General features: G+C 38.5%; 1 protein-coding gene and 2 long non-coding RNA genes across 3 annotated transcripts; 2 read left to right on the top strand and 1 right to left on the bottom strand.

Annotated features, from left to right (window-relative positions):
- The first annotated feature begins 13,337 nt into the window (after nucleotides 1-13,337).
- Nucleotides 13,338-47,410, top strand: LOC107767207 (protein TORNADO 2-like). Its single transcript, XM_016586130.2, has 2 exons — nucleotides 13,338-13,967; nucleotides 47,076-47,410. The coding sequence occupies exons 1-2, from the start codon at nucleotides 13,470-13,472 to the stop codon at nucleotides 47,184-47,186; spliced, it is 609 nt and encodes a 202-aa protein (XP_016441616.2). The 5' UTR covers nucleotides 13,338-13,469; the 3' UTR covers nucleotides 47,187-47,410.
- A 1,096-nt stretch (nucleotides 47,411-48,506) lies between these two features.
- LOC107767197 (uncharacterized) lies at nucleotides 48,507-50,279 on the bottom strand. Its single transcript, XR_001643863.2, has 2 exons — nucleotides 50,168-50,279; nucleotides 48,507-49,026 (listed from the first exon to the last, which is right to left on the bottom strand). It is a non-coding gene; the product is annotated as an uncharacterized LOC107767197 (long non-coding RNA).
- Nucleotides 50,280-52,793: 2,514 nt separating this feature from the next.
- On the top strand, nucleotides 52,794-55,769 carry LOC142178621 (uncharacterized). The gene is made up of 2 exons (XR_012706891.1): nucleotides 52,794-54,388; nucleotides 54,492-55,769. It is a non-coding gene; the product is annotated as an uncharacterized LOC142178621 (long non-coding RNA).
- Nucleotides 55,770-72,089: the final 16,320 nt, after the last annotated feature.

Genomic DNA, 72,089 nt, shown 5'->3' with positions numbered 1-72,089 from the left:
CATGATTAAATCGATAACTACATAGTACCATAGAAATAACGAATTCACAGTTCACACGGTGCACGCCCACACGCTCATCACCTAGCATGTGCATCACCTCAACACCAAACACATAACACGTATACTCAGGGTTCATACCCTCAGCTCCAAGATTAGAAGAGTTACTTTCATCGAACAAGCCGAATCTAATGTCGAGCAAGCTAAACAATGCTCTAGAAATTCCATTCTACGCATATCAACTTTTGAACGGCTCGAATCTAATTACAATTAATTTGATTCAGTCCACACAAATTATAAGAATTAATTCCGTACCAAAATATTAATTTTTCCCACAAAATTCCAAAATTACACTCAAAGATCGCCAGTGGGGACCACGTCTCGGTACCCTACAAAAGTTAAAAAATATGAACTCTCATTCTACCACGAGTCCAACCATACCAAATTTACCAAATTCTGACAACTACTCGACCTTAAAATCCCCAAATCTCATTTTCAAATACCTAGGCCCAAATCCTATAATTTCACCTCACAAACACGTAATCTAATCGAAATACTCAATGATAATCCAATATTATTGACTAACAATGATCACAAGTGACTTACCTCAAGTTTTTCCGTGAATGCTCTTTGAAAATCGCCCCAAACCCGTGTTTGGAATGTCCAAAATAACAAAAATGTCGGACCCTTCTGCGTCGATGGCTGCCGCTTCTACGACTTATTTCTCTTCTACGGACAAGAGGTCCACTTCGATGGCCTCGCATTTGCGGAACCCGAGCCTCTGCGGTCCTGCATGCACACTTGTGACCCCTGCCCTTGCCAAACCAATTCCGCTTCTGCGCAACCAAGCTCGCTTCTGCAAACACGCACCCGCGGTACCTCATGTGTAGGTGCGATGACGCAAGCAACAGAAAAATTCCAGCATTACCTTAAGTCCGAATATGATCCGTTAATCATCCGAAACTCACCTGAGGCCCCAGGGACCTCAACCAAATATACCAACAAGTCCTAAAATATTATACAAACTTATTCTAGGCCTCAATTCACATCAAATAATGCTAAAACCACGAATCTTAGCCCAATTCAAGCTTAATGTAACTAAGAATTTTCAACTTCTACATTCGATGCTGAAACTTATCAAATGAAGTCCGATTGACATCATATTTTGTACACAAGTCATAAATGCCATAACAGACCTATTCATATTTCAAGAATCGGATTCCGACCCCGATATCAAAAAGTCAACTCCCCGGTCAAACTTCCAAACTTAAATTTCTAATTTAGTCATTTCAAGCCTAATTTAACTACGGACTTCCAAATAATTTTTCGGACACGCTCCTAAGTCCAAAATTTCTATACGGTGCTATTGAAATCATCAAAACTCTATTCCGGAGTCATTTACACATAAGTCAATATCCGGCAAAATTTTTCAACTTAAGTTTTCATCTTGCAGACTAAGTGTCTCAATTCATTTTAAAACCTCACCGTACCCGAACCAATTACCCTAGCATATTATATAACAACTATAATACTCAAAATGACCAGCCGGGTCATTACAGTGGTGCACCATGATAATAAGATTTTGGGTTAGAGTCTCAATGCCTTATGGCTTAATAGTTATTTATAAGGGTAAGACATTGGGTTGGAGTCCTAATGCACCATATTGATGATATAATGATGACTAAGGCAAAAATAATGTGCTTTAGATAAATAATTCCATCCCACTGGATATGCTCCATTCCCTTAAGTGAACATGGTACTTGGGTATAATAAGTCTAAATGAAGACAAGTGGTTGACGAATGAACATTGGTGTGACAAATGGAAAAATAATAATAGTCATCATTGTGATAATTTTGGAGAACAATAATGGTTCTCAAAATATAGCCTTCAAAAGGTGAAGGTAATGTTTACCATCAAATTGGTATGAAAGAAAAATTAATAAAGCACATCGCTATGAATATACTCCATTCTTTTAAGAGAATGTGATTTGTGATAAATATTGAGAATAAAGACTCATTCCTGAAAGTGAATGTGAAAATATATATGTGATAAAGATTATGCATAATAATATACTTATGCATGGTTGGATAAATGCTACAACTCACCTCTAAGGAAGGTTTGAGGCAAAGAAAGATAATAAATATTAAATTGTAGTTACATGAATATATCATTGGTCTCATACATGTGATACGCCAAAAAACATATTTTGTCATGCCTTACGAAAGTTATTAAAAGCAAAATTAAAAACAAAAAATTATTTTGCTTATGATGATTTTGAACATGACAATTATTATGATATGATTCTCTTTGTGAAGGAGACATTCATTATATGGATGGTGTGACAAAAGATCTTGTAGTAAATAAGCAGTTAAGAGCTCTGAAAGAACTAGTTTGTTACTACCCGGATGAATGAAATTGTTCATGACATTAATATTGTAGTAAGTCTGAAAAGAAACATTTTGATTTACAAATATATTAGCCAAAGTGGTTGGTATATTGAGACTATAAATGAAAAGAAGACTAAATATCTTTATATTACTATAATCATACCGAGTAAATATGAAAGGTTACCTGACTTTTCTTCTATTTGTACTACACACGTATAAGCATGGTGATGTAATCACAAGCCACAAGTAAACTAGAGGTTTACTAAAATAAATATTAGTTGGCATGACCGGTGGCCATCCCGGTTCAATCATGATGCAAAAAATTAATTGAGAATTACATTGGCATATATTGAAGAAATAGAAGATTCTTCAAGAATTCTCTTATGCTGCTTATTTTCATGATATACCAGTTAAGGTTGGGATTAAATTCCTTAATTTCTGGATCAAATAAAAGGTAATAAATATATGGGGCCAGTCACCTGCCATGTGGACCATTTATTATTATATGATTTTAATAGATGCATCTATTCTATGGTCACATGTGCATTTGTTCAACCTGCAGTTTGACTTTTGCAAGGTTACATGCTCAAATTATTAGAACAAAGTTTCAGAATATAAATTATTTTGATAATGTTGGTTTAAACCAAAGTTGGTTTAGCAGAAATTGTATGCCTCCGGTTATAGCTAAACCATTGGTTAGGAGAATAAATATGCCAAAATAAAATTTGATATGTGATGTATTATTTAATATACAACAGTACTTGTATGCATCTAGTCAAGTTATGATAAGTTCTCCCTATCACAATCGGTTCAAGGTTAGGAACCAAATAATTTCCATCTAGAAATATGGGAGTGCTTTATGATTTAATTGTTCCACCACAATGCACAATTATGGATTCCCAAATAAGACTAGGGATATGTGTTGATGATCTCAACAATAGGGGAGAAAATGGGCAGCTGAAAAAGTAATGCATGGAATGATTATTATCTAGATCCTCGTACAAGAAAATGTGAACATGAAGTCAAGTGATAATTCATTTGCAAAATATTGCCAGACATATTTACTAACCCAAAGCTAAATGTCATATTTTAGCTGCTAATTCTCCAGATAAAATAAAGTTCATAATGGACAGAGTCTATGGAATGCATGAAGCATAATAGACTAATCGGTTCATGTAACGACCCAGACGGTCATTTTGAGTATTATAATCCCGTTTTCCCATTTACTATTTAATTTATGCTTTACAATTGTTATATGACTTGCCGGGGTAATTGGTTCAGGTTCGGTGAGGTTTTGAAATGAATTGAAATACTTAGTCTCCAAGATGGAAACTTAAGTTGAAAAGGTTGACTGGATGTTGACTTATGTGTAAACGACTCCGGAATAGAATTTTTATGATTCTAATAGCTCTGGATGGTGATTTTGGACTTAGGAGTGTGTCCGTAAAATTATTTGGAAATCTAAAGTTAAATTATGCTTGAAATGGCTAAAATAGAAATTTAAGTTTGGAAGTTTGACCGGGGAGTTGACCTTTTGATATAGGGGTCGGAATCCGATTTTCGAAACTGGAATAGGTCCGTTATGTCATTTATGACTTGTGTGCAAATGTTTAGGTCAATCCAACTTGATTTGATAGGTTTCTGCATCGAATGTAGAAGTTGGAATTTCTTAGTTTCATTAAGTTTGAATAGAGGTATGATTCATGGTTTTAACGTTGTGTGATGTGATTTGAAGCCTCGGCTAAGCTCGTATAATATTTTAGGATTTGTTGGTATTTTTGGTTAAGGTCCCGAGGGCCTCGGGTGAGTTTCGGATGGCTAACTGATAAAATTCGGACTTAAAACCACTACTTGAAAGTTTGCTTAGTATTCTCGCACCTGCGGAGGTTTGATCGCAGCTGCGAAGCCGCATGTGTGCACCCGCCCATTGCAGTAGTGGCCAGGCATGAATATGGGTAGTGGTCGCAGGTGCGACGAAGTTATGCACGCAGAAGTGGAAAAGGGAAGGGGAGATGGCTTCGTAGAAGCGAAGAAAACGTCGCAAGTGTAACTCCGCAGAAGCGGACTTCCTGTCCGCAGAAGCAACGAAGCCGCAGAAGAAAATGAATTCTTGCATCTGCGAGACCGCATGTGCGGTTAATAATTCCGCAAAGCGAAAATCCCTGGACAGTACAAAAACAGAGGGGTTCCAAACTTTTGCCATTTTTCGGCATTTCAAGCTCGGGTTGGGCGATATTTGAGCGAGGTTTTCACGGGAATTATTTAGGTAAGTCACTTGTGACCATTTTTATTCAATAATATTGAATTATCATCGAATAATCCGACTAGATTACGTATTTTGGAGGTGTAAATCGGGAATTTGGACCTAGGGATTTGAAAATACGATTTGATGATTTGGAGGTCGAGTTGATGTCGGAATTTGGTAAAATTTGTATGGTTGAACCCGTGGTGGTATGAGCGTTCATATTTTATAACTTTTGTTGGGTTACGAGACGTGGGCTTCACAAGCAATATTTGGGTGAAATTTCAGATTTTGTTGGAAAATTAGTATTTTCATATGGAATTAATTCCTATAATTTGTTTTGACTGAATCGAATAATTTATGACTAGATTCGAGGTGTTTGGAGGCCGATTCGCGAGGCAAAGGCATAGCAGAGTAAAGGATTACACGGCTTGAGGTAAGTAACACTTCTAAACTTGGTTCTGGGGGTATGAATCTCCGAATTTAGTGTTATATAAATTGTTAGGAGGTGACGCACACAATAGTTGACCAGCGTGTGGGCGTGCACCATTGAAATTGTAAATTGAATAAATTCTGTGAAGTTGTAAAAGTTAAAGATCATGATTAGGTTATGTGCCGATATTTTTAGGACCCACCGGGTCGTGTTGCTGTTAAATTTAATTATTTTAAAAATGTATATTTCATACTGAGTCATGTTCATCCATTATGAAGATATTTATTGGATCAGGGCTGCCCACCTGCAGTAGGCCATATTGGCTTTATATATATTATTATTATATGAAACGGGAGCGCCCGCCTGCAGTAGGCCTTATAGGCTTTATCATTATATGGATCGGGGCTGCCCGCCTACAGTAGGCCGTATCAGATTTATATCACGCTTGGGCTGAAGGAGCCCCTCCGGAGTCTGCACCCCCCCACAGTGAGCATAGATGATAATATATTTGGGATGGACTTCCCAGGGGATGGACTTGCCTTATTTATATTTGTGATGAATTTATCTCGACATGGATCTTGTCCGAATTATTTACATTTGGGGATAAATTATCGCAGGGTTGGATTGGCCTTATACGGTACTAAGTGACTGACTCTCGGTTGATGTATATACATATACGGGATGGAATATCCCTGGGCTAGATTGGCCATAAATAGTACCGAGTGGCCGAATGATTAGTGACAAGTAGTACATGAGGTTTTTCCACTGAGATGTCATATTCCTCATATCATACAATATTGATCTATTTTACTTATACTGAGTTTAACTGTTGAACTTGAAAGCATGCCTACATTTTGTACCGTTATTTATATACTGGACTGTACCTGCGGAGCTCGTCACTACTTTCAGCCCAGAGGTTAGTCTTGTTACTTATTGAGTTGGTTGTGTTCATACTACACTCTGCACCTCATGTGCAGATCCAGGTACGTTCGGACACGGCGACTGTTAGATCTCAGAGTGCTACCAATTGGCGATTATAAGGGTAGTTGCATGGCCTTCGCTGACCTTGACTCTTTTTCTTTCAGTTATTCTAGTGATCTATACTTTCAGACATTGTTTTATAAGTTAGACTTTGTATTCATTTAAATGCTCATGTACTTAGTGACACCGGGTTTTGGGAGTGTTTTGTATCTGAAATTGTGAGGTTTTCTATTGGAATCAAATGTTATGTTTTCAAACTTAAAAGATATTGTGATTTATTGAGATTGTCAGCTTGCCTAGTATTGAGATAGCCGCCATCACGATAGGTGAGATTTTGGGTCGTGACAAGTTGGTATCAGAGCCTAGGTTACATAGGTCTCACGAGTCATGAGCAGGTTTAGTAGAGTCTTGCGGATCAGTACGGAGATGTTTGTACTTATCTTCGAGACGTTGCCGAACCTTTAGAAAATTTCACTTTCTTGTATCCTGTCGTGCGAATTTGTTGATTCCGGAAACTAAATTTCTACTATTCTATTCTCTCACAGATGGTGAGGACACGTACTACCGGATCGGACAGTCAGCCACCATTGCCACCAGTTAGGGCCGCGAGAGGCTGGGGCCGTGTTAGAGGGCGCGTCCGAGGTAAAAGTGGAGGTGTAGCTCCTACATTAGTTGGAGCAGCACTTGTAGCACCACTAATTGCTCCAGATCAGGAGCATATTCTAGATATAACTGAGCCGATAGGACCAGCTCAGTCACGAGTTGTGCCCATTGTAATTCCAGGGCTTCAGGAGGCTTTAGCTCAGATTTTGACAGTTTGCACTGGCCTTGCTCAGGTGGTTTCGGAACAAGCCACACCTACCACTTCTCAGGCTGGGGGGGGGAGGGTACTCATATTCCTGTTGCTCGTACTCCAGAGCAGGTAGGGGACTTCAGATACCGGGGGCACCACCAGTCGAGCCAGTTGCAGCTGCTCAGGCCCCGATAGTCCTCGTTATGGCTGATGATGAGCAGAGAAGACTTGAGAGATTCGGTAGGCTTAGACCTCCATCATTTAGTGGGACTGAGTCAGAGGATGCTCAAGATTTCTTGGACAGATGTTAGCGGATTCTTCGTATATCAGGTATTCTGGAGAACAGTGGGGTCTCATATACTACTTTTGAGCTAACCGGAGCAGCCTTCAGATGGTGGGAGGCTTATGAGAGGAGAAGACCAGTTGGTGCAGCACCACGTTCATGGCATGAGTTCTGCGTATTAGTTTAGGAGAAGTTTCTGCCACAGACCCGCAGAGAGGAACTGCGTAGGTAGTTCGAGTATTTACTTTAGGAGGACATGTCCGTGACTCAGTATGAGATGTGGTTTTCAGAATTGGCCCGTCATGCATTTTTGCGGGTTCCGACTGAGAGAGAGAGAGGATCAGGAGGTTCATTAATGGCCTCAACCAGCAGTTCCATTTTGTTATGACTCTGGGTAATGTAGCAGGTGCTAGATTCGATGAGGTGGTTGACAGTGCACGACGGCTAGAGATGGTTTGTACTCAGGAGCAGGAAGAGAGAGAGGTCAAGAGGTTTTGTGGTTCGGGTAATTCCAGCGGTGTTCCTTCTGTGGGACATCCCTATCACAGCAGGGTCGTCCTTATAGGCCTGGTCAGATGGCTCGTTTAGCTAATCGTGGCGCATAAGGTAGCCATGGTTCATACAATGCTCGACATAGTCAGTCTTCTCTTAGTGCACTTCCAGCTCAGAGTTCATCTCGTGCACCATCATTTCAGGGATCATCTGTACTAAGTTCTTCTGGTAGTTATTCTAGTTCTCTAGGTTCGCCTCAAAACTTGTCACCATTTTTCGAGAGGGATTGCTGTGAGTGTGGAGAGCTGGGTCATGTGAGGAAATATTGTCCCCGCCTTTCGCGAGGTCCAGTTCAACAGAGGAGCCAGGCTATGACTTCTGCACCAGTTGCTCCATCACCTGCCCAGCAAGCTCGGGGTGGGGCCTAGTCAGCTAGGGGCCGCCCAAGAGGGCGAGGGCGATCAGGAGGCGGTCAGGCCCGATTTTATGCTTTTCGTGCCAGGCTAGATGTTGTTGATTCAGATGCAGTGATCACATGTATTGTCTCAGTGTGCTATAGGGAATCTTCTCGGTGTTCCACATGGAAGCTTTTCGTCTATTTCATCGCCCTTTACTAAATTGACCCAGAAAGGTGCTCCATTCAGGTGGTCGGATGAGTGTGAATAGAGCTTTCAGAAGCTCAAGACTGCCTTGACCACAACTCCAGTTCTAGTTTTGCCTTCAGCCTCAAGCTCTTATACAGTGTATTGTGACGCTTCTTAGATTGGTATTGGGTGTGTCTTATTGAAAATTTGGAGGCATTGTCTCTACGGTGTGTCTTGTGAGGTGTTTACAGATCATCATAGTCTCCAGCACTTATTCAAATTAAAATATCTAAATTTGAGGCTGTGGAGATGGTTGGAGCTGCTAAAGGACTATGATATTACTATTCTGTATCATCCCGGGAAGGCCAATGTGGTGGTTGATGCCTTGAGTAGAAAGGTGGTAAGTATGGGTAGCTTGCATTCATTCCTATTAGTGAAAGGCCTTTTGTAGTTGATGTTCAGACCCTGGCCAATCATTTCGTGAGACTAGATATTTCGGAACCCAGTCGGGTTCTAGCTTGTATGGTTTCTCGGTCTTCTTTATATGATCGCATCAGAGAGCGCCAGTAAGATGATCCCCATTTGCTTGTCCTGAAGGACACAGTTCAGCACGGTGATGCCAGAGATGTTACTATTAGGTATGATGGGGTATTGAGGATGCAGGGTCAGATTTGTGTGCCTAATGTGGATATGCTGCGTGAATTAATTCTTGAAGAAGCCCACAGTTCGCGGTATTCCATTCATCCGAGTGTAGCTAAGATGTACCAGGATTTGAGGCAGCACTATTGGTGGAGAAAAATGAAGAAAGACATAGTTGGGTTTGTTGCTCGATGTTTAATTATCAACAGGTGAAGTATGAGAATCATAGACCGGGCGAATTACTTCAGAGACTTGAAATTCTAGAGTGAAAGTGGGAGCATATTAGCATGGACTTCATAGCTGGCCTTTCACAAACTTTAAGGAAGTTTGATGTTGTTTGGGTGATTGTAGATCGGTTGACCAAGTCCGCACACTTTATTCCAGTTGGTAATACATAATCTACGGAGCGGTTGGCTGAGATTTACATCCACGAGATTGTTCGCCTTCACGGTGTGCTAGTGTCCATCATTTTAGATCGGCACACACAGTTTACATCACAGTTTTGGAGAGCAGTGCAACGAGAATTAGGTACACAGGTTCAGCTAAGTACAACATTTCACCCTCAGATGGACGGACAGTCCGAGCGCACTATTCAGATATTGGAGGATATGTTACGCGTTTGTGTCATTGATTTTGGGGGTTCTTGGGATCAATTTCTGCCCCTTGTAGAGTTTGCTTTCAATAACAGCTACCAATCAAGCATTTAGATGGCTCTGTATGAGGCTTTATATGGGAGACGATGTCGGTCTCCGGTGGGTTGGTTTAAACCAGGTGAGGCTAGGCTATTGGGTATTGATTTGGTGCAAGATGCCTTGGAAAAGTTTAAATTAATTCAGGATCGACTTTGTACGGCGTAGTCTAGACAGAATAGTTATGCCGATCGGAAGGTCCATGATGTTGCTTATATGGTGGGGGAAAAGGTTCTGCTCAAGGTTTCACCCATAAATGATGTGTTGAGGTTCGAGAAGAAGGGCAAGTTGTGTCCTAGGTATATTGGGCCTTTTTAAATACTTAAGAAGGTTAGAGAGGTGGCTTATGAACAAATGTTTCATGTATCTATGCTACGGAAGTATGTCGGAGATCCATCTCATGTTTTGAATTTCAGCACAGTGTAGTTGGATGGTAATTTGACTTATGATGTGGAGCCGGTGGCTATTTTAGACTGGCAGATTCGAAAGTTGAGATCAAAGAACATAGCTTCAGTGAAAGTGTAGTGGAGAGGCCGGCCAATCGGAGAAGCTTCCTGGGAGACTGAGCGGGAGATACAGAGCAAATATCCACAGCTATTTGAGACTTCAGGTAGAATTCTAAACCCGTTCGAGGTCGAACGTTTGTTTAAGAAGGGGAGAATATAATGACCCGGCTGGTCGTTTTGAGTATCACAACCCCGTTCCCCTATTTACTGTTCAATTTATGCTTTACAGTTGTTATATGACTTGCCGGGATAATTGGTTCGGGTCCGATCAGGTTTTGAAATGAATTGAGACACTTAGTCTCCAAAATTGAAACATAAGTTGAAAAAGGTTGACCGGCTGTTGACTTATGTCTAAATGACCACGAAATAGAATTTTTATGATTACAATAGCTCTGTATGGTGATTTTGGAGCATGTCCGGAAAATTATTTGGAAATCCGAAGTTAAATTAGACTTGAAATGGATAAAATAGAAATTTAAGTTTGGAAGTTTGACCGGGGAGTTGACTTTTTGATATCGGGGTCAGAATCTGATTCTGGAAATTATAATAGGTCTGTTATTTCATTTATGACTTGTGTGCAAAATTTGAGGTCAATCGGAATTGATTTGATAGGTTTCGGCATCGAATGTAGAAGTTGGAATTTCTTAGTTTCATTAAGTTTGATTTTGGGTGTGATTCGTGGTTTTAACGTTGTTTGATGTGATTTGAGGCCTAGACTAATCTTGTATGATGTTTTAGGACCTGTTGGTATTTTTGGTTAAGGTCCCGAAGGCCTCGGGTGAGTTTCGAATAGCTAACGGATAAAATTCAAACTTAACACCACTGCTGGAAATTTTGCTTCTGATTTTCTCGCACCTGCAGAGGTTTGATCGCATGTGCGAAGCTGTATGTGCGCACCGGTCCATCACAGAAGTAGCCAGGCATGAAGAGGGGGCAGTGAACGCAGATGCGAAGAAATTTCCGCACCTGCGACGTCGCAGGTACGAAGCTATGCACGCAGAAGCGGAAAAGGAAAGGGGAGATGGCTTCGTAGAAGCAAAGAAAATGTCGCAAGTGGGACTCCGCAGAAGCAGGCTTCCTTTCCGTAGAAGCGACGAAGCCGCAGAAGCGAAGGAATTCTCGCATCTGCGAGACCGCTGGTGCGGTTAAAAATTCCGCATAAGCGAAAACCCCTGGCCAGTACAAAAACAGAGAGGTTCCGAACTTTTGCCATTTTTGGGCATTTCAAGCTCGAGTTGGGCAATTTTTGAAGACGCGTTCGCGTTCGCGAAGAAGAGAGGAGGCAGCTGGAGACCCCAAGCATGTGGTCTACGCATTCACATTGGGGAGGTCGCGTTCGCGAAGTGAGGGGGCAGCGAAGCATCACGTTCGTTGTTGGTTGAACGCGTTCACGTAGAAGGTATTTGAGGCAGAAGCACTTGGTGCTTCACGAATGCGAGGGAAATGCCGCGTTCACGAAGGGAGAATTTGGGAAGAACGAAATTTGTGCTTCGCGAACGCGAGGCAGTGGCTGCATTCGCGAAGAAGAAATGCCTGGACATAAAATTTATGTTCTCATTTTCTATTTTTGACAAATTGGAGCTCGGGAAGAGGTAATTTTCGGGAGAGTTTCAAGGAAAATAACGGGATAAGTGAATCTTAACTCAATATTAGTAAAATTACCCGAATCCATAGTTGTTTTTAACATTTAATTGGTGAATTAAGTTGGACAATTTAGAAAACTCTCTTGGTTTAATTTAAGGATTTGAGGGTCGAGTTGATGTGAGAATTTGGTAAAATTTATATGGTTGGACTCGTGGTTGAATGGACATTCGTATTTTATAACTTTTGTCGGGTTCCGAGACGTGGGCCCCACAGACGATTTTTGAGTTAAATTTTGGATTTTGTTGGAATATTAGTATTTTCATATGGAATTAATTTCAATAAATTGTATTGGCTGAATCGAATTAATTGTGATTAGATACGAGGCTTTCGGAGACCAATTTGCGAGGCAATGGCGTAGCGGAGTAAGAAATTACACGGTTTGAGGTAAGTAACACTTCTAAACTTGGTTCTGAGGGTATGAATCCCCGAATTTGGTGTTATATAAATTATTTAGAGGTGACGCACACGATAGGTGACAAGCTTAGGGAATTGAGTTGAGACTTGTATTAAAGATCATGATTAGGCTATGTGTCGATATTTTTGGAATCCAAAAGGGCGTGTTGCTGTTGAATTTAATTATTTTAAAAGGTATACATCATACTCAGTCATGTTCATCCATTGTGAGGATATTTATAGGACCGGGGGTTCTCGCCTGCAATAGGCCATATTGTCTTTATATTTATTATTATTATTATATGGAACGAGGTTGCCCGCCTGCAGCAGGCCTTATAGGCTTTATCATTATATGGATCGGGGATGCCCGCCTGCAGCAGGCCATATCAGCTTTATCACGCTTGGCTGAAGGAGCTCCTCCGGAGTCTGCAACCCCCATAGTAAGCGTAGATTATTTATATTCGGGATGGACTTCCCAGGGCATGGACTTGCCTTAATTATTTATATTTGTGATGAAATTCCCTGGACATGGATCTTGTCTTAATCATTTACATTTGGGGATAAATTTTCTGGGCTGGATTGGCCTTATATAGTACTGAGTAACCGAGTAATTAGTAATCGTGAGTACACGAGGTTTTCCACTGAGATATCATATTCCTCATATCATGCAGTATTGATCTATCTTACTTGTACTGAGTTTAGTTGTCGAACTTGAAAGCATGCCTACATTTCTGTATTGTTATTTTTATACTGGATTGTACATGTGGAGCGTGTCACTACTTTCGGCCCAGAGGTTAGTCTTGTTACTTATTGAGTTGGTTGTACTCATACTACACTCCGCACCTCGTGTGTAGATGCAGGTGCTTTCGGACTCGACGACTGTTAGATCTCAAAGTGCTATCAGTTGGAGACTATCAAGGTAGCTGCCCGGCGTCCGCTCACCTTGATTCTCTTTTTTCAGTTATTGTACTGTTCTATATTTTCAAATAATATTTTTATTAGTCAGACTTTGTATTTATTTAGATGCTCATGTACTCAGTGACACCGAGTTTTGTGAGTGTTTTATATCTGTATTTATGAGATTTTTCCGCTGAATTTAAATATTATGTTTTCAAACTTAAGAGAAATTGTCGATTATTGATGTTGTCGGCTTGCCTAGTATTGAGATAGGCGCCAGCACGACGAGTGAAATTTTGGGTCACGACAGGTGAAATTAACCCTTCTTTTTTTATAAAAGAAACATTATTTTCCTTTACTAATTTCATGGATACAAGGTAAAGAACAAAAAGTAACTTACCCTAGATATCAAGTTCTCTTGTCTTCTCCAGTATCCATCTCTCCCAATCTTTCAAATTCCTTTCTGAAAATCTTTAGAGAACAAAAAAAAAAACAAGCAAGAAAGAAAATGGTACTAAGTAATAATGTCATAGGGTGCATCAACTTTGTAGCCATGCTATTGTCAATTCCAGTGATTGGTGCTGGAATCTGGCTAGCAATGGAAACTGACAACTCTTGTGTCAAGATTCTACAATGGCCAGTTATTATCTTAGGAGTTCTCATTTTAGTTGTCGCTCTTGCTGGTTTTATTGGAGGGTTTTGGAGGATTCCAACACTGCTCATTTTCTACCTCATTGCTATGCTCATTCTCATAGTTTTGCTGGCATGTTTGGTAGTTTTTATTTACATGGTCACTATTAGAGGTTCAGGCCATATGGAACCAAGTAGGGCTTATTTGGAATACCATCTTGATGACTATTCTGGCTGGCTTAGAAGGAGAGTTCAAAGTTCTTACAAATGGGATAGAATAAGAAGTTGCCTTAGCTCCACAACTATGTGCGCTCAGTTGAATCAAAGTTATCGCATGGCTCAAGATTTCTTTAATGCTCCTCTTAGCCCTTTGCAGGTAAGTTTTTCTTGCATGAATTCATGCTTTTGTGATTTTTCAACTCATATAAAAGGTAGCACATGAGATTTCCTGGTTTAGTATAAAAAGGAAAACGGAAAATAATTCTACCAAGAAACTTTTTTATTTTTTTCCTACGAAATCTTATGGAGATTTAATATTGTTTCCCATTTTTGCTCTCTTAGAATGGATTGAAAATAAAGTAGGTAGTAGCTACGTCTTCTAATTTATGCGTGTACGAAGCAAAATATTACTTAATCATGTTAGTATGTATATTTTAAGTCCAGTATTATTTGCTTGGAGGCGTCTATTCTGTAATATTGTAATGTTAAGAGTTTAGGTGGACCTTAATAGACAGGCATCAAAGTGAGGATTCATAAAATCGTCACCAAATTGATTTGGGTTGAAGTTGTTGTTTTCCTTGTATTAAGAAAAGTATTATAAATTCTTATGATGGGAAGCTTTCTTTCTTAGAGGACAACCCTTTTCAACTGTGATTATACCTGGAGTGATTCCAACATCAAACAAGTATACATAAAGCATAGACAAGAATTAACAAAAGCAAGCAAGTTTTTACTTAAAAGACGCAAGAATCTTATCCTTTTCCATGTGGTAATATGCCTTGGAACTAAATTCTTTTTAGGCATTCTTCACGTATGTTTTCTTTTTGCAGTCAGGGTGCTGTCCCATATATGTTGAAGTTTAATTAGAAAAAATTTAAAAACTTGTCCCATATATGTTGAACTATTTTTTAACCTAAAGGCATTGGGATTGATGTCTTGGCTATTTGGTCCGTGAAAATTGACTTTTGTGGTGTTGGAGAAATGATGAATCACGAATTACGAACAAGAACAGCTTCATCATTTACGGAAGGCGCCGAAAGTTGATATTTTCAATGTTTTCGAGAAACAAAAAAAATCCATTGAAAAGAGAATATAGAGAGATTGATTGTCCTATGTGGGGCATATCATCAAAACTAACTACTAAGAATATAATTGTGCTCCCACTAAACTTTTTATACACACAAGTTTATTCTACCCATCTAACAAAATTTAATTTTTTAATTTTCTTGTTAAAGCGAATATTCCAACTTTGAGAAGCGTCGCTATCCAAAATATGATCAGTCATGATGACACATAACTCAACTCATTAGATAAGTCAATTAACTACAATCTAATTAATTAGGTTATCAAGAAAAATAAATAATAAAATTACTGAACTTTTCTATTTTTTTCGAGAACTAGTAATATAAATCATGAACTTTTAAAATTTAGAATTTGCAAAACTAACATGAAATAAAATACATCATCGGTTTGAAATATACATGAACAGATTAAAAATTCTAAAACTACCAACAACAAGAGGTAGTCATGACCGGATTGCGGAAACATCTTTAATGCCGGCTCCCGCTATACACCGCAACATCAGCATCCAAAATCTGCACACAAGGTGCAGAAGTGTAGTATGAGTACAACCGACCCCATGTACTCAGTAAGTATTTTGTCTAACCTCGTCGAAGTAGTGGCGGAGATTTTTAGTAAAAAACAATACTCACTGTTATAACCTGTGCAATATACTAACAATAGAAACAATTATACAATATAACAGATAAGGGTACAATGAAACAACTATGCGAGGCAGAAAAAGATTACTAGGAGAAATCACAATAGCAAATTCATAACTTTACTGGTGTAAGGAATATATTCAAGATATCACATCAAATGGTACGATAATACATTCGTGCACTTGTCTCTTTCTCATCCCATTTATATATGTAGATCAAATCAATTGGCACGGCAACACCCTTCGTGCATTTATCTGTTTCTCACCAAGCATAATATAACAGTACCAACTAGGTGGGAGAAATATCAATAGCAATAAAAGAAATAACATGGGAGGCACACAAGAAGCAACAACGAACAAAGCAGTGCATATGGACCGTAGAATCAGGCTGGAAAAAAGCATAGAAATTATGACAATAATTAGGAAGGAAGGATATGAATTTCACTAATTAGCATGGTAGAAGGCTGAGATACAAATATAACAAATAAGAAGAAAAACATAATATTTGCAAGTTAAATAGATAGAAGGCATGGATACACTGCAACACTTGGGAGTTGAGGACACATGAAGAACGACTACAAGTCACATAGAAAATATAGGTGCACAAAAACAGCTCAAGATAAAGATATGAATGTATGCACAACAAAAAGATATCACAATATAATGTATGTCTCTTGTCCTCGGCTGCACGGAAACACCCTTCGTGCCATGAACATATGATAATATAAAAATGATGGCACGTCATCACCCTTCGTGCTTTTACTCTCATCCTCACATGATAATGTAAATGAAATGGCACGGTATTATCCTTCGTGCTTAATAATGTATATGAATGGCTCGGCATCACCCTTCGTGCTTTATACTTTTCCTCATATGATAATATAACTGAAATGGCATGGCATCACCCTTTGTGCTTTACACTCTTTCTCATATGATAATGTATATGAAATGGCACGGCATCACCCTTCGTGCTTTACACTCTTCCTTACCAAATACATATATATCATTAACAAGCGCGGTAGGAAGCATAAATAACATCAAGGAGAGTGTTTAAACAAATGTTCCGAATTGAATATCAATCACGGATTTCATGCCAATAACAATTCAATAAACTTCAAGTACTTTATTATTCCAGTATTTCAACAAGTATCAAAAATGATCTTCAACTCATGTATAATTCAAAACCTCAAGAATAACAGTCGTAGAGTCATTTTTGTGATTATGTATAATAACGACCGGATTTAGCACATCAATAATTTTCACAAAAGTCCATCAGATTTTTAATCAAATTATAATAAGCCAAATCAGGGTTTCTAGCATTTAATGTCATATTCATCGAAATCTAGAAGTCAAAGAAGATATGAAACAAGAGTGTCACATAATTCTACAAAGCACAATAAATCGTATAATTTATCCCCGAACATGATTAAGAGTGGCACATGCATATATGCTCATTACCTCATATATGTATTACCCCCGCATGTAACAAACAATGGCAATTAGTAGGAAAAATTCCCTCAACAAAGTTAGGCAAAACACTTGCCTCAAACAAGCCAAATCCAATGCCGAGAAAGATAAACAATACACCGAAAATTCCATTCTGCACGTATCAACTTCCAAACGCCTTCCTATCTCCTCAATTCAAGCCAAATGATCCGTATCTATTCAAATAATGTGCAAATTAATCACAATATACTCCAATGCTTACAATTCAATAATTTATAGAATTTTCCAACTGCGCTCAAAAGGTTGACTGTGGGGCTCACGTCTTGGAATCTGATGAAACTCATAAAATACGATAATCCATTCAATTACGAGTCCGACCATACTAATTTTACTCAAATCAGACTCTGAATCGATGTCCAAAACTCGAAAATGTATTTTATGGAATTGTAGAAAATTCCTCCGATTCTTCTTGAAAAATCAATTATCTAACGGCGAAAATGAAGATTAATTCATGAAATATAATCACAAGGAAGTCAAGAACACTTACCCCAAGTTGTGTGATAAAGTTTTCCTCTGAAAATCGCCCAAACCGTGCTCCAAAAATCCCAATAGGTCTGACAACACAACATAACTGTAGATCATTACTCTAACCTTTGTCCGTAAAACTTAGAACCCAAATTTCGAACATCCAAAATTTCTTACAAGACTTGAATATCTCATTTTCATATTGTATAAGTCTGAACAGGTCGTGCCAAGCCTTAACCATGACTCAATATGTAATCATGTGATACACCATATTACTCAGATACTCACAACAATAACTTACGACTACCATAGCTTAGCCCAAAACAAATCCGGATACCGGTAGTAAACATCATCTCAACCAAGATAAGCAACCCAACTAACAAGTCACACCAAAAGCCCTTCCCCATGTTCTTTGAGAACCATGTGAACGGAGAGTGGGCAGAATAGAAGGAGGACACAATAAGTCATGAGCGAACCTAGGATCTTCAAGACCAGCCTTTCACTTCTAAGAAGTGGGAAATGGGAGTCAATCGATGACTGGAATTTCTTAGAAAGATTGCCTAATGCCTTATCTCTTCTAATTCCATCACACTTTCTTTCTAGACGCTTATCCTTTTTGGCTGTAGGGTTGGGGTGGCTTGTTGAGTGAGACTAATAGAAAGAAAGGACGGGGGTAAACCATGCATGGTAATCTCGACCCTGTCTCCGAGGGACAGTTGAACTATCGACTCATGAATATTGTCGGGCTGCTGCCCATACCGTTGATGGTCGCTTACCCAGATCTATCTATGTGTATATGCTTAGAGCTCACCTCCTCACTCGTACGACTCTCGATAGTAGAAGAGAAAAGGAACATATCCAATGAGTCTTTTTCTCGACCAATTTGAATTCCATTTCATTTTTTATTTTAAGTGTTGTAGAGTATTAAGTAGCTAGGAAGATTTTAGCGCATGCTGCATTGAGAATCTCCAAAGAAATTAGAAGCACCTATGATAGCGTATGATTATTCCCTTTTGTGACCGACGGTTGCTTGCAAGAGCTGGCGATAGACAGTGGATTATCTTCTCGGGGAAGCGGTGCTCTCTTTTGCATAAGCCATTTGTTAAGTAAGGTGATGGTGCTTTTTATCTGCTGCTTTCCCTCCTGGCAAGTGACTTAAAGAAAACAAGTGAAGTAAGTTAGTTCAGGTCTTTTTGTATGAGAGATCTTGTTCTAACAGTTTTTCCGTGAAGGCTCTCTTTTATTTTTAGGATGGCACCTTTGTTCAAGACCACAGGACGAGATAGGGTCCCGTTGAATTATACCTACCTGGTAAAGCCCGCCACAACGGTCGTTTTCTACCTCTCGAACACATGGATGCCAAGGTCCTTTTCATTAAGATTTTAGGACTCCTAGTTCTAACTTCAATCTTGGAGAAAGGTAAGTGGGCTAGGATCGGGTTGTTAGATCGAGCAAGGTTAATAATCCCCACACAACGCGATTCTGTATACTAAACAAGTAATAATTTAGACATGACAGATAATAGTAAGAAAATTAACAAGAAGGCTACTAAGCAAGTTAAGCAAGCAGGGAAATTAACATATTCCTATGAACTATTTTCAAACAAGAGCAAAACACACGAAATAAGCATAAGGAATTTCATCTCACCATAGTACAGTTGCGACGCGTAACCCGATCCAATAACAGTAACCGGATCTCCCACAACTCGCATCAATATCAACCACATGGATAACTCACATTTTTGCATGAATAACTCATGTGCTATAGTACAATATCTAGATCCGTACGGACAACTCACGTGTTATAATAACATAATCCGCCCGGCATAGTCATAGGCTTCCAGTCCGAACGTACTATACAAGAGCAGTTAAATAAGTATACGCGTGTGTGATTAATGAAAAAAGATTCTCATACTCCTAGACTGGTATAAATGATATGATAAAGTGTAGGTATGTGCAATGTGTGCTATCATAGCTCAATTCGGCAAGTTACCATAGAAAGTTTTTAATCATCAAATTTTATCAGGGAGTTAACTTCTTTGTAACCTCAAATATAGCTCAAATAGTTCACAACAATGGTACAATTACGAGAAAACAGTATAACTTTAAGCTTACAGTCAACTCTAGGAATATCATAGCCTTAAAATTTCCTCGAGTGTGAATAAATACCTTGGTGCTCGCACATGGGCTCAGGACCACACATATGTGCACCCGTAGCGCGTGGCTATCACAATGAATTAACGTAACTAGTGCCTCCACTGAGTTTAAATACAATTCTCAAATCAAACAGGCCACAACCCTGAAACAATATGCTTCTGTGAACTCCCAGTCTCCAAATTCATATAACACATAAATCACTGTAACTGGTCCCAACTCCAGCACTTGCATGACTAACACATCTTTCATGCACGATCATCCCACGGGGAATACTTTCATAATTCTTCCATGCCATATAGCAATAATTTGAATATCAACAGCCTATCAACCGGGTGAGTACTGCAATATCGATCGACATCCGCAAGTCAAAACATAATGCGCCGTCTGAAATGTGCACCTTTCTCAGGGATTACTGAGCAGTTATAACATTCATCTAAATATCTGAAAATTGACCATTCTGTCAAGAATTCGTGACCTTCCCTTCAGGAATGAACTGCCACCTTGTACATGTAAATCTTAATCATGCACAACACACCACATCTATCATGCCATCATGTAATAAGCACAAGAATCTCATTATCAACTCTGGGTAACCAGCAAATTACATACCCGGTCATTTAGAAACCTTCTTTTGCTTCCTTCCAGGAGTAAATCACAATACATAACATGTTCCCCACACTAGTAGAAAATATCTGGTTCAAACTATGGTAGAAACCATCAAGAATACTTTGAAATCCATTTGCACATAACCAAGCTATTAGAACTGAATCCCTATAACTCGACCAAGCCATGCATGTCACCAAACCCAAGAATATTGCCACCCATCAAATTCATACTCCGTGCGCACTACATCCTTCAAATAACAACTTAATAATTCCATGATTTCATACTTTCATAAAGTGTAATGTAACCCGTATTCAGGAATTTCCTTGCCCGAGTCATCCCCGATCTCAACCTCTACAGCCATAACTGAACCTCAAGTATGTCTCGAACCAAAACTAAAATTTAACATATAACCATGAAATCAAATCATCAATATCAGGCTCCCCCACTTGGCTCAAAGCCATAGATCATGGTATTCAATAACTCATAATACCCATACCGTATTACTGCCATGATACTGCAGTGAGATTCAACTAAATTCTTCACAAGCATGCAACACGCCGACAAAATACCTCAATCATCCGCTAAGATCACATTTATTTCTCTTGATAGTCAAGTCAACTTTCTCAACCATATTAAAATTCAAATCTCAACACGTACACCTCGCTGGTAGAAAAGAAACTCTCCACTCAACATAATAAGGAGCACACCTCCGTAGATTACTCTGTATGAGATAACCCACATGCTTAGCCTAAACTTGGCATCTTGATATAACTTTTCGCAGCCACAATCACTACGCGATCAGTTAATCTTCCTAAGTCTAAACTCTTTAACAAGACATGAGAATTTAATTTGCTCCACAATTAAACAACATGAAAGATCCTTTAACACATTCATACTCGAGACTATACGTCACATCAAGACAATAATCTAGCACCTAATAGTCCTTTTTACATCTCAAGAAAACTATTCTCGTCACCATCAAACCATCTGGACACATCCTGCAGTCACATCATACTCATCATATAGTCATTCCATCGTTCATTGAGCCACAAATTCAACTCATAGGGACACTACCGGACGCATAATTCCAAACGTACAAGTTCTCACAACCGAAACTACCGAGCTTAAGCTACGGTCTAACCATAGCCTCACGTCCTCCAGACTGGCCCATCACCAAAATACAGAATACACATCTCGAACCTCATTCATGGAATCACAAGCCGGCGATGCACAACTGATACCGAGCGCTCACATGCGCATACGAATGCGTGGAAAGAATTCAAAGAATCATGTTTCAAGCTGAATCAATTCCGTACAATAAAGAGAGAAAGATGGGAAATTATCTTAAATGCCATGTAGCCTCTCGAAGATAAGTATGGACGTCATCATACTGATCCGCAAGACTCTACTAAATACTTACTCATGACTTATTACCTATGAACCTACAACTCTGATACCACTATGTCATGACCCAAAATTTGACTAGTCGTGATGGAACCTAACCCAACCTGTTAGGTAAGACAATTAACTACAATCTAATTAATTAGGTTATAGAGAAAAATAAATGATAAAATTACTGAACCTTTCTATTTTTTCCAAGAACTGGTAGTATAAATCATGAGCTTCTAAGATTTAGAATTTGCAATGCTAATATGAAATAAAATACATTATCTGTCTGAAATATACATGAACATATTAAAAATTCTAAAGCTACCAAGAACAAGAGGCAGTCATGACCGGATTGTGGAAACATCTTCAATGTCGTCTCCCGCTATACCCCGCAAAATCAGCATCCAAAATCTACACACAAGGTGCAGAAGTGTAGTATGAGTACAACCGGCCCCATGTACTCAGTACGTATTTTGTCTAACCTCGTCGAAGTAGTGATGAGGATTTTTAGTAAAAACATACTCACTGTTATAACCTGTGCAATATACTAACAATAGAAACAATTATACAACATAACAGATAAGGGTACAATGAAACAACTATGTGAGGCAGAAAAAGATTACTATGAGAAATCACAATAGAAAATTCATAACTTTCCTGGTGTGAGGATTATATTCAAGATATCACATCCAACGACACGGTAATACCTTCGTGCACTTCTCTCTTTCTCACCCCATTTATATATGTAGATCAAATCAATTAGCACAGCAACACCCTTCGTGCATTTATCTATTTCTCACCAAGCATACATATAACAGTACCAACTAGGTGGGAGAAATGCCAATAGCAATAAAAGAAATAAGGTGGGTGAAATAGAGGAAGGAAAAACGAACAAAGCAGTGCATATGGACCACGGAACCAGGCTCGAAAAAAGGCATAGAAATTATGACAGCAATTAGGAAGAAAGAATATAAATTCCACTAATTAGCATGGTAGAAGGCTCAAATGCAAATATAATAAATAAGAAGAAAATCATAATATTTGCAAGTTAAATAGATAGAAGGCATGGATACATTGCAACACTTGGGGGTAGAGGATACAAAAAGAACAACGACTACAAGTCACAGAGAAAATATAGGTGCATAGTAACAACTCAAGATAAAAGCATGAATGTATACACAACGAAAAGATATCACAATATAATGCATGTCGCTTGTCCTCGCCTGCACAGAAATACGCTTCGTGCCATGATCATATGATAATATAAAAATGATGGCACGACATCACCCTTCATGCTTTTACTCTTATCCTCACATGATAACGCAAATGAAATGGCATTGTATTATCCTTCATGCATAATAATATATATAAATGGAACGACATCACCCTTCGTGCTTTACACTTTTTCTCACGTGATAATATAACTGAAATGATAAATCATATAATTTACCCCCGAGCATGATTAACCCCGGCACATGCATATATGCTCGTCACCTCATATATGTATTAACCAATAAGTCCCAAAACATCATACGAGCTTAGTCGAAGCCTCAAATCACATCTAACAACGCTAAAACCATGAGTTGCACCCCAATTCAAGCCTAATGAAAATTAACAAATTCCAACTTCTACATTTGATGTCGAAACTTATCAAATCAAGTCTGATTGACTTCAAATTTTGCACACAAGTCATAAATGATATAACGGACCTATGAAAAGTTTCAGAACTAGATTCCGACCACGATATCAAAAAGTCAGCACGATCGCTTTATTGACTACATTTGACTTGAATTAATTTTGGATAAACTGTGATTTATTGGTTTCCATGCTTTATCTATCCGCTTTTAATTATTAAAATTTGGAATTATCTTTGAAATGAATCACGTATGTGAATTCGTTTTATTTATTGTGCCCAAATCATGTCACGCGTACGTGTATACAATTAATAATATTTTATTATATTAAGATTGTTTTGACCAAAGTTGCGCGAACACATACTTCGATTTTAATTTTGAAAATCATAATTATGTCATGTGAAGGTATACATAATCGTGATAAACTAATTAAAAGCGCGCCTAATGCACTCTAACGATGTTCATTATTCTTCCTAAACTTTGAGATTATTATGAGGTCATGAATTATGGAATTACTTGTGGAAGAAGTGTATGATTTTAGATATTTGAATAAATAAACCATCATATACCAATGCCCCATAGCCCAACAATTGAAGCTCAAACTTATTAGGGTCCAAATCTTCCCAACTTTAAAGCAAGTTTGAATACCATATTTCCAGAAACATAATTAAGCATATAACTTTTAAGGACTAATTTACATTATTATTTATAAAATTTAAAGAAAAATAAATAAAATCACATGAAATAAGATAAAAATAACAGAGAAAAGAATAAACTTTTAATGCAAAATTTTCAATTAAATGAGTCTTCAAGAACATGTACAATAACTTAGACGAACGCCAAACAAGCATAAACGAAGAAGAACATCAAAGCTAGTGAACAGAGCTCCAACGGAATTCTCGACCTCGACTATTGACTCCACTGTTTGGCGTGTGAAAAGGAATGTTTTGAAATATTTTTTGTTGGGTTTTGGGTGATGAATTGCTGGATTTTTCGAAAGAAAGACGAAAAAAGAATGACACAAGTAGAAATTCCCTTAGCGTAGAAGAAGAAAAATAATTTCTCTCAATTCCCTCCTCTCTTCTTTTTTCTTCTCTATTTCCCCCTTTCTCCTCACATTTCTCTTCTATTTATAGAAAAAAAATCGGAATTGTTTCAAATTTGTTTTTTATTATTTTATTATTTTATTAATTAAAACAAATTCTCACTTCCCATTTTTCTTCTTTTTTTTAAACAAATAAATTCTCCACTTTCCTTTACTTTTATGTATTAATTTTCCACTTATTTTACTTTTCTTTTTTTATTTTCCACTTATTTTACTTTTCTTTATTTTTTAATTTCCACTTATTTTACTTTTATTTTTTTAATTTCCTCTTTCTTTTACTTTTCTTTTTTAATTCCAACTTTTTTTTTTCTTTTCATTTTTAAAATTTTCACATTCTTTTACTTTCATTTTTTTAATTTTCCACTTTCTTTTACTTTTTTATTAAACAATTTCCACATACTTTTACTTTTACTTTTTTATTCCATACTTTTAGTGTTCCTATTATTTTATTCCCATCCAAAAATTAAAAGAAATATTTATTTTTTTATGTTTTATTTTTAATTTATTTTATTTTAAAATAAAGATAAAAAATAAAAATAATACTATTAGTAGTAATTTGACCATTTAAATTATTTTTAATTCTTACCCTATATAAAAAAAATTTAACAAAGGTAGAAAAAATATATACTAAATTTCTAAAAGTATTTACATAGTAGAAAGTGGTAAAAATTCAAATATAGTCAAAACTTAGGTGCTCACAACTTGTCCCTCTTTGCTAGGAAACATGAAGAGTTTTCAAGCAAAGATTAGGTGAGTCATGTGACTAATTTTTGACCAAACCGTTATTCAAATGGAAAAGAAATAAAAGATAGGGTGCAACCGAGTCCTGGTTTTGGACAGCCTACATATCCCGGGTTATAGGGGAATCAGGTCGCATGTAGTTCAAGGAGAATGGTAGAATGATGAGTTGATGAGTCGAGTGAGATTCCATCGAGGCTCTGGTCCGCTGTCCTGCTATTATAAAAAAGAAACTAAACAAGCCTATCAGCTATGAGTTACAAGATTCCTATCTATGAGTCTTCTAAAACTTGATTTTGAGTCTTGACTGGTTCTTTATGCAAACTATGATCTAAACCTTGATGCTCGCTAGCTGTAGGTGCTAGTTCATTGTTCTATAGCTTCTTCTAATCAAAACACAACTAAAATGCTCGTGGCTTCTGTCATGTCTTGAGCATTCCACATATTTTCAACTACTTTTGCATTTTGGATTCACCTATTTTTTCTTTTCTGTTATTCTGAATTGAGACTTCTTCTTTTGGACATCTCAAACCTTATGCCTCGAGGTAAAACCTACTCAAACACCAAAATAAACAAACGAACAAAATTTTTCTGCCCCAGTTTGTACTAGGAAAATTTAGTGAGTTATTGTAACAAAATTCTAAACTACTTCTTTATTGAAAGCAATAAAAGGTCGAGAATGGTGTACCCCGAAAACAAAATGGAGATTAGGGAATGGAGACCCTATGTCTAAAATAAAAGAAACTAGGGAGTGGATACCCTATATTGGAAAAATGACTAGGGATATGGCACCATGTATTACGGAAAAGAAATGTAACTAGGGATTGGTGCCCTCTATTAATGAAATGAAAATGAATCCCGTAGGCGAAAAGGTTCTACCATGGTTAAACTACGAAAAGCGAGCCTGGGCGAAGAGTACTTCTACCCGGAATATGAGCTGGATCCCCCTAGGCGAAAAGTTTCTACCTGGGTTAAGCTACGTAAAACAGCCTGAGAGAAGAGTACTTCTACCCGAAACTATGAGCCGGATCCCCCTAGGAGAAAAGGTTCTACCTGGGTTAAGCTACGTAAACCAACCTGAGCGAATATTACTTCTACCTGGAACTATGACCTGGATCCCCCTAGGCGAAAAGGTTTTACCTGGGTTAAGCTACGAAAAACACCTTGGAGGAAGAGTACTTCTACCTGGAACTATGAGCTGGATCCCCCTAGGTGAAATGGTTCTACCTGGGTTAAGCTATTATAAAACAACTAGAGCAAAAAGTACTTCTACCCTAACCTATGAGCTGGATCCCCCTAGGCGAAAAGGTTTTACCTGAATTAAGCTATGAAAAATAGCCTGGGCGAAGAGTACTTCTACCCGGAACTATGAGCTGGACCCCCCAGGAAAAATGGTTCTACCTGGGTTAAGTTACAGTAAAACAACTCTGGGCGAAGAGTACTTCTACTCGAAACTATGCGCTGGATCCCCCTAAAAGAAAATGTTCTGCCTGGGTTAAGCTACGTAAAACAGCCTGGGCAAAAAGTACGTCTACCCGGAACTATGAGCTGGATCCCCCTAGGAGAAAAGGTTCTACCTGGGTTAAGCTACCAAAACAGCCTGGGCGAAGAGTACTTCTACCCAGAACTATGAGCTGGATCCCCCTAGGCGAAAAGGTTCTACCTAGGTTAAGCTACGAAAAACAAGTCTGGCTGAAGAGTACTTCTACCTTGAAACTATGAGCTGGATCCCCCTAGGCGAAAAGGTTCTACCTGGGTTAAGCTACGAAAAATACCCTAGGCGAAAAGTACTTCTACTGGGAACTATGAGCTGGATCCCCTAGGCGAAATGGTTCTACCTGGGTTAAGCTACTGTAAAACAAGCTGAGCGGTAAGTACTTCTACCCGGAACTATGAGCTGGATCCCTCTAGGAGAAAAGGTTCTACCTGGGTTAAGCTACAAAAAATAGCCTGGGCGAAGAGTACTTCTACCCGGAACTATGAGCTGGATCCCCCTAGGCAAAAAGGTTCTACCTGGGTTAAGCTACGAAAAATATGTCTGGGCGAAGAGTACTTCTACCCGGAACTATGAACTGGATCCCCCTAGGCGAAAGAGTTCTACCCGGGTTAAGCTACGAAAAAAAAGCTTGGGCGAAGAGTACTTCTACCCAGAAATATGAGCTAGATTCCCCTAGGCGAAAAAGGTTCTACATGGGTTAAGCTACATAAAACAACCTGAGCGAAGAGTACTTCTACCCGGAACTATGAGATGGATCCCCCTAGGCAAAAAGGTTTTACCTGGGTTAAGCTATGAAAAATAAGTGTGGGCGAAGATTACTTCTACCCGGAAATATGAGCTAGATCTCCCTAGGCGAAAAAGGTTCTACCTGGGTTAAGCTACAAAAAACAAGCTTGGGCGAAGAGTACTTCTACCCGGAAACTATGAATTGGATCCCCTAGGTGAAAAGATTCTACCTAGGTTAAGCTACGAAAATGAGAGGTATGAACATTAGTGATGAATGCTAAAAATAAAGGAAAGTGGAGATTTTGAGGAAACTTACCTTTGGTGACATTCGTCCTTTAGGAATCGCCATTCTGCACTCCTTTATTCTTGCTCCAAACAAAGAAAAATTGTGAGTTTTAAAAGTGGTGATCGATTTGTGGCCTTGATGTCTTTGGTAGCTTGGCTCTGTGCCCATCTTCTTTTGATGATGATTTCAACCTGCCACTACATGTTTCGTGAATACCACTTACATTTCTGGCCCCGGAGAGCCTTTGACTTTTCAAACTTTTACATGACGGTTGGTCGCGTGGGGCTTAACCTTTTCAACTTTATTTTGCCTTTGTGGCATTTCACTTTCGACTTCTTTCCTCCAAAACTTTCAATTTCAGAGCATTGGGGAACCTTTGGCTTTTTAAACTTTGCCAAAACGGTTAGCCACTTGGTACTTAACCTATTCAACTTCATTTTGCCTTGTAGGCACTTTCAATTTGATTTCCTACTTTCGAGAGTTTTTGATTTCAAAGCATCAACCACCATGGAAAATCGGGGTTGATTTGATACCCCTGCTGAGGCTGGGTGCCTCTTGAATATTAGCTTGTATCAAACAAAAGCATGGTAAATCAGTCTTTCCATCCCTTCTTCGCCTTAGTTTTGGAACAAAGTTAGACCGAAAGGGATACAAAGAACAATAAACAATGGAATGGACAATGAATTTAGACAAGAGGTATCCCTTTCGGAGAAAGGAAAGAAGGACTTATCTGGAGTACATACGGACTTCAATGAACATGACATGCCTTTTGGACTGGATGCCTGATCTGTGTAAACTGTCCGACTCTTAGAAATTCCTCACAACTTTTGCCTCGAAATCGAGAAACCTTACCCAGGACTGTGTTGATGCCAATGGCTATAATGATTCTCTTTTCGATCAGTGGAGCACTTTGTAGGTTTTCACCAGTTGACCTCTCTCTTCTCACCATCGCCTTATAGTGCTCCTTAGTTTTTACTAAAAAGACTCTCTCATTTTAGTTTCTTTACTCACTATTGCCTTACGGCGCCCGTGAGAGTTTTCTCTAATAAGACTATCTCATTTTATTTCTCCCATTTTGGTTGCAACAGATCCAAGTGACTGTATCCTCTAATTTTGAACATTCTCGTTGATTGATCGGAAGGACTAGTTCCAGTATAATATACTAGAATTGGGAAAAAAGGAATTGGATTGAATTACAACTTTTGAACATTTAAGGCGAAACCATCGCCGAACCATTGTAACATCTGCCCTAGTTTCAATTTTATTTTTTTTGGAAATGTGGATTTTTATTTTGGTATGACTGAACCCAAGAGAGAGGCTGCCTATTTATCCTTTCGGAATCAAGTCGAACGTAGTTCAATGAACTTTTTTTATATATTTTTCTTTTGATTTTTCTTTTGTTTTTTTTGTTTTCTCTTACTTTTTCCTTTCCTTTTTCATTTCATTTTCTTTTTGTCTTTTCTTCTTCTTTTTTTTCTTTTAATAGCATCTTCAGGTTTCACAGAGGGTAATCAAAGAAAGGTAACCAGCTCAAAAGGGTTAGCAAAGGGTTGGTGGTGTTTGGGTAGCGAGAATAAAAGCCTTCGTCATCCCAATCAGAGAACATTAATGCTACATAAAGGGTCAAGCATAGTACCTTTTGACTGCATTCGCATTGACCGTTGTTTTAGGGATATTCTTTTCGATGCTTCCCAGGCACAACGCTCTCTTTTGGCAGTACTTTCGTTATAATGTATGGACCTTTCCAATTTGGAGCCGATTTTCCTTTAGCTTCTTCATGAGGTGGGAGGATACGTCTCAGAATGAGTTGTCCTATTTCAAATTTCTTGGGCCGCACTTTCTTGATGTATACATGAGCCATTCTTTGTTGGTACAACTGCCCATGGAAAACTGCGACCAATCATTTTTTATCAATCAGTATCAATTGTTCAAATCGGTTCTTGACCCATTCTTTATCCTAAATCTCGGCTTCAACAATGATCCGAAGAGAGGGAATCTCAACTTCGTTCCAATTTTCTTACAAGCCTTGTCTTCAAAACATTCTGCTTCTTCATTCATTATTTCAAGGTTTAACAACATTTTAGGATCTAGGCATGAAGTCCTCAAGCATGTCATGTTATTAAAATTTGCATTAACAGAACTGAAAAGAGAATAAAAAAAAGTGATAAAATTAAGAAAAGAGACATTCTTGGACAATGAAATATTAATTTCATTTGATTTTTTTAAATTGTAAAGATAGAAAGATTTACATCAGAAAGTAAGACAATAAAGTAAAACATCCGGATCACACCCTGAGATAATCCGGACGCAGAATGGATGGCAAGACCGGCTACCGAAACTCCCGTCTGATGGGAAACTTTCAGGCTTGGCGACCGTTTTTCGGCTTTTCTTCTGTCTCGGAAATGGCTGCAATGACCTTCAGTGCCGGATCAAATTCCTCATCTCTCCAATTTCTGTTCATCAAACCCTCTGAACCAGTATGAACGGCTTGTGATGTGGCCTTAAAGGCAACATGACTCAAGATTCGACCCGTTTTTAAACCATTTTCGACCATCTCCCCAATTTTGATAGCCTCGGCGAACGGTCTACCCATAACAGACATCATGTTCTGGAAGTAGTCCGCCTCTTGGGCATGTAGGAAAACCGTAGCCATTTATGCTTCGTCCATTTGAGGCTTTACCCTGGCAGCTTGCTCACGCCATTTGAAAATATATTCACAAAAACATTCCGCAGTTTTCTTGACATAGAGTTCTCTTTTTTGGATTTTTCACTCTTCCTTTTTTTTTTCTTTGTTATTTGTTTTTTCACTCTTTTCTTTTCTTTTTTTCTCACTCAGTTTATTTAATGGCTATGATCGAATCCGATGGGGATTGCATACGTATCATGATGCCGCATGAATCAGATCTTGCGTAGTTCGAGAAGATCGAGAATAGACTAACCCATTTTTTTAAACTAAAGACTTTAAAATAATTTTTTTTTGAGTTTTTTCTTTTTATGAAATTTTGATTGTTTTTTTTTTAAAAGAAGCAATTCTAGATAAGGAAGAAAATATTTTGGATTTTGATTTGAAATTGTTTTTTCTTTTTTATCAAATGAAAGACTTCGGAAAAGAAGAAAAATATTTTTGGAATTTATTTTATTTTTTGGATTTTCTAAGGAAAGAATTCTAAAGATGGAATTAAGGAAGGAGAAAAATATTTTTGAATTTTGTTTTTTGAAAATTGGGGCCGAAACCGATGAGGTTTGCCTACGTATCTCACATCCGGTGAGAATCAGACCCGCGTAGTTCAGTCAAACCAACTATTTTTCTCTTCTTCTTTCTATGAAAATTAATCATTAAAATTCATACGCACTAGACCACATCATTTTTATTATTTTTGTATTTTCTGTTCATTCAACTGATTTATGCTAAAGTTGGCAACATGCAACCTCCCAAATAATACAATAAATAGCACATAACATGACATAATAGTCTCAACAAGGTACTTGTCATAAAACAAAACTCGGCCCCTATGCCGACCCCTGCTAAGTCAAATGCACGTGATGCAAATAAAGCGAACCTACTAGGGATATCCGGCATGATGTTTGTTCTTCTAGGTTTAAATCCTGATGGAGAAGGTATCTAGACTGGCTTACTCAAGCGGACAACTCGAGCCGAGGAGGGTCAGCGTAGCGGTAGCATTGCTTTCCGTCTTAGCTGGTGGTTCTCTCTGCCTAAAACACGTGTGACTAAAATGCTTCACCGGGTGGCCAACACCTCGGCTATCTCAAAGAAAGCGGGCTATGTCAAGTAAATGCACAATTTTTATTTCAAGAAGACTCAGAGGGGGTGCGTGAGAAGATAATTTATAATGTACAGTTCAACAATATCAAAGCGATAAAAAACACACAAGTTGCGCATTTGGCCCCAAAAAAATCACAATACATAAAAAATTAATAAAGCCAAATGAAGTCAATGTACAAGCTCGAATTCTATCGTTCCCAGCAGAGTCGCCGGAGCTGTCACACCCCTTTTATACCTCCCAAAAAGATATGTATTATGGATTATTATGGGTTAAAGAGTTTTTCTAATTAAAGTGACAAATCTGAGTAGGGATTATTTTATATACAGAGTCGCCACTTGGAATTAATTTTTTGGGTGTGCCAAGTCACCTTTTATTTGAATCCCTAGTCAAAGAAAGGTTTGACTCTATTATTATTGGTCTGCAAAAATAAAGTTCGGGTAAGAAATTCTGTTGACCGGGGAGAAGGTGTAAGACATTCCCCGAATCTCGCAGTTCTAGCACGATCGCTTTATTACCTACATTTGGCTTGAATTAATTTTGGGTAAACTGTGGTTTATTATTTTTCATGTTTTATCTATCCGCTTCTAATTATTAAAATATAGAATTATCTTTGAAACGAATCACGTGTGTGAATTCGTTTTGTTTATTGTGCCCAAATCATGTCACGCGTATGTGTACACAATTAATAACATTTTATTATACTAAGATTGTTTTGACCAAACATGCGCGAACACATACTTCGATTTTAATTTTGAAAATCACAATTATGCCACGCGAACGTATACATAATCGCGATAAACTAATTAAAAGCGCGCCTAAAGCACTCTAACGGTGCTCATTATTCTTCCTAAACTTTGAGATTATTATGAGGTCATGAATTATGGAATTACTTATGGAAAAAGTGTATGATTTTAGATATTTGAATAAATAAACCATTATATACCAATACCCCATAGCCCAACAATTGAAGCTCAAACTTATTAGGGTCCAAATCTTCCAAACTTTAAAACAAGTTTGAATACCATATTTCCAGAAACATAATTAAGCATATAGCTTTTAAGGACTAATTTACATTATTATTTATAAAACTTCAAGGCAAATAAATAAAATCACATGATATAAGATAAAAAGATTAGAGGAAAGAATAAACTTTTAATGCAAAATTTCCATTTAAATGAGTATTCAAGAACAAGTACAATAACTCAGACGAACGCCAAACAAGCATAAACGAAAAAGAACATCAAAGCTAGTGAACAGAGCTCCAATGAAATTCTCGACCTCGACTATTGACTCTACTGTTTGGCGTGTGAAAAGGAAAATTTTGAAATATTTTTTGTTGGGTTTTGGGTGATGAATTGGTGGAGTTTTCGAAAGAAAGACGAAGAAAGAATGACACATGTAGAAATTCCCTTAGCGTAGAAGAAGAAAAATAATTTCTCTCAGTTCCCTCCTCTCTTCTTTTTTCTTCTCTTTTTCCCCCTTTCTCCTCACATTTCTCTTTTATTTATAGAAAAAAATCGGAATTTTTTCAGATTTGGTTTTTATTATTTTATTAATTAAAATAATTCCCACTTCCCATTTTTCTTCTTTTTTTAAACAAATAAATTCTCCACTTTCTTTTACTTTTATTTTTTAATTTTTCGCTTTTTTTACTTTTCTTTTTTTTATTTTTCACTTATTTTACTTTTGTTTTTTGTTTTTTTTCCACTTATTTTACTTTTTTTTTAAATTTCCACTTATTTTATTATTTTTTTTAATTTTCACTTTCTTTTACTTTTCTTTTTTAATTCCAACTTTCTTTTTATTTTCATTTTTAAAATTTTCACATTCTTTTACTTTTATTTTTTTTTAATTTTCCACTTTCTTTTACTTTTTTATTAAACAATTTCTACCTACTTTTACTTTTACTTTTTTATTCCATACTTTTAATTTTTCTAATATTTTATTCCCATCCCAAAAGTAAAACATTATTTAATATTTTTGGTTTTTTTTTAATTTATTTTATTTTAAAATAAAGATAAAAAATAAAAATAATACTAATAGTAATAATTTGACCTTTTAAATTAATTTTAATTCTTACCCTATATAAAAAAATATAACAAAGCTAAAATAATATATATTAAATTTTTAAAAGTATTTACATAGTAGAAGGTGGTAAAAATTTAAATATAGTAAAAAATTAGGTGCTCACAAATGTTATGATTCTTTGATTATGCAACTCTACGGAATTTATTTAAGTAACAATTTATATGGTGCACGCCCACACGCCCGTCACCTAGCATGTGTGTCACCTCCAAAAAATTCATATAACACGTAACTCAGGGATGCATACCCTCAGAACCAAGTTTAGAAATGTTACTTACCTCAAACCGCGTAATTCTTTATTCCAATATGCATTTGCATCGCGAATCGGACACCGAACGCTTCGAATCTAGTCACAATTAATTCGATACAATCAACACAAATTATAGAAATTAATTTCATATAAAAATATTAATTTTCCAACAAAATCCGAAATTCGATTAAACAATTGTCAGTAGGGCCCACATCTCGGAACTCGGCAAAAGTTATAAAATATAAATGCCCATTCAACCACGATTCCAACCACACCAAATTTACCAAATTCCGACATCAACTAAACCTTCAAATCCTCAAATGTTATTCAATATTATTGACTAACGATGATCACAAGCGACTTACCTCAAGATTTCCCGTGAATTCTCTCTGAAACATAGCCCCAACCCGTGCTTGAAATGTCCAAAAATGGCAAAAGATCGGAACCCCTTCGAAATGTATACTGTCCAGGGGTTCCGCAGTTGCGACTAATTTAGACACTTTTGCGGTCTCGCAGGTGTGAGACACCAACCGATTCTGTAGTTTTCCAAGGCCTTCACTGCCTCCGCTTCTGCGTCAGTGAATCAGTTTCTGCGGGCTCGCTTCTACGAGACCCAGTCCGCTTCTGTGAACTTTGCGCTTCTGCGGTTCCCGGTCCGCAACTGCGATCATGTAGGTGCAGAAATTCCCTCGCACCTGTGGCCACTGCCTCACCACCCCCTACCTGCTTCTGCACTTGCCCAGCTCGCACCTGTGAGAAAAGTTCCACAGGGGCGATTGCACCAGAAGGCAAGATTTTGCTGCTGTATTCTAAGTCCAAATTTTGATCCGTTAATCATCTGACAAATCTTAAAACATCGTACGAACATAGTTTAAGCCTCAAATCACATCAAACAATGCTAAAACCACGAATCGCACCCCAATTCAAGCCTAATGAAAACAAACAAATTCCAATATCTACATTCAATACTGAAACTTAACAAATGAAGTCCGATTGACCTCAAATTTTGCACACAAGTCATAAATGACATAACGGACCTATTCTAATTTCCAGAATCAGATTCCGACCCCAATATCAAAAAGTCAACCCCCGGTCATACTTGTAAACTTTCAATTTTCTATTTTTGCCATTTCAAGCCTAATTTAACTACGGACTTCCAAATAATTATCTAAACTCATTCCTAAGTCCTATATCACTATACGGAGCTATTGGAATCATCAAAACTCTATTCCAAGGTTATTTACACATAAGTCAACTTTCGGACAACTATTTCAACTTAAGCTTTAAATCATGGAACTAAGTGTTCCAATTCATTCTGAACCCCCCTCCCCCCCCCTCGACAAGTCACATAATTATAATTTAACACATGATAAGAAGTAAATGGGGAAATAGGGCTTTAATACTTAAAATGACCGGGCGAGTCATTACAATTATTCGGATACAGTCCTAAGTCCAAAATCACCATACATAGCTATTTGAATCATCAAAACTCTATTCATAGGGTCGTTTACACATAAGTCAATATTCGGTCAACTATTTCAAATTAAGCTTTAAATCCTGGAACTAAATATTCCAATTCATTCTGAAACCTCCCCGATAAGTCACATAATTATAATTTAACACATGATAAGCAGTAAATGGGGGAACGAGACTATAATACTCAAAATGACCCGCTGGGTCGTTACACTAATCATCGCCTAGATTTAACAGGACTTGCTTATTTCTCTTTAACCCACACACAAGGCAAGTTCTAGACCAGCACATAATACAACTTCAAACCTCTCATCACACATTGCGCATGACCTATTAAGGACAGTTTCATTCCAACTATCAAGTCAAAGCAAGTAGTCATATAACCAAGAAATATTAAACATCAAGCACTAAAATAAACACATAAGTCAAGAAACTAGGAGTAGGCGTCACAAAATAGGCTATTCAATTTTCTTAAGCATCAATTTTTCAAAACTTATTGGAAAGGTAATCCACATGCCAGGGCATCATTATGCCGGCATCAAACAACTAAGTAAAAAGGCATCTATGAGCAAAATAGTCTTCTTTCCTCAACTCTATCCTAAACTACTCAAAAATAAAAATACAAAGTTCAAGATACATCTCTTGAAAAAGAACCAATGCCTAATGAAAAATAAAGGGGGATTATTACTTACTACATTGAACTAAAGACTAACTACTTAAAGCAAAATAAAAAAGTGAATACCCTAGAACCCTCTAAACTATTACGTTTACTTAAACTATATGGTGCCCCTAAAACTCCCTTTAACCGTATTCCCCTATATATTAAAAATTTTCTCGTCGATTATTTAATGAAATATATAAGGTAACTCGGTGGGAGATGAAATTATATATAAAAATGGCCCCAATTGGTCGTGTCTTATGGTTAATTACTGTTACCCTCTTTAAAAAATTTAAGTTTTCTATTTTTTCTCTATTTTCTTTATATTCTAGCCTTCTTCATTTTTTATCTTTCTTCTTATAGATTTCATGTGTAAAAACAAATTTCTCTTGTTTATTTTAAAATTATCTCTCCTATTCATTAAGGTTTCTTATTTCAACACTATTAAATCCACCAAAAGCCATAATATTTACCAAACCGTAACTGAAATTTTTACCAAATTCTAATTTTTTTCATCCCATCTCGTATTAAACTAAAATTCCCAGTGAAAATGAAGGTTAATGGGAAATATTTAATGTTTAATCGAAGTTTAATAAAGAAAATCACAATTGACACATGGTGTAGCCATTATCGGAGGAGATGAAAGTGTATGTTTTTTTTATATAAATGACCATGTGTTTATCCCTTTTACCCTCTTTCTTTGATTTTTTTAACCTCCCAAATATTTACCCATTTAATTGTTTTTTATTATTCGTTAAAATTTTTAATTAAATTGATACTTAGATTAGACTGAGTAAATAAAAGGGTGTATCACACGCACCACTAAAACATCGACGAGATATTTTTAATAAATAGGGGTATATAGTTAAGGGGAATTTTGGGGACACAAGATAGTTTAAGTAGGTAACAGACAAAAATGTGATAGTTCGGGGAGGTTTCAAGATATTGATTAAATAAATGGGGTTTTTCTTCGAACTTTAATTCATCAAGCAAATTTCCAAGAAATTTGTCATTGGAAAAAGTCCAAAAAAATTAGATTTTTTTTAAATTTATCACTAATCTATAGAGAGTACTATAACTAAGCTATTATATTATAAGAACAACTATTACTTGTAACGACCCGATTGGTTGTTTTAAGCTCTAGCAGGTCGTTCAGCGATTTGAGACCTTGAGTAGCTTCACTTTATGTTTTATGACTTGTACGTATGGTCGGAATTGAATTTTGGGAAATTCGGAGTTGATTTGGATGGAAAATTCTCAATTCGGAAGTTTTAAGTTGGAAGAGTTGACCAAAGTTTGACTTTTGAGTAAACGACCTGAGAATCAGGATTTGAAGGTTCCAATAGGTTCGTATGGTGATTTCGGAATTCAGCATATATTCGGGTTGAGTATCGGGTGATCCGGGAGCATTTCAGTGTTTATTGTGGAAAGTTGGCAATTCGAAGGTTTTAGAATTTCCTAAGTTTGGTTTGAGGTATACTTTGGTGTTATCGATGTTCGTTTGGGGTTATGAGCCTTGGAATAGGTTTGTATCGTGATTTATGACTTGTATGTAAAGTTTGGAGTCATTTTGGAATGTTTAAGTGTAATTCGGACGTGTTCGTCGAAGTTTGAATGTTTGAAAGTTAAAAGGAAGATTTGATCGTCGATTCATGATTTCGGTGTTGCTTGTTGTGATTTGAGGCCTCGAGCAGGTTCGTGTTATATTTTGAGACTGGTTTGTATAATTGGACGGGGTCTCGGGGGCCTCAGGTGTGTTTCATATGTGCTAGGGTTGTGTCGCATTCTTATTTGATGTTTCGACGTCATTTTATTAGGTATAGCAACAAGAATCATTGAATTATGATGTCGTATGAGAGAGTTATGCCAATTTCCATGTCGGGAAAGATTGTTGGTGTTGCTGGTGCTCAGGTATCGCATTTGCAAAGATTGTAGAATTTTTCCTTGGTTCGCAATTGCGAAGTGACACGACCCAAAACCCAACCGACGTGATGGCGCCTATCGTTGTACTAGGCAAGCCACTACACAACTATCTTAACACAATAAAAGCTTTGAAATTATAGACGGAAGAAATTAATACTTAAGAGAACCTTTTTGGAACAAAAATAAACCCACTACACAATACAATTTGTCCCCAAAACTGGGGTGTCATCGAGTACATGAGCATCTATACCAGGAACAGTCTACTACAATGTCCAAGGAATAAGAACTGAAGTGCCAATAAAAAAATAATGAAGGAAAGTCAAGGCCTGCGAACACTATCTTCGGGATCAGCTGCTGAAATATCAATACCCGATATGACCGAAAATACCTGGATCTGCACATGAAGTACAAGGTGTAGCATGAGTACACCCAACTCAGTGAGTAACAATAATAGATAAGGAACTAAACGATAGTGACGAGCTACACAACTATAGTTCATTTTCAGTAATCTCAACAAGAAAGTAGACCTGCTTTCAAATTCGGCAATTTAAGTGAAATCAATTTATAAATGCCAAGTTCAAGTAAAATCCTGATATAGTATCCCTCAGAAGTTTCAAAACAATGACATATAACAAATATGTGCAACACCAATGGAAGCAAATACCGCCTCCCAAGGAAACAATCATTCAGTCTTTCTCAATAGCTCATCACTCGGCTCTCAGCCCTCAACACTCACACTCAATAGGTACTTACGCTCACTGGGGGTGTACAGACTCCGGAGGGGCTCCTTCAGCCCAAGCGCTACATCGCTGCGGCGTGCAGCCTGATCCCATATAAATATCCATAAGGCTCGTTGCAGCATGCAACTCGATCTATGAACATACAGCCCTCAGGCCTGTTGCGGCATGCAACCCGATCCATGTATATGCATATAGCTCACAGCTCGGCACTCATGCCTTAACCTAGTCACCAATCTCTCCAGTCTCTCGGGCTTTCAAAAATCATAAAAATCAGTCCAAACAAAGATAATATAATGGATCAACAAGAAGAGATTGAGATATGATACGCAAATAAACCGTGACTAAGTACAAAATAATAATTAGCAAATAATTCAACAAGTACATGACCTCTGCGGGTCCCAACAGTGTAATCACATAGACTAAGCATGATTTACAGTCAAATTTCTATAACACATGGAGAGCATATAGCTAACAACAAGCTATTCAATTTTTACAATTCCACGGAAGGGACCAAGTCACAATTCCTACGGTGCACGCCCACACACCCGTCACCTAGCATGTGTGTCACCTCCAAAACAATCATGTAACACAAATATTCGAGGTTTCATACCCTTAGGACCAGGTTTAAAACTGTTACTTACCTCAATCCAAGCTAAAACTCAACTCCAAAATTCCCTTGCCTCGCAAATCGGCCTCCAAACGTCCCGAATCTAGCCACAAGCAATACAATACAATCAATACGGCTAAAGGAATTAATTCCATAATAAAAATATGAATTATAAGCCAAAATCTGAAATTGGCTCAAACCCACCCCCCAGGCCCACGCCTCAAAATTCGAAAAAAGTCACAAAACCCGAAAGCCCATTTACTCACGAGTTTAACCATACCAAATTCATCAAAAATCGACACCAAATGGCCATTCAATTCCCCAAAACTCAACTCTCCAAATCCATAGCCTTAAACTCCCAAATTTCACCTCAAAAACTCACCAACTAGGTGTAAACTTAGTGGGGAAACGTAATCATTGAAGAAAACTGGTCACAAGGATCTTACCTCAAGAATTTCCCTTGAAAAGCCCTCTCAAAATCTCCAAAATCCGAGCGCAAAATGTTAAAATGAAGCCAAAATCGCGAAACTATCGTTTTTTAAACATTCTTCCCAGACCCCTTTCGCACCTGTGGCCATATTTCCACATCTGCAGTCCCCATTCTGCGGTGAAAACTCTGCATCTGTTAAAGTCACGTAGCCCAACTGCCTCCGCGTCTGCGAGCCTTGGACCGCATATGCGCCTTCGCAGGTGCGGATAATTCCATCGCACCTGCGCGCCTGCTCGCACCTGCATCCATCCTCCCGCTTCTGCGCCCATAAGTCCGCATCTACGGCACCCTGCCCAAAATCTTCCTGGTCGCTTCTGCGGCTTCCTCCCCACTTCTGCGGGCTCGCACCTGTGGTTCCCACTCCGTAGGTGCGATTACACCAGCAACAGCCAAACATCAGTTGCTTCCTCAACATACTTCCAAGTCCGTTAACCACCCGAATTCAACCCGAGGCCCCCAAGACCTCGGTTAAATATACCAACAAGTCTTATAACCCAATACGAACTTAGTCGGACCCTCAAATTACCTCAAACAACATAAAAACATAAATTCCACACGGATTCAAGCCTAATAAACTTTGAAATTTCCAAATTCTACAAACGACGTCGAAACCTATCAAATCATGTCCGATTGACCTCAAATTTTACACACAAGTCGTAAAGGACATCACGAACCTACTCCAACTTCCGAAAATTCAATCCGATCCCGGTTAAACTGTTCAAAAATTTCAACCTTCGCCATTTCAAGCCTAACTCTACTGCGGACCTCAAATCACAATCCGGATGAGCTCTTAAGTCTAAAATCACCTAACGGAGCTAACAGAACCATCAAAATTCAAATTCGACGTCGTTTACACATAAGACAACATCTTGTCAACTTTTTCAACTTAAGCTTTAAATTAAGAGACTAAATATCTCAATTCACTGTGAAATCTCTCCGAACTCGAACCAATTAATCTGATAAGTCATATAACAACTTTAGAATACAAAAGGAGCAGAAAATAGGAGAATAGGGCTACAACTCTCGAAATGACCGGCTGGGTCGTTACATCCTCTCCCTCTTAAACAAATGTTTGTCCTCGAACGGGTTTAGAAACATATCTGGAGTCACGAATAGGTGTAGATATCTGATCCGCATCTCCCACTCGGTCTCCCAAGTAGCCTCCTCAATCGGCTGACCTCTCAATTGCACCTTTTCTGAAGCTATATCCTTTGACCTTAAATTCGAACCCATCGACCCAGAATAGCCACTAGCTCCACATTGTAAGTCAAATCACCGTCCAACTAAATCGTGCTGAAATTCAAAACATGAGACGGGTCGCCAACATACTTTTGGAGTAGAGAAACATGAAATACTGGATACACTCGACAAGCTAGGTGGCAAGGCAACCTTGTAAGCCATCTCCCCAATCTTCTGAAGTACCTCAAACGGCCCAATGAACCGAGTGCTCATCTTGACCTTCTTCCCGAACCGCATAAAGCCCCTCATGGGTGAAACCTTCAGCAAAAACTTCTCCCCAACCATATAAGACACATCACGGACCTTCCTGTCGGCATAACTCTTCTGTCTAGACTGCGTCGTGCGAAGCCGTTCCTGAATCAATTTGACCTTGTCCAATGCATCATGAACCAAGTTTGTACCCAAAAGCCTAGACTCACTAGGCTCGAACCAACCCACCGGATATCTACATCGTCTCCCATATAAAGCCTCATACGGAGCCATCTGGATACTCGACTAATAACTGTTGTTGTAGGCAAACTCCGCGAGTGGCAAAAACTGGTCCCATGAACCCCCAAAATCAATGACACACACACGTAGCATATCCTCCAATATTTGAATAGTGTGCTCGAATTGCCCGTCCGTCTGAGGGTGAAATGTTGTACTCAACTCCACCTGAGTACCCAACTCTAGCTGCACGACTCTCCAAAACTACGATGTAAATTGCGTGCGTCTATCTCAGCCAACCGCTTTGAAGAATAAGTAGTACCGACTGGGATGAAGTGTGCAGACTTGGTCAGCCGATCCGCAATCACCCAAATAGCATCGAACTTCCTCGAAGTCCATGGGAGCCCAACTAAGAAATCCATGGTGATCCGCTCCCACTTCCGATTTGGAATCTCTAACCTCTTAAGCAAGCTACCCGGTCTCTGATGCTCATATTTTGCCTGCTAACAGTTAAGGCACCGAGCTACAAACCCCACTATGTCCTTCTTCATCCTCTTCCACCAATAGTGATGCCTCAAGTCCTAGTACATCTTTGCGACACCCGGATGAATGGAATACCACGAACTGTAGGCCTCCTAAAGACTCAATTCACGTAGCCTATCTTTATTGGGAACACAAATCCAACCTTGCATCCTCATTACCCCATCATCCTCAATAGTCACATACCTGGCATCACTGTGTTGAACCCTGTCCTTAAGGACAAGCAAATGAGGATCATCATATTGGCGCTCTCTGATGCGATCAAATAAGGAAGACCGAGAAACCACACAAGTGAGAACCCCGGCTGGGCTCCGAAATATCCAATTTCACGAACCGGTTGGTCAAAGCCTGAACATCAACTACAAGAGGTCTCTCTCCAACGAGAAGAAAAGCAAGACTACCCATACTCACCGCCTTCCTACTCAAGGCATCGGCCACCACATTGGCCTTCCCTGGATGATACAAAATAGTGATGTCATAGTCCTTTAGCAGCTCCAACCATCTCCGCTGTCTCAGATTGAGATACTTCTGTTTGAACAAGTGTTGGAGGCTCTGATAATCCATAAACACCTCATAAGACACATCGTAGAGATAATGCCTCCAAATCTTCAATGCATGAACAATGGCAGCAAGATCCAAATCATGAACAAGGTAGTTCTTCTCATGAGGCTTCAACTGGCGTGAAGTATAAGAAATCACTTTACCCTCCTGCATCAACACACACCCAATGCCGATCCGAGAAGCATCACAATACATTGTACAAAAGCCCGAAACTGACGGCAAAAGTAGAACTGGAGTTATCGTCAAGGCAGTCTTGAGCTTCTGAAAGCTCTCCTCACACTTATCTGACCACTTGAAAAGAGCACCCTTTTGGGTCAATTTGGTTAAGGGAGATGCAATATATGAGAAACCCTCCACAAAGCGACGATAATAACCAGCCAAGCCAAGAAAGCTCTGAATCTCCGTAGCTGAGGACGGTCTGGGCCAACTCTGAACTGCCTCTATCTTCTTCGGATCCACCTGAATACCCTCACTGGACACCATGTGCCCCAAGAATGCCCCCGAATGGAGTAAAAACTCACACTTGGAGAATTTGACATAAAGTTTCTCCTCCCTCAACCGCTGCAACACAACCCTTAAATGTTGAGCGTGCTCCTCCTGGCTACGAGAGTACATCAGGATATCATCAATGAATACAATAACAAACGAGTCGAGATAAGGCTAAAAAACATTGTTCATCAAATGCATGAACGATGTTGGGGCGTTGGTCAGCCCAAAAGACATCATAAGGAACTCATAATGACCATAAAGGGTCCTGAAAGCTGTCTTAAGAATATCCGAGTCCCGAATCTTCAGCTGGTGATACCCAGACCTCAAATCAATTTTGGAGTACACCCTCGCTCCCTGAAGATGGTCAAATAGGTCATCAATGCGCGGCAAAGGATACTTGTTCTTGATTGCGACCTTGTTAAACTGTCTATAATCAATGCACATTCTCATAGTACCATCATTCTTCTTCACAAACAGAACAGGTGCACCCTAAGGTGACACACTAGGCCTAATAAACCCCTTATCAAAGAGTTCCTGAAGTTGCTCCTTCAACTCAGCCGGTGCCATATGGTACGGAGGAATAGAAATGGGCTAAGTGCCTGGCACCAAGTCAATACCAAAATCAATATCCCTATCGGGCGGCATGCCCGGCAGGTCTGCAGGAAACATATCCGGAAACTCCGCACCACCGGAACAAAATCAATAATGGGAGCATCAACACTAACATCCCTCACAAAGGCCAAATAAGATAAACAACCCTTCCCAATCATCCTATGGGCCTTCAAATATGAAATCACTCTGCTGGGAACATAGTCTAAAGAACCTCTCCATTCAATTCTTGGCATCCCCGGCATCGCCAACGTCACGGTCTTAGCGTGACAATCTAGAATAGCATAATATGGAGACAACCAATCCATACCCAAAATCACGTCAAAGTCCACCATACTAAGCAGCAAAAGATCAACTCTGGTCTCCAATCCCTCCATAGTCACCACACATGACCGATATACACGATCCACAATGATAGTATCACCTACCGACGTAGATACATGAACATATGAAACTAGAGACTCACGGGGCATATCCAGATAATGAGCAAAATACGATGACATATATGAATAAGTGGAATCAGGGTCAAATAATACAGAGGCATCCATGTGGCTGACTGAGACAATACATGTGATCACTGCATCGGAAATAATGGTATATGGTCTGGCGGGAAGAGCATAGAATCGGGCCTGACCTCCACCTGATCGGCCTCCCCCTCTTGGGCGACCTCTAGCTGACTGGGCACCACCCAGAGCTGGCTGAGCGGGTGGTGAAGTAACTGGTGATGAAGTCATAGTCTGACTCCTCTGCTGAGCCGGACCTCCCGTAAGGCGGGGACAATATCTCATGATATGGCCAAACTCTCCACACTCATAGCAACCCCCCAGTGTTGGTGGTGGGGACTGGAGAGAGCCCCGAGCACCAGGATAACTGGTAGAAGGACCTGGCATAAACAAGCCCTAACCCGATGGAGCACAGGACGAACTCTGAGCTGGAAGGGCACTGAGAGATGAGTGACCCTGCTGATAACTGTGTGAACCATGGCCAGATGATGCACTACGGTGGACTGGGCGATCCGTCTGAGCATGCCTGTAAGGACGACCCCTGCCATGGTAGAACTGACCCCCAGAAGGAACACCGCTGAATTCGCCTGTCCACGAGGCCTTTTGGCCTCCCTCTCAAACCGCTCCTGGCTGAGGACCATATCTATTTGACGATCAATGTCGGCAACCTCATCAAAACTAGCACCAGACACCCTCTCTCTAGTCATAAGCAACCGTAGCTGAAATGTGAGAGCATCAATGAATCTCTTGATCCTCTTCATATCTGTGGGAACCAACCAGACTGTATGAAAGGCAACTCAGAAAACCTCATCTCGTACTGCATCACAGACATATCACCCTGACAAAACTACTCAAACTGCCTGTATAGCTCTTCTCTGCGGGACTGAGGCACGAACTTCTCAGGGAAGAGAATGGAGAACTCCTTCCATGTAAGGGGTGCTGAAACCGACCGGCCTACGCCTCTCATAAGCCTCCCACAAAGTCCGCATCTGCGACCCCTACCCAAATCCTTCATGGCCGCTTATGCGGCTTCCTCCCCACTTCTGCGGGCTCGCACCTGCGGTTCCCACTCAGCAGGTGTGATTACACCTGCAACAACAAAACTTCAGCTGCTTCCTCAACTTACTTCCAAGTCTGTTAACCACCCGAATTCAACCCGAGGCCACCGGGACCTCGACCAAGTATACCACCAAGTCTTATAACCTAATACCAACTTACTTGACCCTCAAATTACCTCAAACAACATCAAAAACATGAATTCCACACGGATTCAAGTCTAATGAACTTTGAAAGTTCCAAATTCTACAAACGACGTCGAAACCTATCAAATCATGTCCGATTGACATCAAATTTTGCACACAAGTCGTAAAGGACACCAAGAACCTACTCCAACTTCCGAAAATCCAATCTGACCCCGATATCAAAAAGTCCACTCCCAGTTAAACTTTCCAAAAATTCTCGCTTTCTCTATTTCAAGCCTAACTCTACTACGGACCTCCAAATCACAATCTGAATGCGCTCCTAAGTCTAAAATTACCTAAAGGAGCTAACGCAACCATCAAAATTCAAATCCGAGGTCATTTACACATAAGACAATATTCAGTCAACTTTTCCAACTTATGCTTTCAATTAAGAGACTAAGTGTCTCAATTCACTCTGAAATCTCTCCAGACTCGAACCAACTAACCCGGTAAGTCATATAACAACTTTAGAATACAAAAGGAGCAGAAAATGGAGGAACGGGGCAACAACTCTCAAAACGACTGGTTGGGTCATTACATGAAGCATGTAGAATTTTGCCTTGGTTCGCAACTGCGAACATTTGTTCGTAATTGCAAAGTCTGTAGATTTTTGCCTTGGTTCGCAACTGCGAACATTTGTTCGTAATTACGAAGTCTGTAGATTTTTTCTTTGGTACGCAATTGCGAATATGCGACATATGCACCGGGTAAAAGGGCTGGGAGACGGGATTTTGGATACATTCTCTCATTTTTGGAACCCTAGACTCGGTTGGAGGCAATTTTGAAGAGGGGTTTTCATCTACTATGGTTGGGTAAATAATGGTTTTCAATTTTCAACTATTTTACATGGATTATATATATATTTTAACATGGAATTGGTGGAAATTGTAGGATTTTTGAAGAAAAACCTAGAAATCATATTTTTGGATTTCGACCACGAAATTGGACATGGAATTTAAAATAAATTATATATTTAAGTTCGTGATGTTATGGATAAAGTTTATATTCGCAAATATTCAGAATTCGGGCACGTGGGCCCGATGGTTGACTTTTCGAGGGGAGTTGAGAATTATTATAAATTGATTAATTATAAGCATTGGAGTATATTTTAATTGATTTGTACATTGTTTGACTAGTTGCGGATCGTTTGGCTTTGAGTCGAGATGTTAGAGAGGCATTGGAGCCGTTTATGAAACTTCGGAGCGAGATAAGTCTCCTGTGTAACCCTGTGAGAGGGAATTTACCATGTAGGTGTTATATTCTTATGTGCTACATGTTGTGGGAAATACGCACGTATGAGGTGACGAGTGTCCGTGCATATGCTAGGATTTATGATTTGTCCAGGTATTCTTTGGTTTACGCCATGCTTTAATTGTACTATTTGTGTTATCCTTGCCTGTTTAATTCCTTTATTTTGCATTACGACTTGAGACTAGGCTTGTGTAGAGTGATAGACTCGCTATTGTAAGAGATTTAATGAGCTACTTGATTAGCCGCGGAATAATTATGCTTCCCCTATGAATTTCTCTCTCTTTATGCATTTTCATCGAAAAGCTTTTTTAAATTTCATAACTCACACGTATATTTGTAAGTGGGGTCAAGGACCCGTTAAAGCTTCTTTTTCTTATGGGACCGGGCCGTTTGTCTCGGCAGAATTATGTACCACACTCTTATGGGATCGGGTCGTTCGCCTTGGCAATTTTTGTGAAGTTCTATTGTTGCACATCTCTGTCATTTCATTATATTATTATATCTTATGCGTTGTTCCTATTATTTCCAGTATGGCCCTAACCTGACCTCGTCACTACTCTACATAGGTTAGGCTTGGCACTTACTGGGTACCGTCGTGGTGTACTCATACTATGCTTCTGCACATCATTTTTTGCCGATCCAGGTACTACCTGCTAGATCAGGTACCGGTGAGCTAGTCCGCACGTGGAGACTTCAAGGTACATCTGCCAGCGTCCGCAGACCTCGGAGTCCCCCTCCATCTATATTATGTTATTTTCCTTATTTCTCATTGGACTCTGATATATAGAGATATTTAGTAATTTTATTTAGAGCTTGTGACTAATTTCTACTAGGTTCTGGGAGTTGTAACTATTTTGAATCGCAAGTTTTATTTATTTCAAATGTTGAGGTTTGAGTTTTAGCTTTTTATTCAATTATTCCGCAAAATTATTAAGTTTATCTAGTTTTAAAGATTAAGTGCTATCACGACATTCTACGGAGGAAAATTGGGGTCGTGACAGGTGCATTCATCAAAGTATAAGTTGCGCAATATTTATAGGTTTCCTTATCATTAGAAAACAAATCAAGCACACACAGGCTCGCGTACAATCGTAGTTATGCTCAGCTGGCTCAATGCGGGCCTAGATAAAACTGTCACACTTGAACTGCCCTATGAAAATCAAATATGTACATCTCAAGGTGTGTATTTACAATAGTACAGATCCACTAGGCAACGGAGTCCACTCCGCATAATGTATGATGAATGACCGTGTAAGATGGACTGTGGATAAATTAACTTAGTGAATGTCCCTGGAGCAAAGTTCCCAGCCCCAAGTATCTACATAAAGCTTCTCGTGATAGGTCCACCAATGTCCCCCATACCTCTAGACAATCCTTATGATAGTTCCAGTTGGCCTACATTTCCTTAACCATGCTCAATTTGGCATATCCTAGTGGCTTCAATAGATTGTCCAGCTTTAGTGCCTTCATTTTTGTCAATACCTCATAAAAGTTCTTCTTCAGTGCCGCTTCTTTAATGCCTTTGTTCAAAAATATACCGCACATATGGTTCAAACCCATGGAACTATGTACTAGTCAGTGACAGATCCAGGATTTTACGCAAACAGGTTCAGTCAAAGACGAAGGTGTCTAATAGCATAAGTGGTGACTTGTTGTCGGGTATGACAAGTAGGGTTTGATCATTTTATTATCTTTTTTGCTCTTAATACAATATCAAAATGAAATCATTTTAAAGTTGGTACTCTTTAATTTTAACAAAACTGAAAATATTTTATAAAGGTTAAAAAAATTATTTATCTCTATTCTAAGAAATTTATTTATTTAATTTAACAAATTTTACTTCAAAAAATTTAATTTAACAAATATTTATTAACTCCAAGATATTTAAATAAATCTAGAGTTTTCCTTCGTACTAATAAGAAGTTATTTGCAGAAAAAAGAGAAGGAGAAATAGAAATCAACGAAATAGTAAAGTGACAAAGGAGAGAGCATGAGAGTAATAAATTTGAAGGATGATGTTTAATTTGAAACAAAAATGGTCTTGGCCTTCAGCTGCACACACTCCATTCAAGTATGGATTAAAAAACAAATTGGGAAACGCCCCAAATTGGATTCGATCCTAGCACCTCTCTCACACTTTAAACCCGCTCGACCTCCACTGGGAGCATGCTTGTGTTAAAGCGGGTTCAAACATTTTTTTATAGTAGTAATTTTCCTCTGTTAAACGTAATATATCCATATACGCCGTATGTATAATATTTCGACAAAGCTGGTTCAACTGAACCCCTGACACCATGTGGGTCCGCCCGTGGTTCTAGCCTTGTCATTGCTGAATTCAATTTCCGGCCAAGACCTCTTTGGTGGTCTCATGAAACTCTCAGCAACTTGCTTGCCTTTGGCTAGACTTCCCGATACTGCCTCACTCTGAATTCGTTTCTTAGTAGATCGGGTGGAAGTGAAAAGGCTTTGCAGTAGCCTTGGCTTTGGCTTGCTTTTCACTTACCATTGTATCTAAACCTGCAAAGCATATGCAACACATTAGATGGATCTCATAAAATCAAACTACACCAAAAAGGGCGGGTCAAAACGACCCCACATTTAAAACTCAAGCATGTGCACAGTTTAAGTACCAAGAGCCTAGCAAACACGATTTTCACCTTAACAGAGAACTAATGTTACTCAAGACTTCCCCTTTTCAACAGAAGATATGATTCGCAAGTAGCACACAACATTGCAGCATATGAATGATGCACTTGACTTTCTCACGAGCCATAACAAAGTGATCATAACATTATCGGTCCCCTCGTTGACACTAACTAGCTACTCTAATAGTACAGCTCAATACAAGCCTAAAATAAAGAAAAAAAGAAACGATACAATACAATCACAAGCAAGCGGACAGTTATGCACACCCCTCGCGCACGCAGGACATTCGTGAGCCATCGGGCAAAGCAACCTTGGTGCATTTCCAAACCCTTCCCTATCACCCCCACACTTACTCCTAATTATCCCCACACCATGCTCTGTAACAGACTTCACCGATCACTGGCTAGCAAATTCTTCTCACAAGCAATTCATCGAACATGTAGCATGCATAAATTTTGTTCAAGTTCTTCAAAAAGGGTGCAATTGGATTAGCTTCCCAAAAGTGACGAGGTAATGAGACTTGTCGTTTATCACCTCATATTCAATCAAGTCACGACATGCCCAATTTTGACAAAAATTCCTATGAACTCAAGCCTCAAACAACTAAACTAAAGGGGTTGGGAATTAGGTGGTGGATACATGTACTTGCTAATCACAATAGATTAATCTTGTATCTTCATTTTAAAGGAAAAAAATTATGGAAAAGGAAGACAATATACAATAAAAAAAAGACAAGCTCATTAAAGAAAGTGAGATTTCTTGCAACCATCTACGAAGCAAAAAATATTTTTACTGCCCATATACTATATCCTACTGTAAGCCAGTTTGAATAACAAATGGAACTGCCTATATATTATGTCCTCGAGCAAAAATGGAACTGAAACGCTCACATCCATATACAATGCCATGTACAATGATTCAAGCTACAGAAACTCTCGCATCCATTAACATATCAAATAAACTAGAAATATTGAGCTTCAAGAATTTCATGTTAATTATATATATCCTTTACCTGGGTGACTAAACCAGCAAAAGGAGGTTTAGTATTTCATTTTGGATAACCAAAGTGATGCAAGTGTCGAGCAGCTACAAGACCATCCCTGCCATTGTTATCAGGACCACATATAACAAGCACACGAGTATAGACCTAGAGTGATACTTTCACAAATACTGCTCAGCTTACAAAATTAAACTCAAGCAAGAATATTGCTTTCATAAAAGTAGTCATTCAACTCAACTTAAAACTAACATAACACAAGAAGTAAATACCAAGCCCATCAAATACATTAATTTCCAAAATGGTCTAAAAATACCCTCGTTATACTATTGGGTTATCTATACCCCTACAGTCATACTTTGGGTTCAAATATACCTCTCATTTAAACGGAGGGACACGTGTCATCGTCATGTTGGTCAATTCCAAATATCTTCTAATTAATTAAAAAGACTCATTAATCATACCCGAAAAATAATTTTTTAAAGCAATTTTTTTTATAAAAATTGGAAAAAACTGAAATTATCTTTACTAAAAACAGAAAAAAACGAAAATATATTTTTTTTCAGTTTTTACAAAAAAAACTGCTTTTTCGGTTTTTTCTAAAACAATGTTTTTGAAAAAACTAAAAAAAAAAAAGCTGAAAATCAATTTTCTAAAGCAATATTTTTTGTAAAAACTGAAATTTTTTTTACTAAAAACTAAAAGAAACGAAAATATTTTTTTTCCAATTTTTACAAAAAAACAGCTTTAAAAAAAGGTGAAAAATATTTTCTAAAACAATATTTTTGTAAAAACTGAAAAAAAACTAAAAAGCAAATTTCTAAAGCAGTGTTTTTGTAAAAACTGAAAAAACAAATATTTTCTTTTTTTTCAGTTTTTAGTTAAAAATATTTCAGTTTTTTCCAGTTTTTAATTGCTTTAGAAAATTATTTTTCAGTTTTTACAAAAATATTGTTTTAGAAAATATTTTTCAGTTTTTTTAAAGAAGTTTTTTTGTAAAAACTGGAAAAAAAAATATTTTCGTTTTTTTCCAGTTTTTAGTAAAAATGTTTTTTTAGTTTTTTCCAGTTTTTACAAAAAAAAATATTTTTCGGGTATTGATAATGGGTCTTTTTAATTAATTAGGAGATATTTAGAATTGACCAACAGGACGATGACACGTGTCCCTCCTTTTAAATGAGGGGTATATTTGAACCCAAAATATGACTGCAGGGGTATAGATAACCCAAGAATATAATGAGGGATATTCTTAGACCATTTTCGAAAGTATAGGGGTATATTTGGCCCTTTGCCGTTTAATTAAATGTGGCGTTTTTTTAAAAAAAAAAAGCTACTTTGAAATTTTAAAAGGAAGAAATCGGCTTTGTTAGTCAATAATGGCATTTCCGGGCTGTTTGGTTAACGAGAGGGTTACGAACGAGCCGATTTTGAAACGGAGGGTATAAACGCTCTAAATAGCATGCATTAGGGCTATTTATGGCTCTTTGCCGAACTAAAAATAGCCAGTGAATGTATAATTTATGTATATATGTATATAATTGTATATAATCAATGTATAATCTATGTATATGGTTAGAAAAAATAAACAATAATATGACCGGCTATTTATGTAAAAATATATAATATATGCCTCCACTTTTGTTTAAAGAGGAGGGTAGGTTATTTGAATTACAAGGGGTATGGGTAGGTGAGTTAATGGATCAAAAGATGTGAAAATGACACTAGGTAGTCACTGTACAGGGCTGCTATTTAAAAATTAGTCAATGCGTCCTGAATTTCAGTTTTTCAGTTCAATCTTTCGGACAAAAGTGTCCCGAATTGTCCTGAAGTTAAGATTTTTAGTTTAAAATTTTAGGACAAAATAAGTATTGGCTAATCTCTAAATAGCCACTCTGGTCGCGAAGACCTGTCGCGCTCTAGATATAACCCACTCTGGTCGCGAAGACCTGAGCACTAAACCTGCTGGCTTCACTTTCTGCAACCTTGCAGCAGTGCATGGTTTCCCTTTTATGTCCCGAGCTTTTACATGCTGCTGGTTTTATTGTGAAATCCACTCCTTGCCTATGACTATACGACACAAGCAACTACAAAAAATCATCAAAAATACTAATCTAACACTTAGCTATACTATACAAAAAACGATAAAATTGGGTGCCTCCCAAGCGTCTGATTTAACGTAGCGTCACGATGCAGACTCCTCGCATATTCATCTGCGAGGTAGACCTTAGTCTTCTTGTGATCAAAATTTTCTCCCTAATAGCGTTGTCTCTCTATCCATTTACCAGAAATATTCTATCACCATTTATAGTCCGTAGCTCTATCTGTAAAGCCCCGTCTATTTTGGTATTTAATCTAGGCTAATTACAATCCTGAGAATGATTCTTTAGTATTTAAGAATTTTCACAAAGTTGGTAATTTAATTGAATTATGGTAGGATGAACAAGTCATTGTTTGGAAGTGTCATCAGCACTTTGTAAAGTGTTAAATTTATTTTCGAGTGATAGAAAGAGGCCTTGTTAAAGAAAAAAATAAGCATTGTCTGCTATTCCCTTTCAATTGCAACGTGAGAAAGAGGGTTGGAGAGCTTTGAAGGGGACCCCCGAGACTAGGCATTTATTAAACCATTGACGTGAGTTTCCTTGAATAGTTTTTAGTTGATTTGAAGTCGTAATGTCATTAGTAACCCAAATAAACCACTGAAATATAGATTGGTCAAGAAAGTACTCAAGAACACAAAAGAGGAGGGAATAGCGGGCGGGATATGTTTCTCTCTCGATGTATGTTAGCTTAACCTGCGCCATCCATGGAAAAGAGAGTGTGAATTCCCTCGCAGAAGGCATTAATGGCCCAGGAAGATGCAACTTATGGAGGAAATCACCAAAGGAAGAAAGGATCTTAGCCAAAAGGGACAAAGGACAACATGCAAGTGTCGAGCGAAGCAGTAATTGAAGGAATCATGGACCAAAGCAATGGAACAGTAGATCTTCAGAGTACTGAGAAATTAACCCCAACTCAAAGTTCGAGTAGTAATCGAAGGATGACATGGGCAGAGGACGTGGACGCATCAGTGGAGATGACAACAAAAAGCTCAATTTGGGATAATTTCGACATTACCAAGGTCTCAAACGCAGGTTTCAAACTTGATTTTGTTGAACCAGAAAAGCATGGTGAGTTACATGTTTGTGAAATTGACATAGAGGACAAAAGCACTAAAATAACATACTAAAAATATGCAATGGTATGCTATGTATTGGGGGCACATCCTCCATTCACGGTATTGAATGGATATATACAAAGGCAGTGGGCAAAGCATGGCATTAATAAAGTAGTGATGCTGAAAAATGACATTGTATTAGTACGATTTGACATAGAATTGGGGAAGAATGAGGTAATCCAAGGAGGTATATATCATTTTGACAACAATCCATTCATTGTAAAGGCTTGGAGTCCGAATATGGAATTCACTAGAGAAGAGCTATACACATTACCAATATGGGTGAAATTGCCAGGTTTGGACTTCAAATATTGGAGCCCTAAGGGACTTAGCAAAATTGGGAGTTTGATTGGGAAGTCGCTAATGGTGGACCAAAACACTGAGAAAAAGATGGGGATCAACTTTGCTAGACTACTGATTGAAGTAGATATTGATACAAACCTAGATGAGAAGGTGTATTTCAGGAATGAGAAGGGAAGCCTGGTGGAACAGAGAGTACACTATGACTGGAAACCTACTATATGCAAATATTTCTAGAAGTTTGGCCATGTGGAAGAAAACTGTAGGAAGAAGAACAACCCCAGCAAGAGTCTCCAAAGAAGCTAGAGGAAGAGAGGCACAATATAGCAGAAGAACCAAAGACACAAGGAAGAACAGTAGTAGCAACTGAGAACTTGAAAGCAACTGAGGTTTCAAAGGAAACAGGAACAAGTAAAGGGGTTGATAAAACTCAGGGAACCAATCCACAACCTGGTAAAAGTGCATGGATTACTCCCATGAACCCAAGCAAGAAGCAATCAAACCATGGAGTAAAAGCTCAGAACAAAAATGCATTCCAAGTACTGGGCAGAACATAGCAATAGAGGACAAGGAGCCAGTAAAGTTAGAAATGAGGGAGGGAATTCTATACCTCTCTCAGGCCATGAATAGCATGTTATGTTGGAATTTAAGGGGCCTAAATGGCCCGAATAAGCAAAGAGAGGTACAACTCCTTTGCAGGAAAGAGAAAGTAGGACTGGTAGGTTTGGTAGAAACAAAAATCAAAAAAATAAGATTGAGTAGGTGACAGGCAAACTGTTTGGAGGTGGGGAGTATGTCACCAATCTTGAGCATTTATAATGGGAGGATTTGGTTAACTTGGAGGCCAAATCTCTTTCAGGTTAACAAAATTTCAAGTAATGTACATGCAATAACTTGTAGGGTGACAAACAGGAATATAACTTTCACACTAATAGTGGTATATACACATAATGCCAAAGAGGATAGGAGAGTATTGTGGCACTATCTTAATGATATAAGTAGAAGTTGCAGTGGACCATGGATCACCATGGGAGATTTCAATGCAGTGCTTAACATGGATGACAGGATTGTGGGCAACTCAATCACACTCAATGAAGTCATGGAGTTTCAAGACTGTGTAGAGTCTTATGAACTATTGGAACTGCCTCCTAAAGGAAGTAGATACACATGAAGTGACAGGCATGAGGGACACAAGGTGCTTTGTAAGATAGATTGGGCCTTTATCAATAATGAATGGCTGCTCCAGATGCCTGCATACATAGCCAACTACCTGCCAGCAGGCATTAGTGACCACTCTCCTATCAAGGTGGAACTACTTAATGCACCTGGAAGGATTAGCAAACCTTTCAAGTATTGCAATATTTGGGCAACTCACCCTAAGTTTTTGGAGGTAGTGACAACAACTTGGCAGAATGTAGAGTCGGGATGTGCTATGCTACAAGTAGTTAAGAAGATGAAACCATTAAAGAGGAATCTGAAGGAGCTCAACAAACAGTATTTCAGAAACATTCTAACTGAAGCTGAGGAGGATAGAACTAAATTGGAGCAAATATAGAAAGCACTGCGGGCTACTCCCAGAGAGCGAAATCTGCAAGCATAGGAGAGGGAGAAGTATCAAAAATTTAAAAGATCATCATATCTAGCAGAAGGCTTCTTACAACAGAGAAGCAAAGCAACATGGATTCAACTTGGAGATGATAATTCTAAGTACTTCTTCTCTATTATTAAACATAGGAGATTACAACAGTGCATTACACAGTTGAAAGATACTTTAGATGTAATACACACAGAGCCAAAAGAATAGCTAGACTGTTTGTGGAGTTTTACCAAGAATTACTTGGCAGCAAAGCAGCAACTAGAACTCAAGCTTTTAAGAGTTTTTTGAGCAATGTGCATGTGTTAACATTTGAACAACAGATAGAGGTACTTTAACCATACTCTGACAAGGATATGAAGAAGGCTATGTTTAGCATAGATAGCAATAAGAGCCCTAGACCAGATGGATATGGGAGTGATTTTTTTAAGAAAGGCTTGGAGCATTGTAGGGAGAGATGTCACTATTGTTGTACTACAGTTCTTAAACAATGCAAGGCTATTGAAGCAGATCAATGCAACAAATATCACTCTGATTCTAAAAGTCTCTAATCCTGAATATGTAAGCTAATTCAGACCAATATCCTGTTGTAATATCTTGTACTAATATATCTCTAAAGTCCTATGTGTAAGATTGAAATAAGCTCTGATTCACTTGGTGGCAGAAAATCAGGCAGCCTTTGTGGCAGGTAGATCTCTAGTACACAATGTGCCAATGTGTCATGATCTTGTGAGACACTATAACAGGAAAATAACACCTAGATGCCTAATAAAAATAGATTTGAGGAAAGCATGTGATATGGTGAGCTGGGAGTTCATAGAAGAAGCACTAACAGGCTATGGGTTTCCAGTCACTTTCACTCAGTTGGTTATGGCATGTGTTACCTCAACAAAATTTTCTGTGAAACTCAATGGACAAGGTTATGGATACTTTGAATGTAAAAGAGGACCCTATGTCACCTCTTCTGTTTGTGCTTGTAATGGAGTACCTCTCAAGGACATTAAAGAATATGAGTGAACTCCCAGATTTCAAATACCACCCTATATGCAAGGCCCTGAAGCTCACTCACCTAATATTTATTGATGATCTAATGATCTTCTGCTAAGGTGACACTAGATCAATAGCAAGAGTAATGGAAACACTAGATCATTTTATTTTAGTAGTGATACTGGACTAGTGGCCAATGTGGACAAATATAACATTTTTTTGGCTGGAATAGATGAAGCAACTCAGGCACATATACTAGAAAGTACAGGATTCTCTGTAGATACTTTACCTATCAGGTATCTTGGCTTGCCACTGTCATCAAAGAAATGGAGCAAAATGGATTTCCATCAACTAATTGGTAAAATCACACATAGGATAACTAGTGCCTACTCAAGGAAGTTGTCCTATGTAGGGAGATTACAGATTATAAATGTTGTGTTGTTCTCTTTATATAACTTTTGGGGGGTTGTTTTCATTTTACCTCAAAGTGTGCTTAAACAGGTGGATCAAAAGTGTTGGAATTATCTCTGGGGGGCTCAGAAGAACATAGGAAGTTGGCTCTAGTTGCATGGGAGAAAATGTGTGCGCCTAAAAAATATGGAGGCCTCAATATAAAGAATTGTAGGATGTGGAATATTGCTGCGGTAGAGAAACTACTATGGAAGCTGGCAAAGAAGGAGGACATTTTATGGGTTGGGTGGGTCCATAGAGTATATATGAGGACTGAAAGTAATATATGACATCATAAAGCTCCAGCTGACTGCAGCTGGTATTGGAAGAAGCTAAATTCTCTAAAAGGCCTTATGGTGAGTTGGTATCATAATGGGGAATACACACTTACTCCTAATGGTGTTTATTCAATGACAAAGAGCTACAACATGTTACTAGGGGAGCAGGTGAGAATACAGGAAGCCAGCTTAGTATGGACAACAATGATGCAACCCAAGCATAGATTTATCATCTGGTTAGACAACCAAGATAGGTTGTTAACAAAGGAAAGGCTTCTCAGGGTGCAAATCCCAGTGGCAGATGGATCATACAGCTTATGTGATCAAGGGAGACTAAAAACTCAGGCGCATCTATTTGCTGAATGTGCATGGATTACAACAGTCAGGAATGGAGTGTCTATATGGTTAGGAATACAGCTCCAGGAAAAGGGCATCAGAGAGAGCCTACATTGGATACAAAGAAGGAATAAGAAACAAGTTCAAAAAGAGATGGTCGCAGCAGTGTGGAGTGCTAGATATACCATACATGGCAAGCTAGGAATTGGAGAATCTTTAGAAATATAAATGTAAATATAGAGTTTACCATAGCGAAGATACAACAAGAAGTTAAGATTAGATTAGAGAGCATGAGGAATACAGGTAGAGCTCGTAGATGTCAATATTTGTTTACTCGGATATGTAATTAGCAGAGATCTCATGAGGCCTAACAGATACTAGGTGCTCTCTAGGTGTAAAAATTTTGTTGTTAATGGTAATATTCACAGTTATTACCAACAAAAAAAAAGACAAAAGAGGAACAGGTTTTGCTACTACAAGATAATTTCACCACTCCCTCTTTAATGATGAAGTTCCAATGATGTTGTTGAGTGTATTTGAGTACGAAAAAAGAATTGGAACTTAGTATTAATGTAACCCCAAAATGGGTGTTCTTGACAATAAGGAGTTGAAGGAAGAAGAAAGATGAACAATAACTTGGGATTAAGGATTGAGTTAATTAATGACTTTAATAATTCCATTGAGTTGATTTATAATTTGTAATGGCATTTTGGACTACCCAAATCATGAGGTATTCGGGAAAAAAGACATTAGATGGCTTGATGCCGATTGTGAGCCCGAAAATGGGTTATGATGAACTCTTTGAACTTGAGTTATTAAAGTTCATATGTAAATATTGTAGATTTATATCGTTGAACGAGTTGAGCTTGTTGGAAAAGTTTGGAGTAGTTCGAAAAGCTAAGATGAGGTAATTTAAGATGTACCTTCCCTTAAGAATTTATTGACCAATTCCAAAAATTCTAAAGTTTGCTAATGTTGATTTAAATGTTGGTTTGGATTCGTTGGAGTGATCCAACCTTACTATCCATATTTTTAACATTATTTCTTTTAGTATCAGATGGTCATAACTTGTATTGTTTGTCATTTTATGACTTTTATTGAATGATATCACTAAAACCATATTTTTTTCTCTTGACTTGGATCAAATGATTATAGCAAACGTTGAAACTCATTATCTTTTTGGATTTTAATTTATCGAAATATTTTCAAAAGTTATCAATTTATCGAATCCTAAAGAACTTTGTCGATTTCAAAGTATTGAATTGAGCTACGGGCCTTAAGAGCCAATCATCGAAAATATTTGTAGGACTTACGGGTCATATAATTTAAAGAAAAATATCTTGGGAGGACCATAGTTATTATTGCTTATGCGTGCCATATATTGTTCATTAAGACACTTTACCGTGCTAGCACTATCGTAAAATCCCATAGCAAATGGGTGAGGCGGCCTCGTGACCAGGCGATGGTTACCGTCATCAATATCCTTCGTGTGAGAACCTAGGTTGACCAGGGGATGGTCAACAGACAATCATTGATTATTGTTATAGTTATAACTATTGGAACTCCCCATCGAAAAATTTATAGTTTATCAAAATGCTTACAGTTTATCAAAATGTATTCAGTTTTTAGAAATAATTTAAAATTTTAAAATGTTTTAGAGTTTACATGAAAATACTTCGAATGCTTATTGCTTTTTTTAAATGTCATCCTTAGTGTACTTCATTTATTTTATGTATCTCGAAAGTATTGTTTCAACCTTATCAGAAGGGGTCAATGATACTTACGGTGTATAATTTCATAGAAATTTTACTCAACCTCCTGCGTGGGGCAACTTACTTGATGTTTCAGCCAATGTGGCATTGGACTTGATAGTATGAGCTAGGTGTCTCCTTCATTCTCTACTATACTTGGTGAGCCCTTTTTTTTTTTTTATATGTGGGTTCATGTCTTGAGATTTTATTTTATTCCTTTATGTCCATAGAGGTTCCAGTGACACTATGGGGAGATCTAGTCATGTAGATATAATTTATATTTTTATTTTGCATATTCATCCGCACTTATATATTTTGGTCAAAGGCCTAATTATATTTTGAGTTATAGAGAGATTTTTAAACTAAAAGATTTAAGATAGTTTTAAAATATTTAAGTATTATTTTAGACTTTGAAATAATCATGAATAGGTAGACATGTTGAAGTGGTTCACTCGGGAAGAGCTAAAGGCATTGAGTACCATGGCGTGCTTATCAGGGGCGACTCAATGAAATCGGAGGCCCAAAGCCAAACTTAAGATGTGAGAAAATAGTATTTAGTAATGTGATAATGGTTTGCCAAATAGATACAATTAATTTAGATAACCAAAAAACAATTGTTGGTCTTAACAAATTTTCTTTCAAGGTTTTAAGTTTTCTTTTAAGTATTTCACTGTGTAAAATTATCTAATATTTTAAAATTTTGAGTTAAATTATTCAAATATTTATATCTACTAATAAAATATTTGATAACTAGAACCAATGTAGTATATTAAAACAAAATGTTAATATTTTGTTAGCTTAAAAATCTTTACTAATATAAATAATTTCAACTAATAGAAAACATTTTGGGGGTTTTTGACTCATGGGGGCCTTAAGCAGAAGCTTTAGTGGCCTTAGCCTAGAGCCACCCATGGTGCTTACATTTTTGTGACGTGACAAATTTTGTATCAGAGCACTAGGTTAAGTATATCTTAAGGTATCCTGAAACCGTGTCTAATGGAGTCCTACTTATGGTGTGTTGCCTATCACACTTATAACATGGAGGCATAAGGTCATATAAGAATGTTTCTATTTTTTCTATTCTAGATTGTACATCAACAAGAAGGCTTGAACCTCGAGATTCTACGAAGAGAATTAGAAAGCAAGCAAGGATGTAAAGATATTAAGGCCTTTACTTTGGATTATATTCAAGTAATCCAAGTGAAATGTTGTGTGTGAGAAACTGTTAAAATGGATTATAAAATAATTCTTTGTAATGACTCGATCGGTCGTTTTGAGTTCTAACACTCCATTTTACGATTTGAGACTTAGACTAGGTTCATTTGATGTTTTATGGCTTGCATGTAAGGTTGGTTTTTATTTCCAAGAGGCTTGGGGAATGTTTTGGAAAAGAATTCTCATTTTGAAAGCTTTAAGTTGTTAGAATTGACCAATATTTAAATTTTGAGTAAACGACCCCGGATTGGTAATCTGATGATTCTATTAGCTTCATATAATAATTTTGGATTTGTACATATATTTGATTTGGGTCTCGTGCAACCCGAGGCCATCTCGACGCTTCTAGTCGAAAGTTAGAAATTTGAACTTTAGAACTTGAAAAAGATTTGGTTTGATGCTTAATTTCTTGTTTTGATATTATTTTTGGTATTTTGAACCTTCGAGCGAGTTGTGTTAGGTATATAGACTTGTTGGCACGATTAGATGGGGTCCCTAGGGGCTCGGGTGAGTTTCGGATTGGTTTCGAACGATTTTGTTGAGTTTGTCATCGTTGGTGTTGTTGTGTCAGATAGTATTTTGTATTAGCATACTTGTATTCGTAATGTAGAGCTCATGACTCCATGTTACTAGTTTATGGGGATTTATGTAATTATTTGGTATTATCTATGCTTATTCGACTTTCAGTTTCACTTATTATGTCTTTGCTATTATTTTCGACAAATGTTATGAATGGCTTGTCTAGCAAGTGAAGTTAGGCGCCATCACGGTCGGCGGTGGTTTTGGATCATGACAACATGGGACTTATTGAGGCAAGCTCAATATAGGATAAGAGCTACAACAATTGAAAAGACCATAGGACTTGTTGAGACAAGTTCAATTTCAGTCACTGATTTGCCTCTTTTCTGACTAGAAGGCTTTTTAGCAGCAAAATATAAGACCTGACATTGCATTTGAGAGTATATTTGAATTGCATCTGTAAAAGTAAAGAACCACAATGGAACTTCAGTTTAAGATCTTAGTCTTTATTGACTTATGCACATGAAATAATTTTAGATGGATCAATCATCACTACCTCAATTTCAAATTAATTAGAGTCAACTATATGTATGATCCATATCAATTGTGTCCTATTTAGAATACGTGTATATGCATTTGCAGTGGCGGACCTGATGTATAGCACTGGATTCGTCCAAATCTCCACTATATTGACTCTAACGTTAATTGAATTAAACTACATGCTCCACCGCTTTCCTCTTAAAATCATGTTCCTCAATTATCTAGAAACAAACTGAGAAGAAATTGAACATAACCTACTTACTAATTTAATGAAGGGAAAAAAAGTTATTTAAGCTAAGAAAGTTCACAAAACATGTCATGAAACTCTATTTATATATTTAAGTTCGGACTTCGGACACGTGTCGCTCATCGGCAGGTTGCCCCCGAATGCAAAGCATCGGTTGTTTCCCTATAAAAGCTTCCTCCCTTTGTTATTTTTCTACTTTTTGACTAAATTACTATCTTCGAGCTTTCCCGCCATCATCAAACCTTCTTCAAACCTTCATATCTTCATCCTTGGTCTTCAATTTCCAGATTTTTGCCCAGATTTTTTTTAAATCTTCATACTCTATTCTTTATCTTCAAAACCCGTTTTTCCAAAACCTTGCATTCTTTCCTTAAATTTTCAAACACTCCCCTAGATGACAATGGCCTAAACATCAAAAATCGTTCCTCAACAAGTTGCCTCTTCATCTTCTCAATCGGTCGCTGGTACTGAAGCGGTTGCCCCTGAAGTGGTCACCCTCGAAACGGCTTCCCCCGATGTGGTTGCCAATGAACCGGACCCCGAGCCTCCTTTGAATGCATTCATTCCCGGGGGCTGCTCAATTGCAGATGACTTTAAAGACGAGAAGCCTTCGCGCAAATAAGACCCGGGCGAAGGAGTCTCGAGATACATATATTCTGTGACTGAAGATGTTCTTCCCATAGTTCGTAAGAACTGCAATTGGGAAGGAAATGATGTAGTAGTCCCCGGGCCCGAGGGCACCGTTACTACCCACGTGGAGGGGTACTTATATTTTTACACTTATCCCTTCACACTGGACCCGGTGGACCCGATCGTTCTAGACTTTTGCAATAGGTTCGAGGTGTGCCTTGGTCAAATCCATCCATCATTATGGAGGATCATGATCCTCTTCCGCTACTTCGTGAACAAGATCAAGTCTTGTCGGTTCACGATCGACCACCTGCTCTGATTATATAGTCTTTGAATGTTCCGAGGGGGACTGATAAAGCTTGCTCGCCGGGCCAGCAAGGCTCCCTTTTCGAGTATCAACGAAGACCGAAACCAGGGCTTGGCAGGGATGCTTTGTCTGAGTGAAAATCAATGATTTGATCCCCTCCCCCCGAATACATGCCATTTCCTGAGAAGTGGAATGCGTCTCGTAAGTGCAATCTCTTTTTAAATATCAAAATTCTTTTTCTTCAATTTCCATCTTCTCATTCATGCTTGTGGTTGTGTAGTTGTCACTCGGGTTCCGAATGTGGTTCCTCGGTTAAAGGAATGGATCGAGGGCATCTGTACTCAAATATTGTATTTTGAGCACACATGGCGCGGACTCTCGAAGGGCCGATTGGAGGCTCGTTCTCATGGTAAGGCCTCTTTGTGTGTATCCAATACTATATTTCTATCATTTATTATACCAACTCCTCTTTCCTTTTGTTATTGCAGGTTTGCCTAAGACCACCGAACTTAGGCTTTCGGAAGGGGATGAGGATGTGCCTCCATCCATTGATCCCTCCGTTGCTGCCATAGAAGGAAAAAAGAAGAGGAAGAGAAAACCCCCGGGCTCCCCGGGCTCCGAGGTGAAGAAGACAAATAAAAGGGTGCTCCGCAAGCCCAGGAGGGGATCCAATTCCCGAGTGTCGGACTCCAACTCTCTCCTCCAGCTTAGGGATGAGCTGGAGGATGAATCTAATTTTGTTACCCATAGGACGACCTATCACGGGGACTCCAATGCATCCGAGGGGGAGACTCGTGAAATCGACCCCCCTCCAACTCAAAAGACCGTCGTGGATACCCGGGGTGAAACTCCCCAGAATGCCGGCTCCGCTCCAAAGAAAGCACTCATTGTAATTAAGATCTTGGGGATGCCCTCCTACACTGAGTCCATGTTCGAGGAGGCCCAAGTGAGTAAGGAAAAGTCCAATGAGGGGGTCTATGGTGCGGACGATCCCCTTCACTCCTTTTTCAACGATGTGAACTCGTCTACTTTGGAAGACTTCTTCGGACTGGGCTACCTCGAAGTTCCAAAGAAGGACACATCCTCGGAATCTTGCGGGCCGAGCTCGAGCCTGAAATTAATCAATCAGTTCCCTGCTCCGAGTGTGGACCCCGGTCGCAAGAGATCGATCATACTAATCGTCCTGGAGGATGCCCGAGTTTTGTCCGCTCCTATGGGGGTAGTTAGCAACCTCCGATTCTTGGTGACCAAGGAGGACTAGGTAAAAATGAATGAGGTGAACGTGCCATGCCTTTTCAATGAGGTGTAGCAAGCACTGAACTGGGTAAGGCATCGTTTATTTCCATCGATATATTGTTACCTGGGTTTGATGTTTCTCACATTTTTCGCTCTTTTGCAGGCCTCGGTACTTCACCACTAAAGTTTCCTTCGGTACCGGGTTGAGGTCAATCAACTCGAGCTCGAGATCAAGGAGCTTGCCCAAAAAAGGCACATGTACAAGCTTCTTAGCGAGCAGCAAGAGGGGGTCGCCAAGAACTTCCAGGCCAAGATGGATGCAGCTCAGAAAGAAGTATCGGCCTTAAGGTAGGAGCATGCCGACTTGGTGGAAAGGGTAAAGGTTTTTGAAGTTAGAAATGAGGGTCTGGTCACAGAGGCTAACAACAATACTTTGCAGGTCCAGCAGAAAATCGACCAGATCGACCAATTCCGCAAGCAGATGGACGAGATCCAAGTAATGATCGACGGGTGGAAAAGCAAGATGGACCTGCTAGCCTCGGAGAAAGAGACTGCCCATGCCAAGCTATCTTCGGTGGAAGTTCTGCTCCGGGTGGCGAAGGAAAAGGCTGATACACTGGCTCAGCAAAATGAGGATCTCCAAGCACAACTGGGCTCGGCTATCGCTAAACGGGATGCCCTTGGTATGAAGCTCTAAATAACGAGGTCCAGGTTGGAGATAACCTTGGTCGATGTTGACGAGATGGTGGCCCAATACAAGTTCGGTGTTGAAGCAACTGAGGCCCGCCTGAAGACTACTGTTGAGTACGTGAGGCGGCTATCCCGAAAGGAGACCATCGAAAAAATCCATGCCCGAGGCTTCGACCTATCTTCCTAGATCGAGGAGGCAAAAAAACATAGGTCGTGGCCAAGAAGCTTGTTGAACCCCGAGGTGAAGAGGGCTCCGAGGGCTCTAAAGAATTTAAAGGCCCCGACGGTTCTGGTGAAGAGTCGGGTTCTGGTGAAAATCAGGCATAGATGCCTTAGGATGTTTTTTGTTTTTGTATCCTGTACATATTTTTTGTTGAGGCCGTTTTTGTTGTGCCTTTGTTAAAGATATTCTGGAATATATAAAAATTTTCCCTTTTTGGCACTTTTTAAATCTATTATCTCAGCATCTTTTTGCAATTGCAAATATTTCTAATGTCTTATCATGGAATCACACGTAGTAATATGTCATTTTTTGAAGGTTCGAACAAAACATGTCCTCGATGCAATTTTTTGCTCGAAACTTGTGAAAACTCGGAGTGACCGACAATTTCCCCAAGATGGTTGCTTAAATGTTTTTAGACTATGCCTTTGTCAGGGGTAACATTTGAACAGGTTTAAAATTTTATTGAAGACTTTATGTATTGATTACGAGCTTCGGACATCTCCGAACCATTTTTTAGGGTGGCTGTGGCCTTTTCGGTTTAGGCACTGCCTAATAGGTTTTGTGCCTCAAGGTTTTGATGACCCAAGCCGCCCGAAATTATTTCGGACGATGGTCCCTGAATGGGGGAGCCCTTTGGGATCGGATAGGGGTGGCCCTTGGGGTCAATAATCCCCGGGTAGGAATAGCCCTTAGTCTCGATACTTTTAAGAAGTAAAAATATATATTAGCAAGGTAGAAACTTTCTTTCATTTCTGTGTATAACGTACAAGATTGTAAGCATGTAAAAGCTCAGGTTATGGCTAAGGTGGCATACGCGGGCATGGTTTACTTGACCGTTTGTCCCTTAAAATAAATCCTAACCACCGAGCCTAGACTGTTCAAGCACAAAGTATCCTTCCTTCCTTGCTAAAAATCTTAACCCGAGGGTAATGGCCCCCAGTATTCGAGGACGATCTCGATAGGGCTCGGATACTGTTGATGCGACCATTGACGCCGATTTAAAATCGGTCTTTGATTCTAAGTTAGCACGATTTACTGTTGCCTCGTTAAAAACCTTGCCGGAAAACCCATTTGGGACAAAACTAGTTCAAGGAAAAAAGAGTGCAACGCGTGCTTTCAGACCTAACAGCCATATTCTCCCTTTGTTGTTGCCTGAAAGTGTTAGTCTGATTCATAAAAAAAAGGTGAATGGGATCGTACCTTAGCAGTAGTACCATTTTAAGTGCGTCACGTTCCAGTTGTTCGGTAGCAGTGCACTGTTCCCTGCTTCGAGTTTGTATGAACTTTTACCGGTAATCCCGATGACTTGATATGGTCCTTCCCAATTTAGTCTCAGCTTCCCTTCGTTCGGGTTCCGGGTGTGCAGTGTTACTTTTCTTAACACTAAGTCCCCGATATCGAAGTGTCTGGGATTGGCTCTTCGGTTGTAATATCTTTCTATCCGTTGTTTCTAGGCGGCCAACCGGACTAGGGCGGTCGCATATCACATATCGATAGTAGTGCTTCGGCACCATAGACCAACAAAAATAGAATGACCCCGGTACTAGATTTTGAGGTCGTATGGTATACCCACAAGACCTCGGGCAGAATTTTCTTCCATTTCCCTTTGGCGTCGGTCAACCTTTTCTTAAGGTTTTGGAGTATGGTCTTGTTCGTAGACTCCACTTGTACATTCCCACTAGGGTGATAGGGTGTTGACAAGATCTTTTTGATCATATGGGTCCTCGAAAAATTTGCTTACCTTGCTGCCGATGAACTACTTCCCGTTATCACACACTATATCGGCCGGTATACCAAACCGGCATATTATGGGGTCCCAAATGAAGTCGATGACTTCTTTTTCCCGTACCTTCTCGAATGTTTGAGCTTCGAACCAGAAAAATAGTCAGTCATAAATAGTATAAACTGAGCCTTACCAGGTTCCCACGACATGGGCCCGACAATGTCCATCCCCCATTTTATGAACGGCCAAAGTGAGAGGACCGAATGTAGTAGCTCCCGGTTGATGGATCATTGATGCATGCCTCTGACAGCCGTCGCATCTCCGTACAAAATCCTTCGCATCTTTCTCCATGCAGATCCAGTAATAGCCGGCTCTACTTATCTTATGAACCAAAGAGTCTGCCTCCAAATGATTTCCGTAGGTGCCTTCGTGAACTTCCCTTAAAACATATTCGGTGTCTCCCGGCCCCAAGAATATGGCAAGTGATCCATCGAATATTCTTCTGAACAGAGTACCTTCGGATAGGCTAAACCTGGTTTCCTTCATGTGCAGAGCTCTCGATTCTTTAGGATACGAGGGCAACTTCCATTCTTCAAGTAGTCTATATACTTGTTGCTCCAATCACAAGTTAAACTCGTTAAGTTTATCTCGGCATGGCCGTCTTCCACTACTGATTTCATGGGTTGTAAGACCATTCCCGAGTTGAATTCATCGTCATTAACCGATGACCCCAAGTTAGCCAGAGTATCGGCTTCGCTATTTTGATCTCGGGGTACGTGTTGTAGGGTCCATTCCTTGAATCGATGCAACGTTACCTGTAATTTATCCAAGTATCTTCGCATTCATTCCTCTTTCACTTTGAATGTCACATTGACTTGATTTACCACAAGAAGGGAGTCGCACTTGGCTTCGACCACTTTGGCCCCCATGCTTTTAGCCAATTCGAGATCTACAATCATGGCCTCATACTCTGCCTCATTGTTAGTCAATTTCACAGTTCTAATAGATTACCTAACTACATTACCCGTAAGCGGCTTCAACACGATGCCGAGTCCGTACCCCTTTGCGTTCCAGGCACCGTCTATAAATAGGGTCTAGATTCCCGAGGAAGTCCTAGAGGTTAACAATAATTCCTTTTCGACTTTGGTTATTAAGGTCGGCGTGATGTCGGCCACAAAGTCTACCAAAATCTGAGATTTTATGGCGGTTCGGAGTCGATATTCAATATCGTACCCGCTAATTTCTACGACCCATTTGGCCAATTGGCCCGAGAGCTCGGGTTTGTGCATTATGTTCCTTAGTGGGTAGGAAGTTACGACACATATGGGATGGCATTGAAAATTGTCACGCCCCGTTTTCTCGCGAAAGCGGGTTTCGACATGTGGCAACTCTTTTAAATGAAGGTAATTAAAAGAGAAGAGTCGCCACCTAAAGATTTTTAAGGTGCGTTAGGGCGCCTATTTGCGAATAACTCTGTTTTAACTAGTCTGCGTCACCAAAGATCGGGTAAGGGCTAAAATTACCTCAAAGAGAAGGTGTTAGGCACTCTTCGAGGTCCACAACTGCGGGTCCCGAACTTTAAACTATGTAGATTAGAGAATTAAGCTAGGTGATCAAATAAACAAAGAAAGATGTAGGAGCTGAAAAATAGATTATAACATAAGAATTAACTATATGACTAATTGATACAAGTCTTAAAAAATAACAAGAAATACAATTGCGTTGATCTATGACTAAGTGTGAACAACAAGTATATAAAAGGATGGGGGACCTAAGTTTTTCAGCCTAAAGGATCATCCCGTGCAACATAAATAATACTTCGCAACTCTCTTAGGGTAGGGGTTGCTCATATTATTCAGCGGGCACAGACTATCATCTCCTGCTATCCAATTACTATGTTGAAGTTATTACTTAAAGGCGCTCTAATTCAATTCTAAACGGTATCCTATGTGTGCACTATCCGTCCCATGCCTATGGTCTAGAAGGATTTGAACCTACTATTAGGTAGTTCTAGACTTTACTTAGGTTGCTCAGAATGATAAAACTATGCGACATTCAAAATATATAGGACTACATATAAAGGCTCAAGTTTGCCTCCTTATATAGACACAGCTGCACGCAGGTAGTTATGAACTCATGCCACCGACGTTCAGATTATTAGGTAGGCAATAGTATATAGACAGGCTTGGAGTCAAGGTATATTAAATTGTTCAAGACCTATAGGCATGGTTTCTATGTGATTGAACGATTCAATAGTTGACATAAAGTCCATTGGCAGTATTTCTAGGCAGGTTGTCTTAACAAAGCGGTTGATTTTAACATATGATCCTATCAAAGATCTTATAGGCATGATTTCTAGGCGAGTGGCAACACCCTATAGACATGATCTCTACATGATTTGTGTCTGGGTAGTGAGGCCATTTAAAACGCAGAATTACTCATTTTTTTATCCCTATAGGCATGATTTTTAGACGAACTATGTAGCAACAATATCAGTTTTTAATTAATCAATTCAAGATCCTATAGACATGGCATCTATATGAGTCAAGTGATTGAGAGAAGTACGATAAATCATGCATTTCTAGTCATTGCATTGAGTTCCTATAGGCATGATATCTAAGCGCAACAAATCCTATTTCAGACCTTATAGGCATACTTACTAACGTTTGCATGTTAAGGAAATATATTAACCCTAGGTCATGCTTTCTAACTGAATAGACAAGTTAATCGACACGTTGTGAAAATAATTCCCAAAGGTGAGACATGGAAAGCAAATAAACAATTAAAGCCCTATAGACATACTTTCTACCCATCCATGCAAAGATAGAGCATCCCACCCCCACCCACCCCAGCTTTCACTAATCCCCCAGCTGTTATTTATTACAAGTTATTACAGGCTCAAGTGGAAGAATATATGCTTTAAATATGACCAAATTATAAGTTGAAACAAATGCAGGCCCAATAAGCAATTACAGGCCCAAAGAAAATAGCCCAGTGACATTTATGGGTCTTCAGCAGCCCCATTCTTTGCACAAACAGCAGACTCAATCCCAGCTTCACCCAAGGCATCAGAATGTGCCAGTTACAAGGTACAACTCCAACAACACACATGGATCAAAGCTAGGCCCAAATGGAGGACTTACTTACCCAGCCGGATGCCAAACTTAACCACAAAACTACACATGGGATTAATTAAACAACCTTTTGAAATCTACACACTGAATTCTCGAAACTGTATCTAACAGCAGTTTTCACTAAGTATATTGACAAGTTCATAAGGCATACATAAGGCAGGTTCATGCTTGCATTCTTTGAGAACAAAGCTAAGGTGACAGAATTTACCAACATGAGATAGCATACTACTTCGAGTAAAGTTTCAAAGCAAACATGGTCCAGGATTAGCATAAAGAACTTAGTCTTGAAATTTTAAATATAAGAGTCTAATAAAATTGTGGATAGAAAGCCAACAGAGTATAGTCCTCACAGAAGGATATCTAACATGAGCAACTGATGAAAATGGCATAACCAACAAGTTGGTGGACATGGTCTACAAATAAACCTTAATTCGAACATGCTAAGTACCAGTCATAACACAAAAGGCTTAAGAAACATCAGAGCTTAGTAGGCAAGGATACATAAAAACTAGACTATCAAATTAAACATAAGAGGAAAGCCGGATGATGCACTTTCACCTTGTAAACCATAGGTATTACTAGACAACATGGGATTAAGTCAGGCAGGGAACACACCTTAAATCTCACAATTAGCAAGGCAATACGTTTGGCTAATAACACGGCTAAGAACTAACTCTAGTAGGGTATTAAGTAAACATGAATGATCCAACACGAATTAGAACACATGAGTTGATTTATCACAAAGATACAGAACAAGGCAAGGATATAAACTCAGGATGAGTTGCAGGTATAAACATTCAAACACACAAAACACACTAGGTTGGGCATGCTTAAGGTAGTGAGGATCATTCATACTAAACGCATACATCAGAGTCAGAAGTTGGACAAGTTCAGATGCTAGAAAAGTTCTAAGTCATAAAATGACAGGGATAACACAATAGCATATAGATTCACAAAGTTTAAGTGACATAGATGTACAAACATGAACACAACGAAAAGGAGTGAAATTGACTGAGGCCAAAGACACTTACCAGATGTGAATTAACAAACGGGTAAACAAGAAGAATAATTCCAATAATACTTCAATTGTTGACAGTAGAGAGAGCAGCAGAACCCAAAACTCAGTACGTTAGAGTTCCCAAGGATCTCAGATGAAGCCGGAGCAGTGCTCACACTAAGAGAGGTTAAGTAATCGAATTTCGGTGGTCTTGACTTTTAGCCGGCCAAGAACAATAGATTCAGAATAGTATCGAGTGAGTATGAGTATGAGAGAATAATTCTTCCGCTCGTTAAAAGGGATTAAGGAGGGATTTATATAATAGTAGAAATCAAACAAGCAAACATAGAAAATAATTAATCAATCACAAAATAAGAAAAGAATATCACATGCAATCAGTAACAGAATCGGTAAAGGGAAAAATCAAAATTTCAAACCCTAGTTGAGTCCAATGGCCATGAATTTGGTCGGAAATGCGAGAATCGTTCTTTGTAGAGTATATATAGATGAAATATTGCCAGATCTTCAAAAAATCGGAGTCAATCAGGCTTGCTCTTGAAAGGAGTTCTTGCCAAAAATAGAGCAAGAACTAAGTAACACCAAAGATGTGTATACAATAGCAAAGTATCACAAAATAGGTAAGTAAATCATGGATTGATTCCATTTTTAGGTTGGAATCGGAGAGAAATTAGGAGGCAGTCGCTAAGGTTTCTCAAAATAGGAAAGGGGTTAAGAGGTTTTGAGGGTGGCTGCTAGGGGAAAATGGGATTAGGGTTTGGGTCATGAGGATATAAGGAAAGGTAGGGAATTATTATGGGACGTTGATCATTTGAGATCAACGGCTAGGATCAAAAAGTGAAGTGGGACGGGTCAGGATATGGGTATAGGATGGTGGGCTACCGGTGTTGGGTTAAAAGGTATTGGGCCAAGGTTTTTTGTCCGAAAATTGGCCCTATATTTGGTTAATAATTAAATACACGAAAATTGTTAAAACAAATAATTTATAAAAATAATTAATAAATAATAAAATATTACTTGTGCAATAAAATGATTGAAAATATTAACTTAACATTTATAAAATTACTATTTTAGCATGAATAATGTAATAAATGTAATTATGCATGGAATATAGGCTATTATTGCAAAATTACGTAAATGGCTCAAAATGCAAAGATAATTATATGAAGTGAAGTAAAATATTATAAAACATATATGTAAATATAAATAATAAATTTTGATGATTAAGTCATCACAAAATAATTTGAAAGGGTAGTTAATAAATATTCAAGTAATTTAAATGCAAGAAAATTGATTCTACAGCTTTAAAAATTATGATAATTATAGAAAATACTTGTATAACTTTTGTAAATTAAGTAATGATGCAAAATGATATTTTGAGAGTATATATACTATTTTTAAAAAATATGAGGGCAAAATTGGGTATTAACAAAAATATGACTTTAATTTTCTAGAGGCGCTTAGCAAAGCGAGCGCCAATTTCTCTAGGTGAGGATATCTTGTTTCGGCCTCGCCTAGATTCCTGCTAACATAATAGATAGGAAATTA

The sequence above is a fragment of the Nicotiana tabacum genome, chromosome 24 (genome assembly GCF_000715075.1).
Source record: "Nicotiana tabacum cultivar K326 chromosome 24, ASM71507v2, whole genome shotgun sequence".
NCBI lineage: Eukaryota > Viridiplantae > Streptophyta > Magnoliopsida > Solanales > Solanaceae > Nicotiana > Nicotiana tabacum.
Note: the sequence above shows the minus strand (reverse complement) of the source record. Positions and strands in the feature narration are given on the sequence as shown.

Coding starts and splice junctions, on each gene's coding strand:
- LOC107767207 (XM_016586130.2), top strand. CDS start 13,470: ATGGTACTAAGTAATAATGTCATAGGGTGCATCAACTTTGTAGCCATG. Junction 13,968..47,075: donor CTCCTCTTAGCCCTTTGCAG/GTAAGTTTTTCT, acceptor TACTCTACATAG/GTTAGGCTTGGCACTTACTG.